Source organism: Musca vetustissima, unplaced genomic scaffold, assembly GCF_032173495.1.
Source record: "Musca vetustissima isolate MV318-11 ecotype Yass unplaced genomic scaffold, APGP_CSIRO_Mvet_v1 utg14449, whole genome shotgun sequence".
Lineage (NCBI taxonomy): Eukaryota > Metazoa > Arthropoda > Insecta > Diptera > Muscidae > Musca > Musca vetustissima.
Window position 1 is genome coordinate 225,291 of NW_026883145.1, and position 72,089 is coordinate 297,379.

Sequence of the window (72,089 nt, forward strand, 5' to 3'; positions counted from 1 at the left end):
TCTGCCCTCTAGTGGGGTAATAGTAATACTAAACAATATCATAGCACATACATAATTGGTATCAATTTAAAGGACAAAAACTCCTCTTCTCGGGTCTATGTCCTTCAGGAGAAAATAAAATTTTTGTAATTTTGCACACAAAATTCTGGGTCCATTTGACCTGCTAAATATTGACCGATCTTCATCAAAACAGTCATACTTATTCAATGGCTAAGTGTCTGCCCTCTGTGTAAAATTGTGGCATCTAGAGCTTCGAGGCAAAAATTAAGTTTTTGGTCCATTTCATCAACTAAATTTTTTCAGATCATTACAAAAAACAATAAGGGTCTTCTTTGGCCAGAACTATGGCCTGCATCGGGTTACAAATTATAATGGACAGACGGACGGACACGCATGTCTAGATCGAGATATTCAACCATAGACAAATTGGTTGAAAAACTCTCCCAAATTTCCGAAAATTCGTTTGGATTTGTGGACCAATACTGAAATCGTTGGTGGGAGATTTGCTATCCAAATAGGATCCGAAATAGTTGAATAATGTTACCAAATTTCCCCAAATACCTTTAGATGAGTGAACCAATATTGATCATTTTTGATAGGACCACATGCTATTCTCAATATGCCGAATATTGGGGTGATCAATTTCAATACAAGAAATCATATGAGTAGAATCAAGGTATGTGCAAAATGTCAAAGCTATATCTTAAATATTGCGAGTTTCAACGTGTTTTCAATAGAGAAACTGGCTTAGACATAGCATTTTAGATCGTCTATGAACATACTTTGACAATCTCAAGGCATCCTTTGTCATTTCTTCCACCAGCATATATATTCGTTATTGCATAAACACCTGCTGATATCTCATAATTTGCAACCTCCCAAAATAGGCTCGATTACTGAAAAGAGTCTTCGAAGACGAGGCAAATTTTATGTGGAAGAAACAATTCAAAACAACAACTGATCAGATTGAAAAACGTTGGAGGTCAATTTTGAGTGCTGCATAATATTTGTTTCTCTGAGATCTTTGATCGGCTCCAACCAGTGATATGGTATTGTCTCTCACACATCATACTTGATCGTTCTTCAGATTGACATCGAGATACTTGTATGTCTTTGTATCATTAAGCCCTGGATCCACTCTAAGGTAAATTTGTAAATTGTAATGCTTGACCAAGTTTAATGACAAAGGATAAAATGAAATTACGAATGAAATTATAGCAAGCAATTATTTTGAAATGGAATTACATCCAATTACAGTAGAAATAAAATGAATTTGTCCTTTTCAGCCAGCCATAAACAAAACAGCAGAATGGTAGTGAAATGTTTCTTCTTTGGGTGGGTAGTTGGTGGTAATTTGGATCCGAGTTTTTTAATTAAACGTAGTTTCGTTTTATACAGGACATTTACGAATGAGGAAAAACAATGACAAATTGTTAATATGTTTACATATACGAGTAGGTACTTAGGTATTTGTATATGTTTCATGGAAACTCTTTGTATATACATAGTATTTCCATGATATTGAAACACTGTTTCCTTTAGGGGGTTTTTTTTTCAATATATTCAAAGTAATTAATACCAAAAAAAAATTATTTTTATATATATTTAATAAATGTAAGAGTTACGTATTAATTAATTAATTTCTGAGATCTAATAGCATTCATTTTATATTTTTCTCTTCACAAAAATATGAACAAATTTTACATCGCCGTTATTTAATGATTGTTAAATGTATAAATTATATTAATAATTTAATAATAGGTTCATAATCGTAAAAAAAATAAATAGAAATCTATAAAACACCCTTATCCTAAAGATATCTTATCATGTCATATTATTATTCCTAAAGTGTATTCTATTGTCAATTTAAACATACTTCAAATCCAAAACACGTAAGAAAATATCCATCACCAAACAAATCGAATTAATGTCCATGAAACATTATTAGCACGAGGACAAATTATCCAGGTGATGACTGTGATATTACAGGCCATTTAATGACAATGCCCGACCATCTGCCCTGCTAGGTGAGCCCATAAAAAAATAATTGGAAACTGTGTTGGCTGCGTTGGAAAATTTTATAATCCAAAAAGTTGGCCATTGAAACAAAATGGAAACAATTCTTCAGCATGGAAATGACCGTACCGTCGTCGTACCATTCGGCATAAAACCAATTAGGAATTGTTGTTAAAATTACAACAATTCAGACGTTTAGTCCCCCAACCTCAAAGCAGAACATTTCGTTTACGTGCGGCAGTGTGGCAATGACAGTTTATCCAAATCAAATTTATTACGTACTCACTCCACCAGGGCATACATACATTCATACTACAGCAGACGTGTCGCTGCCAACCTTACCAGCTTGCCACACCCGAAACAGTTTTTCTATGTAATTTCTATTCCAAACATAAACCTATGTGGGGCATAAGAATACCGGCCAGCTAAATGAAAAATAATAAAAAAATGAATGCCGTAACAGCAACATAAGCAGCGACGAGAAGATGCACTGCCATTGGTTTGTTTTCCACCAGAGGAGTAAAAGAAACAGATGTATAAACAAGTGAGCGAGAGAGCACTAGAGGTTTGGTCACCATTTTTGTGTGTACAATTGTTGTTGGTATTGTTTGTGGCGGTCGATAAAACTGTTCCCATCAAACCTTCACACACACAATAATGTTGATTCAAACATGTTTGATGTGCGCACTGCCATGTCGGTAAGGAAGTTCGAAATGCAAAAGCAAATAACACCAGCATACAATTAAAGGAGGATATTTAGGAATTTATATCTCAAAATTGGCCGAAGAATTTGAATATACTGAAAATAACATGACATGGACTGTAATATAGTCATTGGTAGGCAATGTTGCGGAAAGGTAAATTGCAGCCATTTCTCAATGCAATTTTATTGCAAAGAGTGACAATCATCCTAGCATCCTTGCTGTATTTGAGAAAAATAAACTATGTCGCAGCTTCTTCATTTATTTGATTGAATGGGACTGTTTTATGGAATTTTTCCATGACGGGAATCAATACACACCTACATCTTATTATATGGGGGGCTACACTTACATCTAGTTCAATATTAATACTTTTTAGTATAAAGATGTATTATAAAATGAGAAACCAATATATAAAATTACAGCCAATCCGGTTGAAACACGTGTCGAAAATCGCCTAAATACCGATAATTGGGGAGTACCTTTATATGGTAGAGATATGTGCTATACAATGAGAACCCAAAATACAAAGATTTTTTTCGATCGAAAATATAGATTTTTAGATATATATTTATATATATATATTTAGATATATATAGATATAAAATTAATCAAAACTATATAATATTCGAAGGTGGCGGTTATTGTTTCGTTCCTTTTGGTATCTTCCCCACAAAAAGTCAATATATTGAAATTTGTGAATAATTTATAATGCGAACGAAGAATCCGTAGTTTCCAATTCGTTAGATCATATCCGAAGATAAAAGCTTTGGCTCTTACTATGGCACTATCTAAAGGAGGATTATCTTGGTCTTTATCGTCTTCTGCTCACAAAATCTCATCTGTACATTATTCTCGCGTTCATAATATTTTATGCACCTCGTATTCGTTATACCGAGCGTCGACTATATTTTTATATTGCGATTTTTAATTATGGATTCAAAGTGTTATCAACAAGCTGGACAGACAGACGGCTATTGTTTTTTTCGATTTTTTCCAAATTCAATTCCAATACTGAGAATTATTTCTATAAATTTGGAATTGCAAATGCATTTTATTACTTGCTCATCCCTCACTCACATTATTATTTTAAACAATTTAGGATTTGTTTTTTTCATTTTCCCAACATATACACCTCAATAAAGTTACAATTTAAAATAAATAAATATTAAATATATCCTAGCTCTAAATTCGAGTACAATAAATTAATTCTAAATACAATGATCAATTGCAGGTGAATTACTATTGCCATTATAAACACCTTAAACGGAAGTCATAAAGTCAAAATCATTCTCATGAAGAAAAACCCACACTAATTGCTATTTTCAATTATCCACCACAATACACTGCCCTTAGACAGCACTTTGCCCTTAGACAGGGTTTAATTATTTTCACCCACATCGATTAAAGTTGCATAAATGTCTGCTGGCGCTGCCGGAACAACTTTAATGTTGTAATTATTATTATTGCCAATGATTTGGTACTCCCACCCTACCCCATCATTGATTCCTAGGGGATCAATTAATTTCGTAACACTGGGCCTTTCACATCCTAACACCAACACGAGTGCAAATAAACGAGAGACTAGCTCAACTATTGAAAGCATCGAGAAAACAAATTACAGGCAATCATTATCACTTTAACTAAAACTCTCATTACTCATCTGTCAGCCTTTTTCTTTCTAATAGACACGACACTTGGTCGACAACGGCAGACAACGGGCAAACATTGCGTTAAATCCCCTTAAAAAGCCTGACCTCCTTCCCAACAAAAACAACGACGACGGAGGCGACGCAGCTATTCACACAGAGTGTAACTAATATTCTTAGTATTGACTTTTGCAAAAGCACACAATTGGGGTTGTATCTACTACCGAGTATGAGTTGTGAGGGTATTGTACACATCACATCCAGTAAATATTTGCTCCATGCCCCGCCACCTCCACCGCTGACTGTGGCTATGTTTGTTGTGATTGTCGACGCAGCCGAGAAGTCTCCTGTTGTAGTGATTTATTGCAGAGAGACACAAATAAATTTTCGCACTCCAGGTGATAACACGAATAAATCAATCCATTAGCCTTATAACTGTACGTGTCAGTTATGGTAGTGTTAGAGAGAGACTTTATCTATGTACTACTTTTATTGTGATGAAGGTGATTGTATGCGGGTTGTTGTCGTCGTTCCACTTTTTCATTTTTCTATACGAGATGAATTCTTTGGGACAGTTTGAATGAATGACTTTGTATTAAAGAAGCCATGGGTATTTGTTGTGTTGTTTGTGTGGATATTTGCAATAGATACAGAGTAGTACGTGTGCGAATATATCTGTATGTATGTTTGAGGGTTACATTTTGTTGTCCCTTTGGATTTATTATGGGGATTTGATAAACTTTCACTCAACTTGCTTTTGTTGTGGTCGATTGGCTAAGGATTTGACTTAGTGCTGTTGTTGCTGTTTGTTTTTGTAATTGTAGTATTTGACTAGGGAGATAATTTGTACACGTTTCCCATATATACAATTCTTTGCATTCTGTATTCAATGACAATAAATTATTACTTTTTGTTCGATTCAATGTAAAACTTTGATTTGTAAGTAGACAACCGTTCGAAATTTATACAAATTGAGGAGTATATTAAGCGTATAATTTCCATGTTAAATGTACACGAGGAGCATGGCTTTGGCAATACTTAGTTAAAATGCGACTAATTAGTATTTTCATTTATTACCATCAATAATAATTACACACACACAATTGTAACAACATATTAAAATCAGAAGCCAGCAATGTACACCTGTGTGTCTAGAATATGAAGAATGAACATTAAAAGCTGACGCCGATTTGTATTTAATATTGCAAATCATGTTTGATATTCGTACATCTTCTACTGAAATGGAATTTTAAAGAAAAATAATTATTTGTAGGATTCCGATAAAGTCTTTGATACTTTATTTGATTTTTATGTAATTGGTAAGGTGAAACTTTAAGACTGAGTAGAATATTCTGTTCGAATGAACCCCTCTATCACTATTTTTCCATACGCAAATAAGGATCGAAAATAGAGATTTTTAGACCATTACTTCTGGTACATCCCCCACTAATGGTCAACATTTTAAAAATAATATTTTATGCACCTCATGATTTTATGTGTCTGATTCACGTATCCAAAGTATCTCGAGTCCTTCATCTTATTTTTCGTTCTTATTTCATTGAAACGTGATCTAAGTACCACAAGACGAGATGTCATGACAGCCAAATATGTTACAAAAATGTCGCTCATAAGATTTTAGATAGAGTCCCCAAAGACAAAAAATCGATATTCGTATGTTTTCATCGTTCTTTTACTCTTTTCCTCTTTTATCCAATCCTTGTTCATAGACATACGATTTTCTGAGCAAGGATAGGGTAAAAATGGCAAAGGACAACGAAAGAATGCGAATATAAATTTATTGTCTTTGGGGACTCTATCTGAAATCTTATGAAGATTTGGCGGTCAAGAAAATGTCCTCTTGTGGTCTTTGGAATACCGTTAAAGAATAGAATACGTGCAAAGAAAGTTATAAAATTTTTTTTTCGTTGACATTACAATTACCAAAAAAATCATCAGGATATAACTCAAAAAATTGTCCTATGGATAATTTGTCCTTCTGCGTTCTTAACATAGTTGCCCTGTGATTTGATACCCATAAACCTCGATTTTGTGTCACAGTGATATTTGTTACTGTCCCCATCAGATTCCAATGATTGTTTGGCTATATGTTATCGGTTCTTATTCTTTTCAGATATATGAGACCCGACACTGCACATAATTGCTGCTATCGACTTGGTAGTAACCAAAAAACAGTGATATCTTATTTTATAGTGTTGTGTCAACATGCACATTTATGAAGAAATTATTACGTAAAATATTTTTCAATAATTACAAAAAATAAATAGCTGATCTTAAAGATATAACACATTATTTTCAGTAGAAAACAAAAATTAATACATAAATAATATTCACATGTTATCTTGATGAAATTTAACCTTTTTTCATCGAGGAGTCATTAGATAAGAATTTCAGTACTCAAATAACATGGACTCGCACGCACACACACACATCACTGGGAATCATCGATGTGAGGAAAATGGGTGGCATAGAATTTCCTTAGATTTTAAAATGTGTGTGTGCGTGCGCGTGAAATGATGGCACATTAGAAACGCATCAACAAATAAACGGTCTTCCCCCTGCATTGGCAAACCTATCTACGGGTTCATCTTCCACATTGGATATTCATTAGGCAGTAATGCTCATCGATAATTTCATAATTTCCATGTTCTTGAATTTCTTCTACTCGGTTACTAGAGAGAGAAAAAATTCCCACCATTGCTTGGGCATTGATGTGTGTTATCAAAACCGTTTACAGAGATACACTACGGCAATCTGTTTTTAACATTATTATAAATCTTCAGAAATGCCAAATCACACAGGCGATAAAGATAGGCAAAGAACATCCTTCGAATTAAGCTAATTGAGCCACGGTTTATTTCATTAACATTATCGCATACAAAAGGGACAAAAAACGAATACACCAAATGATTCCTAAGCCAAAGGAATTTTTTAAGAGTTCCCAAGGAATAGCATTTGAAAAAATACCAAACACTAAATCCTAAATACAGGCACCTGTAAAGGCGGTCAACATCAAATAGCCAAAACGTGGATAGCATCTCGTTTACAATTCACTACGCTTCTCAGGGATTTTGAGGCTTAACAATAAATTCCTATTTCATAGGATAATGATGATGCTGATGATCAGTTGAACTGAAGGCCGTTTTACGCACCGATAGACACACACAGTATTTAAACGATCGATAAAGATTCGTTCGATCCGTTTTTCTCTGCCTAAGGTGTGAATGATTGACCAAAATTTTAAAAGGTTACTTTGCCACTTTCATTTGCTCTCTCTGTGCTCTCTGTATAGAGAGGTTGGTCACATCATTTATGCTCTATGACTCTCTGTAGCTCAGTGTGTAAGTGTTGCTGCTCACTAGGAGTAGCAGCAAGAACTTAACAGTTTATAAATGCTCGAAAACACCCTTAACACCTTCCTTCATCTTTTAAGTCGTACTTTTAAAGGACACAAGCAGTGGAACAACAGCAAGCCTTGCGATTTGTTTAAAACAACAGGTATTTGATGGAAAGGGTGTGCAAATGCAAATTTTATATAGTTTGTTTTTGGCAATGGTCCTATATTGGTGTGATAGAAATTAAAATAGCAATAGAATTTCGATTGGAGCTTATGTCAAAACTCCCTAACAACTCAAAATCCAAATTGCAGACAAATTGGAAGGGAAAATAAAATACCAAAACTGAGGGATATTTTTATGAGCGCTTATTGAAAACTTGGCCAGAGATTAAAATTTTTTGCGAAGAAGTTTTGTGCCTTCTATAAACCAGGAACATCAAATTACAATTACATCTGTTCAAAATGCTTCTAGGACAATGAAAATGGATGAGACCTTTATATGGGGGGTTTGTCAAAACATGGACCAATGTTGAACAATTTCCACGATTTAGTGATAGACCTACGAACCCTCCAAAATCTTTGAATGAAAAATTGCTTTCATTTTGGTATAAAAATGCACATAAAACCATGAAAATATGAACAAGTAAAAACGTCGTTAAGTTTGACCGGGCCGAATTTTTTATTCCCCCACCAAGAGGTAACGGATAATGGGCTCTATCTGTATATATGCTATATGCCAATGATAAATCAAAATTAGCAAATTGCGAGCCCCATCGAGATTTTAAACTGACGGACATGGCTAAATCGAAAAATCGAATTTTACTCTGATCAAGAATATAATTTGTGAGGTCTCAGGTGAATATTTCAAGGTACATGGTAGTAAATTAAACGAGAAATACATATGGAGCCATGTCAAAACATTACAGTTTTCATTTTTAACCCACCAGAATCTCGGAATGTCAAATTACATTGGTGGATATACCAAAACGTGGGCCGATATATCACATTTTTAATACCTGATATTCTGTATTAAAAATTACAACACTTACCGAGATCTCAACAGACACACAGATAGACGAACAAGTTTATTTTTTATCAAGAATATTTTCAATTTTTACGCCGAATATTTCCATCATAATGAATATTTTTATTTTAAAGGGTATAACAATTTGTATTATTTTAATAGAATATACTACATATATTTTTTTTTATTTTCATCATGCCAAATTTTTAAACCTTCAGTCATTGCACAAAAAAATCTTCAACTGACCTTCAATTGATCTTAACTATGTGTGGCGAATTTGTGAAAGGATCTATGAAGCCAAACAGTGTAAATTATCACACCATGGAAGACATTACCTGGCTGGCTACAGCCACCTAACAAAGAAAGAAAACGCAAGGCAACAGAGGAGAACAAAAACTACGTTGCAAACGCATAATTGTTCTACATTATCCTCGGACCATTGTCATGTCGTGTGTGTTAGTGAGTGTATGCTTCTATGTCCCTCCAGGCTAAGAAAGTGTGATTTTTCTAACCATTAAAGTGGACGATTTCGAGAACAAAAGGCTTCTTCAACCTGTGCCAATTTCCAACTTCTTTGTGTTCGGCCATTGTTTTGGCTTAATTGTTTTGTAAATTGTTGCTGGTTGCTGGCATTGTATGAATTGTTCTTAACCTAATTGGTTTTCATCCTTCTCTCCCTCACTCTCTGCCGCTGTAGATCGTCGTCGTTGTTGTTGTTGTTGGCGCAACAACTTTTGATCTCTTTCGAAAACAAAACGCACCAGACTAATTGTCTCCCAGGTCATTTTTCTTGTTCTTGGCATTCTTCCTTTTTTGTTCACTATTCTTCTACACATTCACATTTTGTCCATTGTAAATGAATTAAATCTAAATTAAATTAAAAAGTAATTTTTTATTTCGTTGCAAGATTAATGTTTTGTGGTATTTTTGTAGTATTGTGTTGTTTCAGTGATCTAATTTCTTTTATTTGTTAAATTCATGTTGTTGTATTTTCTGGTTATTTTGTGGGTCTTTGGGTTCTTTGATTCAAGAACAAAAACGTCGTTGGTGTTCCGGTAAAGAAAATATCATTGAATGGCATTTTGTTTTCGGTTGTAGAATCAATCATCACCAGTACAGCTAAGATGTGTTCATTAAAAAAGTTTCTATTGGCCAGATTTATTTGGTTTTGTTGTCGGCTCTTTTGTGTGGTTAAAAGTGTTGATGTGTTCACTGTCTTAATCGTGGCATAAGATCAATAATACGAAATATATCAATTTGTCTTGTAGTGGTAGACTCTATTCATAATTACTTTAATTTTACATTGTATCTTTTAAGGGGAGCTCCCCCATTCTCAATTCTAAATTTTCAAGATTTTCATTGAGCTGGTAAATGAAAAAAAAAATGTTTGGAAATTCGCACATATCGTCTTGTTTCCTTTTTTGTGCACTGGAAACAGCAACACTAAAATTTAAAATTAAATATTTCTAACGAAATTCATGCTGCTTTACAAAATTGCATGCTTTGTGTGGCAAAGCTGCCGCCAAGTTCCCATCGAAAAACATACGATCTTATTATAATTTGTCAACGGGGCGTTAAATGAAATCATGTGTCAGTCGCTATAGATGATCCGATCGGAACTTAATAATTTTCCAACAACTTTGCATATCATTTTCGGCTACTTTTGGCTAAACCACCCAGCGCAAAGTGTCATAAATTGCGTGTTTTTTTGATACTACAGTTTGCTAATGATGTTTCACGTACGTATGTATATGACAAATAAGCAATGTCAGTTGGAAAAAAACGGAACAAACAGCGGCTCAAAGACAGCATTAACGATGACATTAATTTGACATATTTTTGCATGTCATTTAGTCATTTTTATGACATCGAGACAATACTTTGTGTGGGGATGAAACGGTTGGATGGCTGAATTTGGCTGTTTCGAGTTGTAGGGGACGTTGGATTGGCATTGAATGGGGTATTTGTTTTGTCATTTTGTTTGTAGCTTTCATGTGATTAACATTGTCATTAAAATGCCTTAAAAATGAAATGAAACGCGGCATGTGAAGCTAAGGCGGCAGTATTAAACGCCACTCATTTGACACTTCCGTTGGCGCTCGTTCGGATGTTTGCACAAAAAAAGGAATCCGAGTCCCCAGTATTTTAGAAAATAATTTGTTTTTTTCCTCATCTTCCTCTTTATATTAACGGCGAAATGTGAATTTAACATGGGAACTGATTTTTGCATCGCAATATCCGTTTTGGAATACAAACACACGCACACACATACACATGTTCAAGGATAAATGCCGACATAACTCCTATAACAAAAATTCAAATCAACGATCGTTGATGATGCTCTTTTCACGTTCGATTTATTTGTTTGTTTGTACAGAGAATGCTTTCTCATTATGTTTTAGTACTTAATGCGGTAGTAGATGCTATGTTGTTGTTGCTGCGGCTGTTGTCGTTAAGTATAATTTCCATATTTTGCCATCATCAGATTTACCCCCTCTCCCCAGCCAATGCTGATCATATGCTGTGAATTGTATTTTAGTTTTTGTTTGTTTTCTTACCATGTTATCGTGGTACTTTGCTCTTCTATTTTATTCGTTTGTTTTTGTTTTCATTTTTCTGCAGTTACTGTTGATTCTTCTTAGCGTTTTTTTTTTGGCGACCTACCTCGTCGTTGCAGACAATGACTTGGATTCTTTTTACTGTAAGTTATGCCGTTTGATCTTTGCCGACCATTAATGGCTTAACGTTACACAGTGTGACGAAATCGATACCAAATGACCGCGATATACAATTTGTTAGGGCATTTAATTATCGACAAATTTCCTATGATCATCAACATTACTGCCACTAATAGTAAAGATCGTTAAGAAACATTAGAAATAGCGTCGGTCAGTATTTAAAATTACAAAAATGATGAGTTCTGCTAGGTCGACCTGACAAAAAGAATTATTGATACCATGCATTTGATGACAATGGAAGGTCGACGGATCCAATTTCTAACCCAAAACTTGGACAGTATAAAATGGATATTTTCCTCACATAAGTCTGGACTCCCCTATTAAGACTTTTATTTTGGAAAAAAAACACAATGTTTGGTTTCAATTCATTTATTCCCTTACATATTTAATGCAATGACCTTACTTACTTAGTTGGCTTGAGACAGAACATTTGTTACATAAGCCAAGCTTAAAAATGATTTCCAGGCGCGTCGGTCTTGTGCGCATCTCTTCCAATCTAAAACACCATGTTTCGAAATATTGTTTTCCACTTAATCTTTCCATCAAATTCGTTGCCTTCCTCTTCTGCGTGAACCATCAGTTGGCTCGCTTTTATATGCATTTGGAGCTGGGGCATCCTCATCCATTCTCGCAGCTTGACCTAGCCACCGTAGTTGCTGCAGCTCGATACTTTTGACTATGTAGAGGTCCTAGAATAGATGGTTCATTCGACTCTAAGAGCGTCCTCATTTGCTCGCGCAAGTATCCTTGCTTCAGATCCATACAACAGCACGGGTAGTATCAGCGTCTTGTAGAATGTGGATTTGGTCAGGCGAGAAGTGACCTTGTTTTTGAATTGCGTACTGAGACCATAGAGCTGAGATTTCAAAGCTTTTGTTATTAGTTTTGTTTATGGTGGTACTGAGGTATATAAAATCGTTCACTATCATGAAGTAGTAACTTTAAAGTTCTAAAGCTGGCCCGAGCCTACAGGACGTCGCTGATACTATCAGCTTGGTCTTTTCGCCATTTACATCCAGTCCCACTTTGGCAGACTCCTTCTCAATTCCGTTCGCAATGTTCGACTCATTATGTCGATGTCGTCGTCGTTGCAGAGTAAAATATCCTGTTTGGTGTACAGAGTACCATTTCTCTTCACATTTGCATCTCGTATGACTGTCAAACTGTCACCTTGTTTGAATCCTCGTTCAGTTTTGAAGGGCTCAGAGAGGTTCTTTCAGACTTTAACTGCTGTCCTTGTGCCTAGTTATTGTGTTATAGTTATCCTGCATAGCCGTATTCATTTTGCAGTAATGCCGAACGCAGACATGGCTTTAAACACAGCATTCATGTAGGTGTTACCTCAAAACAGAATAGCTCAAAAATTTCATCGCAAAAGTTTCATGGTCGCAGAAACTTAGGTTGCAAAATGCGGCTAAATCCGTAAAAACTTTCGAACCGGGCGGAAAATATGGACCTATATTGATAATTTTCTGCAATAATATATTTTTCATACAACAAGAGCTTTTATATGGGGGATATACCAGAATAAGGACCTATATATTTGTTTGGTATAGCAAACATCCTAGGGGTAGTATCAACGTATGTTTCAATATTAAGTTTTTAGTACACATGTCTGGTCTGATATATTTCGAGATGTTTGTTATTTCTCGCAAAAAGGCATTAAAAAACTGAATGATGTTTCTGACGATCAGTTGAGTTACACTGTGCAACATCTGCCGACTGCAAAATTAAAAAAAGAAAACCTGGACTCAAACATTACTAAAATCACATATATTTATGTATGCGGCTGCTATCTACTCTCCGTACATCATTTGGCCAATGGCTGAAGTGATGTGTGATGTGATTAAGCTCTTTTTTTCTACAGCATCTGTGGCAGCATCAGCAATTTAAAAATAAAAAACAATACCTGCAACCGTCTTTCTTTGCAGCAAAATACTCACACACACACACACACACTGAGAGAACAAACGACCACCACAATAACCACACTTGGTCATTCCATGGCTCATGACTGGAGTTGGATGCAACCATACCAACGACGTTTTTACCCTGTACGGTGTTGTTAACTTTAACGCTTTTGTATTTAACTTAATTTCTCGACCACACATACACAACGATTGTGGCAAGACCAGCCCAGCTATCATCCCCATATCTGAGTATGAGTGGAATATCCACTTTTTTCACGTACGCACACACACGAGTGATTTATAAAAAAAATCGGTTGAAGTTTGTGGCCGCGACTCTGGAATTCTTTGGTGTCTGCGTGTGGCTAGTAGTATTCTCATCTCATTAGGCTTTGATCTTTAGCGCAGTTGCGTGATTGGTTAAAGCGCATCTAAAGTACTTAACTCGGTTCCACTAACCATTTCTTTGGGGGCTGTGGAAACGACGCCAAGCAAAAATAAGTTGTGGCAATAACATCCATGTAGAGAGTATTCGTCAATGCTGTTTGTTGCAAGTGCCTTACCAGTTTCTGATATTCTGGTTTAGTTATGTTGCCACCTTTGTATATTAATTATAATTAGCTTGTCATGCATTTACTTTATTTTAGAAAAGCTATGCTGGTTGGACATATTTGAGTTAATTAGTTTCAAGCAATTACAACAATACGAGTACATACTTTGAATGCTAATATTATAAAATGGGCAAGCAACTTTAACAATTTTTTTTAATAATATGGAGGATATGTACTATCAGGAGGTGGAGTACCAATAGAAAGATATACAGAAGCTAGTACAGAAGCTATTCGCGTTTCAAATTGAAAATCTATGAGACCACGTTTTTCTCTACATTTGCCGTTATAAAACTAATTTTCGAAGTGACCCAGAAAACGCAAAGGTATTTTCGTGTTCCAGGGACTCCAACAAAACATTGGTACATTAGAACCCCTAAATAATTTTTTTGTTGTTTTGTAGCACAGTATAATGATTTGAGAGAAGGAATTTTCTAATGGCAAGTATTTTTTAATGGTATTTTTAAGATCTTCAGAACACTTCAATCTATAACACTTTAGATTAAAAGTTTCCCTTTCATACGAAAATGTAGAAATTAGAATAAAAATATAGAAATATAAATAATTCGGTTAAAACATAGACACATCTTCAAAAGTATATGGGGATATAAAACTGGTTCATTACAGCGAATCGTATCTTCTTATCCACCTAGTATATAAATATAAAATATAAATTCACTTCGGTTAGGATATCTGGTTAAAAAAAATAGCAAGTGAAGATAGCGTTAAGTTCCGCCGGGACGAACACTTCACCATAGGTATACTGATAGTTACTTTAAATTTAAATTCCAACCCCACGTGGAATTATACTATGTATAATAAATGACCTTGGGAAGCGATTTATATTAAGTTGGGATATTTATATTAGGGGTTATTACAAATATGTGAACCTGCGCAAAAAAATATTTTTCAATGATATATTAGTTCCATCCAGAACCTGAAAGATTCTACTAATTTTACAAGTTTTGCAACTTTTTGCACGAAAGCCATTTCTGAATCCGCAAAACTAGTAAAATTTTCAACCAAAGTTAAGAGAACACACAACTAAATGGCGTTCCCTTTGTAAAGTTTGTACTCTAGAAATTTTGCCGAGTAAAAATGTTAAACAGGAATGCCTACTTCTGATTGACTGTTATGTAGATTTTAAAGTAATGTCATCTAATTTTGGAATATTTACTAGATTTCCGTTAATGAACTTTTCTAATTATTTTTTACTCTTAAAAAAGAACTGGAACAGACCAATTGTAAACTACTAATGACCAGAAACATTAAATTACTGTCAAAATATTAATATTAAATTCCTAATACCGAAAATTTGGGTACCGTTATAATTAACAATTTTAAGTGAAGAAATTCGGTTCCAAATAACAACCCAACGAACCAAATTACAGGCTATCGGAAAAAATGGACCGATATTAATAATTTTTAGTGGAGAGATGTGGTTCTCAGTTAGAACCTAATATGCGAAATTTCAGATATTTCAGTGAAAAACGCGTAAAAAATCGCAGAATAACGAAAATTGGTGGTACCGTTATATGGCGGCTATGCCTAAACGTGGGCCGATAAAAAATAAAAAACAAGTCTATGCTAAATTGTGGTGATCTATCTAAATTCGTTTATAGGCTAATGTGATTACAAGAGACGGACAGACTGGCGGATATAAATTTTAAAAATTTCGAAAATAGGAGAGGACCCATACGTGAGGTCTTTGTCATAAATTAGAACTATATGAAACTTGTAAGGTGGAAAAATATTGAACCTTTCTAATTAGAGTCCTTTCTGTTGGAAATGCGTCGAAAGCCTTTATTCAATCTTTCAAGAACCCGATATGCAATTTAGCACAACCTCTCCGATAGACATTTTTTCGTAAAAGGGCAATCTGTCACGATATATTCTCCCTAACTGTCGATACACCCACAATCTCGTAAAAGTAAGGTCCAATAATTTCGACGGAGGACATATATGAAATATTTCGGTTTTTCGAGCCCATTTAGGTTGTTGACGCATGTACCGAGTTGGAAATTATCTTCATCGATCAATATGATTTTTTTATGGAATTCCGGATCATTGTATGCAGTTACAGACCCAATCACCGGGTGGCTACTGGTTACTGAAAAATATACGTCTTAAGACCAAACTCCTTATTCAAAAACCATGTAATGACGATGAGTGGATTTTCAATCCTTCGGGCTACAGCTCGACATTTCCATCGTTTTCGGTATTGACAAACTACAAAGTTATTTATGACGACGCAAAAAGTTTTGAATCGCGTATTGTTCAATTTTTAGTAAAGCTTGATACGTGACAGCTACCGAAAGAAGGGGTCATTTGTTTGTGAGGAAATTACTTACACACCAATAACCCAATATCCAGCAAATGCGACAATTATAAAATCAGTAGGGAAATGTCTGTGTACTGAATATTAACCCCCACATTCAGTGTACAGAGTTTTCCCTACCGATTTTCAAACCGATATAGATAATATGTATAAACCGATTTCTTGTGCATCATGGGGTGATCAATAAAAAGCAATATTTCGAACTATGTGAACTATGTTCACAATTTTGACAGCTTCCATTTTCCCCGAGCTTAATAGCTCGTGTATATAATAAGTTATGGAAATATAAAATAGAAATAATTTTCAAGTAATAAAAGTCCGGAAGACTATTTTTTCTCCCCTTATTTCCCTCTCTAATATGAAATAGACAAAATTCTTAAGAATTCCCATAACTTTTTTTTTGTTTATTTATTTACATATAAAGATGTGAAACGTATTTTATGACCATAAATACACCGCAACACTCTTCTGATTCTAACAAAAGAATTAACCCTTTGTGTGGAACAGAGAGGTGGCGGAGTGTATCGCCCGTTTAAGGTTGCCAAGGAGTAGCACATTGTTGATTAAAGAATTTTTTGGGAAGAACAAAAATAATGCCGCTCATATTCCAATGAATTTGATGTTTGTTAATGAAAAACATTAATGCCACATAAAAGTAACCGCATTAGAAACAACAACAACAATATGTTTGTTCAATAAAACTTCTCAACTAACCGATCAATTCCCCGATCGATTGATCGGTTAGTTATATTTCTGCTACTGTTTCAAGATTTTTATTTCATTTTATTGCACTGACAACATCAAATCCAAACAAAAGCGAGAACAATAGAACCCAAATGATGTCCAAAATATCATTCCGCTTAGAGGTAGAGGATTTTATGACTCCACACACACACACGGCAATGTGTGAGTGAGTATCGCTTGTTGTTGCATGTTTCAATTACGCCCTCAAAGCCAAAGGCCATGTTAACAGTTTTCAAGGAGTTGAAACCTGGCCTCAGGTCGTGTGAAAATTGATGTTCCTTTGTCTGCGCTGTGTTATTTGCGTACAACATTCACACGTTTTTGACAAGTGTTCTGACTGTTATTTGAGATGTCAGAAGTTTCGGAGTTCTAAAAGGCAACAAAACAAAAACTCGGGTTAGAAAATTCACATTGCTCTTGAGATGAGTTTTATGAGTTTCACGTTCGTCATTCTAGAAGTGTTTTTTGTTTCAAAAATGTTGACGTTAATAAATGTCAGAATTTATTTCTTTGTCCAGCGATTTGTTCTTGATTTTTTGATGGGAAACTTTGAGAAATGGTTGTTCTACTCATCATTAACAAAAACGTTTGTTATTGCTTGTTCGATCGGCCGCTTGCTCGCTCACTCACTCCCTCGTTCGTTTGTTTTCTTGTGAGTGATTTGATGATGGACAAGGGCTTCTTTCTTCCCGTACACCATTACATTGCCTTGAGTGGGAGCAGTGTTGCTCTTCAAGCCTGTGTATATGTGTGTGTCTTCGTATCCTTTGGCTGTTGATTTCTTTATTTGTTATTTTAAGCTGATATATGAGCTGCTTGAAAACTGGTAGATCATTTCGATGTGTTGATTTACACTTTGTACTCGAAGGGTCCCATGGAACCTTTGGACAAGTGCCATTCAATTTTAATTGCCATAGATTGTGTATAATTACCTTGGAGGCGTTGCACTGTCTCTAATATTAGATACATCGACCGACAACATCTTTGGTGGCATCAAAGATCGAAAAAAATATGGGAAAATTCTGTGACGTGAGATTCATTGCAACGGTAAGGAAACGACCAGATGTACTGTTGAAATTAATTTCCGTTCTCCTATCAAAGTATTTTCTGATGAAATTACATGGAAATAATTAAAATAGGAAGAAATTGTTGTAGCTATATCTAATATGTTCATTTGTTATACCATCAGTCTTATGGCTAATGAGGGTATATGCACTTTGCTTGGACAAAAATGTGCCTAATCGAAATATTGGTTAGAGACCCCATGTTTCTTTGGACCAAATATGTTTCAGACAATTCGGAGTCGATATACAAATGTTCGTTCGTCCATCTGTTTGGCCGGCTGGTGTGCACAGAACCTGACACTCTCGAAGGGAGTAACCGATTTCATTCAAACTTGACGCATCATAATATGTATTTTTAGGTTTTTATCTAAACTTCCACAGCCGAATGGGAGTCATCGGCCCAATCCTTCAAGAACCTCCCAAACAATGTAAAAATCCACACTTTATTGATATTGATTCCAGATATTAAAATAAAATTGTGCCACAAAAGAGGTACAATTTATTAATGTCCGCTGAAAACTCATTAACAAAGAAGAAAAAAAAGAAAATAACCGTTTGATTTGTCTCTACATCGTTACGCGTACCGAAGTTATGACGAATTCCAGAAAACTGTAATTTCCTGTTAACATGGCAACTCTGTCAAACAATATTTTACGATAGTGTATGTTCTAAACTATTAATATCCATTAGTAAGTAATATTTGTGTTATAAGAATATTTTAATGGTCATAGTAAATAAGATTATTTACACTTTCATATGACACTGTTTTATTGAAATGCGACTATCTTTCCAAAAGTTCCACGCTTGAAGGTTGGACTTACTTCCCATAAATAGATGGCGCTGACGACGGTTTATTAAAAACATGCATAAATGATTAGTAACAATGTAGATATGGGTAAAATTTCCAAGATCTATATAAAATATTGCAATTTTTATATTAACCCTTTGTGGCCCAATGTTGCCCACAGGCAACAACATGTTTTAGAGCTTATATTTAATATGCAGCTAGCAGATATATATCCTTTGGATTTCATACGTCAAGACCTGATTATGGACAACACATATCTAAAGAAAAATCTCAAAAATTCAAATTTTTGGTAAAGCCATTAGCTTTTCAATATAGAGAAGAGGGAAAAAATGTGTACAGTACTAATTTGTATATACAGTCCAAATTATTTAAATCGCTTCGTATTCAAAATGTACGAATTCTGCCATCAGAATTATTTTTGATTCTTGCAAAACAGAATATAGAGAATAATTTAAAATGGTTTTGTCGTCGATTTTTCATTTGGATTTCTTGATATTGGGCTTTTATTTTTCAGAAAGAATGTACTGTATCTCCCGAATGTAAAGATGTAGCGATGTCAAATTTTGTCCATATCCTATCTAGGATATTTGCATTAAATCTGTGAACAGAAAATTGTTCTATGATTACGGAAAAAAATTCGGGGCTCAAAGGGTTAATTTCAACAGAGGGACTACATATTACAAGTGGAACGTTTATAACCATCAAATTATGAACCCCATTTAAATGTATTGACCTAATTTAAAATATTCTAGAATTTCCGTATATGTTCACTTCTGATATTGTCTTATTAAATTGTATTCAAATTCCCTTCAAACTAACCACAAAATTTTTTTATTAATTGAGTCAATTTTAGGCAACATGTTGAACACTTTGTATAACATCACATTGCAATTAATCTTTAGCCGCCATGTGATATCTTTGTTAGAGGTAGATTGTCTCTTTTGCTTTGTTTGTATGTATGTGTAACCACAAAAAGATCATTTGGCCTTACCGAAAAGTTTTAATTATTCATGAAATTCATTATTAATTACATGATTACATTTTAGTATAGATAAAATACGAATGATGTCTTATTTCACAAATAAATAAAACGCTCAAGACAAAATAGTTCGGTGGGAAATATCATCGGTCGTTATTAATCAAGCTAATTCTATGATGTGACTCCATATGTCTGAGATCGTAATGCTTTTAGTATTTTGCCTAAAATAATAATCAATTACATTCGTCAGATCTCTTTCGCATCGAATGACGCCATGTGAGGTCGCCTCACGCAACCCCATTTAGTAAATAATTAAAGCGAATAGCCATCACGGTGGTATTTTATGCTTTGCTTTCGCGTATAAATTTATATTTTGAAATATTGTCTCAATTTTAATTAAATTTAAATTCATTGCTCTGTAATTTTTCAAATGTGTCCAATTTTAGTATAGCTGGAAGGGGATACACACATACATATATTCAAATGAGCAACAGTCGATGGTATGGATATCATCAATAAACGAAACTGTTAATAAACAGTGTTGCCATTATTCGCCATCAACGTAATAAACTCTATTGAAGGTTTATTGGTAATTCGACTTAAACTCCATTTTAATCGGTTATTTTTTTAAATGCCTCATAAATTCATACTAAATGTTTGGAAAAAATTTCGTATTTCCATCTATTACAGCACCTGCTTTAGGATTCAAAATAAGTTTTATGAAAATTGGTCTTGACACTTCTCGACTCGAAATATAAATAGCAATTCTCGCATATTATTTTTACTACATTCATCCAAGCTTATGGCATGTTGCAGACATAAAATATAGCCACCTAAAACCATCTGCTCTAACTAAGAATCCCATTACCGAACACTTATAAAATGATATACATTTGCAAACAAAAACACATTTGACATCCCCATTATTGAATGTAATAAAACGGTATTAGCAAAGGTGGTAACTCCAACATCACTGCCTATGGTGATTAAATGCAAAATTATGTAAATTCCAACAAACCTCCAGCACGGTTAAACATATCTATCTATATGATTCTACATACCAATATCATGGCTCTGTTCAATGAATCAAGCCAGTGATTTACAGTTCGAAATAAATTTCAACGTTAATTAAGACATTTTTATTGGGGCTTTCTAATTAATTATAATTAAGTCATTTAAGGTAAACAGCAGCAGCATCAACAACAACAATAACCAGACACATACGGCGGCTAACGAAAAACTAGAAAGAAAAAGAGGAAGAAATACATTGCTACTGTATTTAAATGAGCAGCTACCGATCATCGACCACCGCTGATGAAACCACTACAGAGATTCATTTCGAAATAATTAATTTTAATGGCTTTTCTAAATCGTTTTGTTAATGGAAATATCCAAAAGTAATCCAATTCCCTTTGATGGCTTTAGTTAATGGCCTGTTCAAACTAACCATCCATTAAAACAGAACAACTGTTGTATGAAAGAAAAACTTTTTTCGATTTTTGTAAATAAATTTCAATTACATGGTTGCGTAATATATAAAATAAAACAAAATGTTTATAGATCTGTATATAAGAATTGCGGTATAGATTCTGAATCAATTCTTCTGGGGAGAATATCCCAACAAAAAACTAAGGGAACTGGTGAGGATCAGTGGCGAGATACGAAACTATAGTCTCCCTGCCTTACCCCTCGGCGGACAATGCCATACATTCCCCACTAATAAATAGTTGTTTTTTATAAAAACAACAAACTGGGATTAAGCCTGACTATTTTGCAAGTTTGGTTTATTGCTTTAACTAGCAATACCAACAACAACGTTATGTGCATTCGTCACAAAGTGACGACACATAGCAGTGGGAAATGTATTGTAGTTGTCTGTAAATGCCTTGTTGACCACGAAGTCAGGCGCCAACGAAACGAACTTCTCATTGGGGTCGTATCGCTGGTAACGTAAGAACTTCGAATTGTCACAAGAGACATTTGGGTTCGAAAGGTTTTTTGTAAAGAAGCTATTAATAGCTTCTGGGGAGAATATGCCAACAAAAAACTAAGGGAACTGATGAGGATCAGTGGCGAGATACGAAACTATAGTCTTCCCTGCCTTACCCCTCGGCGGACAATGCCATACATTCCCCACTAATAAATAGTTGTTTTTTATAAAAACAACAAACTGGGATTAAGCCTGACTATTTTGCAAAAACAGAACACAAATGGTATCCCAAATAACCCGCCAACACTACTGATACTGAATCAATATTTGGAGGGTAAAGGCAGATTTTAAGTATTTTTAAACCCAACCTCTCGATGAAGGTTACAAAAGTTCGACCTAAAGGCTTAGTACTAATATTTATACCCTACACAGTTAGACATATGTGTCCGTCCATCCGTCTGTCCATTTTAGTTTGTAAAAAAAACACAGTTATGAACAAATCTCACGAAATTTTGTAGGACGTTTTTTTGGCCAAATTGGCCCTATTGGTTTTGGTAATGTAGGACCATCTTTTGTCATATCCAGCATATAAAGAAGGATACTATTATTTTCAGTACTCTAAACAGAAATGTATGTAAATTGACTTTCCGGATTCTGGTGAATAAAAAACATGTTCCAAATAGTTGGCAGTATAGGATCAAGACTTTTACGTCGCTCCCATACAAACGCCCAGCATAATTTCGATACGTCCATGTTCCTAACCTAGTTTTTAAACCTGAGCGCCTGTAATTTGGTTATTCAAATTCCGAAATAATCAACCTACTAATAGACGATTTACTGTAGAGATGATGATAGTGGCGGTGAAGCAGATACCCCAGAACCAATAAGAGATGACGGTGTAAAGTGTATACCACCTAGCCAAGATGAGGTTAGAATAGCAGCTGAAGATTAATAAAGCAGAAGATGCCGATGGGTTGCCAGCCAAACTATTCAAAACTGGTGATCGAATGCTGGTCAGTAGCATGAACCAGTTGATTAGTACAATTTGGCTAGAGAAATGCATGTCCAATTATTGGAACCTCATAATCCTGTGTCCCGTGCACAAAAAAAGAGACAAGGCGATATGTGCCACCTATAGAATAATTATTCTCCTTCCTATCGCATATTATGTTCTATCCAACGTGCTGTGTGAACGACTGATGCCAATGGTCAATGACATTATTGGACCATACCAATGCGGTTTCAGACCTGGTAAACTCATCATACACCAGATTTTCACTCTGCGCCAAGTCCTGGAAAGCACTCCCGAAAAACACATCGACACATTCACATATGTTTAAAGGCATGTCTGCGTTCGGCAAAATGGTATTTTCAATAATATATAATATTTTAACATATATCTGACTATTCCTTACTTGCAGTTAAAGTCGCAAAGAACCTCTCGAGGCCCTTCAGACAAAGTGACAGTTTGTCGTGCAACCTGTTTAACATCCTGCTGGAAAAGCTCATACCATATGCAAATGTGAACAGAAATGACATTCTGTACAACAAACTCCACATGTTAGTCGCCTACGCCGACGACATCAACATAGTGGGTAACAGCAACCTTCGAACGAATAAATGGCAAGAAGACCAAGCTGATGGTATCAACGTGCAAGACGTCCAGTAGACTCGGACCAACTATGGAACTTGAAAACTACAGCTTCGAGGAAGTGAACGATATAAGCTTTGAAAAGAGACGAGAAGAAAAGTGTTGGCCAACAGATGCTACTGTGGTCTAAGTAAGCAATTCAAAAAAAAGGCCAACTCTCGCCAGACCCAACTCACACTCTACATAGACGCTGATACTACACGTACTGGTGTATGGATCTGAAGCATGGGTACTTGCGAAAGCAGATGAGGCTGCTCTTGGAGTGTTTGAGAGAAAAATTCTCAGACTTTAGCGACTACGGTGGATAGGCCATTTTGTTCGAATAAAATAGGATGTCCCTGTTTAAAAGGCATATAAAAACGAGCCTACTGATGGCTCACGCAGAAGGGGTCACGAATAGAGAGATGACATATCAAGGTATGGTCTTTCAAAAATGAGAAACTGCGCACAAGATCGACGGAAAACGTTTTTAACAAATATTCTGTCTCGAGCCAGCAAAATATGTAGGTATTCCCCTATAAAATTCCCGATCTTTTTAAAAAATTTCGGTTTATAAAATTTACCGTGCAATAAGTCCCAGTAATTTTAAAGTCAATGGTGTACTTTTTTTAAACTCTCCGCAAATTTGGGTTAATATGCAATGATACGTATTATTTTGCAGTACATGATGAACTAGATGTAATATGAAACAACATTTTTTGAAATGAAATCAATTAGACAATATTTGAATTTTCCTTATTTTCACTTTTCACAACAAATCAAGAGTTCACATTAGAAATAACTTTCAGCGTAAGGTATCCGCCTTTATTCGATTGGGGTGCAAAAACAGCATGTGATAAACTTCATTAAATGGTTACGGTTCGTAATATTGCCCATAATGACGGTCTGGTTTTACGCATTTTTTTTCTTCTTCTATTCTTCATTCATGTAATATGATTAGATTCTGTTTGAATAGCACGTCATTGGCATATCACATGTAGCTTCATTTGTATATATAATATTATTAAGGCGTAATTAATACGCGTTGAAGAAATTCGCATCAGCCATTCTCACATGTTTTAACGATACACTCGTACACATGTGATTTTGTTTTAATAACCCTGCCAAATATTATATCTTTAATTTATTAATTCCTTTTTTATTTTTTGTTAATAATTGGATGTTGTTTTATATTTCACATTGATTTGGCAAATGTTTTATTTTAAACCAGATTTAAATTACATAAATCATATATTGAATTTTCATTGGTTGTGAAAATCTGTTAAGATGACGTAATTGATAACAAAGGTGGGGATGAAAATAGACGACACGTGTATTGGCATTTGAAAAAAAAGTTGGTTACACATGAATTTGGGTTATATGAAGTTTAATTTACTGATAACATTAAGAGAAACCTGCTTGAATATTATTAAGCAAAGAAATGCAGAACTTTTTGTGTTCACCAACATGGGGTGGGATTGCAAAATAACACAAGTCGGTCGTTATCGTTACCCTTATCAATAAAAATTTCTCAATAACCAAATGGTTTGAATATCTCCACCATCGTTGTGATTATTCTTGCTGGATTTGAAAACACATATTAAGTTTTCAGATATTTACATACGTTGTTATTACAACTTCTGGAGGATGTCAACTGTTGATACTAATCGCTGATACAATTCAATCGAAACAATCTATCATTGTTTAATGTAAATTTATCAAATTTTAAATACTATACAATTCAACATTTTAGTTATGCTTTCAAACACAGTTCATGCTACGAACAACATTATTAATATCAAGATATCAGTTTCCAAATTTGTTTGCTTTTGAAAACGAAATAACAAGTGCAATGCGGCAAATAGATTACAGTAATTTTTATGTTTTTGTTTTTTTTACTATAATTGTTTATCTTTGGCAAGTGGCACACTATTACCTCCGCCCAAACTCCAAACATCCGACATCGTCCGCAACTGACAGAGAACTTCGGCGGTATACATCATCAGAGAGCATACAAAATATAATTGCAGCTTATTTCGAAGGCAGCATGAATTTTTGCGGAAAATTTAACGTGACGTTGCATTGGCAATCATAGCGTGGCATACCACACCGCCACTGTGTGTGAGTGCTTTTCGCATAACAGTCGTCGTAGTTGTCGAATCATAGCATTGACTCACTGCCCACACACATGCAACAGTCGTCTGAGTCGTCAGCACCCCTCTGCCCTGTTGTCATTAGCAAATTTGTGGCAAATAAAACGACGATTATCGGCGCAAATGAAAATATCTATTAAAACTTAGCACCAACAACAACAACTAATCATCAAATAAAGTTTTTTTCTGTTTGTTTGTTTTGGCCAACTACCAGTGTACAATGTTATAGCCACGAGGCAGACACTGACGAATCGATGCCTTGTCACTGCATTGATTGTCGTCGCTTTGCTTTGCTGAACTGTTTTTGTTTATTTCTGTTTCGCATTTTTCACAGGCATTTTTATGCTGTTTGCATTTATTAATTAGCTGACAGAGTCATTAATTTAAATCAATGATTAAACTTTGGCAGACTAAAGAAAAACTGCAATCGCCCACCGAATTGCGGGTCCACGCAAAAGTGTTGGGAGGACTATTTAGGCGGTAATTAACATGTTCACTATTCATTGCTGGCAATTTGTGTTTCCCAATTATTTTGTGTAATATGTAGCATGAGCAATGGACATACATATATATATATATACAAATGTAAATTTGTAGAGCAGTATCATTAATATATACTCAGGAAAAAATAATAATAGAATAGTGTTCAAAATGTTTCTTGTTGGAGAGAGAGAGAGAGTGAACAACTAACTAAGGAGTTTGTTTGGTTTTCGTGGTGGTGGTGGTCGGTTTTCCAAATAATAATTTGGAAACTACATATGCGAATTTTTTTACATAATGCAGAGGTCAGTAACAGTGTCTATAATAAACAATGGAATGCAAACCAAACCACACAATCGAGTGAGTGAAGACTCGGTTGCAAAACGAAAAACCACCAAGGTTTTTTCCAAAAGAGATAGATAGGACAATATTGGTAAAGTAGATCAAATAGGGAAACAATTTTAATTTTAATAAAAAGTTTAAATTTTTTTGGAAAAAATATATAATATATAATTTTTAATACATATGCATTAAGTTGTATACATTATATCATTATATTATATGCGAATAAAAAATAAGGTAGAGTACCTACCTATACAATTATACAATCCATCCAGGGGAAAGAGGGCATTAAAAATACCATAACTCCTTTATGGAGGCTATATTGAAACATGGACCTCCATTTTAAATTGTATGTCAATATGCTTGGGTGTAAAAATAAATAAAAGTCAGCTAGGACCATCCGAAAGTGGGACAACAGCCTTATATTTTCACTAAAAGATTAGACTATATTGAAAATAGTCCTTCAAGAAACATATTATCCTCACGTGTTGGACATTCCAAATACTAAAAAACGGTAGTGATCCTTATTAATGGCTATCTCAATTAAGGACCTGTTTTATTAATAACCTGCCTCAATGTTATATATATATTCAGTTATATTTACAAGTAAAAATATGTCAGTCGGTATTGCCGACAGATATATATGTACCCTCAGTCTATGGTTTGTTGAGGTGTACGGTCGTTCGCGAACTATAATTTTCAGCAACATTTTAATTATTTTGTGTTGATGGTACCAGACGGAGTGAACCCAGAGTGATATTCCCCATCTTCGAGCTTGATTAATGTTTGGAAGTAATATTGGATGGACAAAGTTTGTATGAAATCGGCTACTCCCTTCGAGAGTTATCGTACGTTATCGTTAATCGACTCCAAATTGTCTAAAAAGGATACTGTCCAATGAAAAGTGGGGTATAAACGTTTAATCTTTATAAACCTAATATTGAAACTCCAATTTCAAATTAATATTCAACCATTCATATAAAACTACTTTCATTTCAATACGAATAATCTATAGCAAAAAGAAGTGAGGTATGTATTTGTATAATCCTGTCGTCAGCGCCATCTATATCAAATCATGCAAATCCGTTTTTTTAAATCCAACGGATTTGCATGATTTGAACAGATAATCGCATTTCAACAAAAATGATGTCATGTAAAAGAATAAATTGTCTTCTTTACTATTATCGCGAACTATTTTAACGCAAATATTACCGAGGGCAATTATAGAAAAAAATGTCATGTTCAAAAATGAAAATTATTGTTATTTTACAAGAAAGTATGAAATTGTACTTCAAATTGATTTTAATATCTAAAAAAGTTATAGGAAAAAACAAATGATGTTTAAATTTTGCATAATCGATTTTTGAATCTACACATTCGATAGATGGCGCTGAAATCATCGGTATTTTAGATACTTAATAACTTTTGAATATGTAATGGCACTGAAATAATTCAATGGATATTCATTGGTGAGCACATACACTCCCCGACAGTAATGAAAATTGTTTGTTTGCTGTTGCCACGTTAACAGAAAATTGCCGGTTTCTTATATTATTTATAACTTTTGAATGCGTGAAAATGCAGAAATAATTCAAATGAATATTAATAGCTTAGAACATCCCCTATCTTGAATAATGCAGTATTTTGAAACGAATTGTCAGAGTTTGCGGAAAATCTTTGTTATCTGGTGACATTCTACATCGCTAAGAATATATAACAATCTTCAAAAATTTTATTTTTAGGGGAGGAAATTTGGAATCCTAATTCCTAAACCCAAATTTTATTTTTATATTGAACTAATTTCGAGATTTTTTATTTACAAGAAGGTATATGATTGTTCCTTTTTTTATGACAAAAATTTTATTTTAATATTTGCAATACGAAAAATGTTATGGCAAACAAAAATGAGGTGTATAATTTGTATAAACCCGTCGTCAGCGCCATCTATTGGTGAATATGATTCAAATCAGGTACATCAGATTTCGAGTCCAACTTTCGAAACGCATAAATTTTGAATATATTATAACATTTTAACGAATCTGGTGTCTTATAAAGGCGTAGACATTACTATGACCAGTAAAATAAGTTTCAAAGCATACATATTACATAGATTAGTTGTAGTACTGAAATGTCATATTCAACTAATAATTCCTGCCTTCATATTCTTCGTTTTCCCAACGTTAAAAAGCGGCAAAACAAACTTTTCATTAAAGTATAATTGTCAGACAACAACAACAAAGCAACAATAATTACCATAACACACAACAATTTCTTGCAGATGCTCAAATGAAATAGAACTTCACCGATTTCTTTAAGTTTTTCTTTTTTCATTCAAAAAGACAATTACCGTAGTGGGGCTCCTTAAGATGTTTATTTCCCTTTTTATTGTTCGGTTGGTACTCCGGCCTGTTACTGTCCTGGTGATTGTGGTTGTAGCTTTTTTTGTTGTAGCCCTTACTTTGGTTGCTGCTGATACTGCCGCCGATCTTGCAGTTAGTTTGGAGCCTGAGCGCCATCTCGTTTAATGCCTTTAAGGCGTGACGATGGTATTTTATAATGTGATTTGATCAAAGGATACCGCCACATTTTATCTTGGCCGCCACCGATGAGTCAAACGCTTTTTTAGTTGTTCTTTGGTACACCCAAGACGCCCTGTTCTTTTATTTTTTTGGCGAAATACCTACCATTCGAAGTAAATTGAAAGGAACTACTTTTTCGTCGTTGCTGCATTTCATTTTGTGTGCTTAACATTCTATAACTTTAGAATTGGTTATGGTGCACTCAACGGCAAAAATCGCAGAGAGAATAACTGCGAATACAAGTCAACTAGCAATTATTTGCTGTGTAATGACGTACGAATAAGTGTTAATAAATTTAAGGGTCATATATTTAATAGTATTGTATTAATAATGGAATTCCAAAGGTACGCAAGCCGACAACAATGTAATCAATGGTATGTCCCTTAGATATAAATGTGCACAGTCAATACACAAGTCAATACAAAAGGGAAGGCGATAAGGGAAAAACTTCGAGGAAGTATATGTCTGTGCTTCAGATACATAGAACCAAATGGTGGAGGATGTATCCTAACCTATGAACCCCATGATTGCGATGTGTGAATATTGAATATAATCGTTCAGACATTTATAAATTTTATCAAAATCACTTGGGTCCCAACCCGTTATTTCGATGGGCATATATATTTGATAGTACCAAATACTTGATGAAGAAAAAATGAGTTCATATGAATAACAAAATAATTCGAATTTTGATATATGTATGTTATGGCTTATCATGCATCGGAGCTCATCATAAGTCATTCCATATAGGGGTTTCTTAGTTTCTCTCCGACGACTGGATTTTTGAGCACCCTTAAGTATGATACACAATTTTAAAAATAAATTCATTAAATTGAGTTGCACAAAATTTCAAAAATATCAATCGTCACCATTTTTATCCTTCTCACAAAGGCAAATAAAATAATTATTACTTCATTACAGTCAATAATGAAGAGCCATCTAATATCAGAAATTCTTCCAAGGTCCAGGAGATAATGAATGCAATAAATTCATCATTTTTAGCATAATAAAATTCAAATTTGTCACGCCTTTTGTCAAAGGTACAAAACTCTAAATCACGACCATTGTCTGCTGCCACAGCACCAACCACTAAAGAACACTTCAGCTGTTTGTGCAACAAAGGCATAGAACATGCCACAAACATTTAACCACCATCTTCACAGCCGAAGAGGGCCAAATACAAAAACAAATTAATTTTTGTGATTTCACTCCCTCCCCTTCACACTCGGTCAAACATTGTTTCGACTGTTCCATCTAATGGAAATAGTTGTCAGCAAAAGGCCATCATCACAACATCCACATCAACATCACACCAGACACTAAAAACTGTAATTTTTCATTGTCACCCGGAAAGAAACAATGAAATCTCGACAATAAAAATCTCAACCCTCGGGAAGGTACTATTATCCAAAAACAGCAGCAACAACAAGGCGAGCAGAATATACAGACAAATATCACCGACAGAAACAGGAATACATGTCAGGCTATATGTTTTGGTTGTCAAAGTAATAAACTCATAATCATTTCACACTTTTGTTGACTTTATGAAGTGGTGATGAAGACCGTCTTCCCCTCGAGTGATAAATGTGCATTGTTTTCAGAGAGCCAAGGCAGAATTTAATGATTGAGAGAGCATCTGCTCTCAAACAATCTAATTTTCATTATTAGCATTTGTTAATGAAAGTCAGTTAGGAATCTACCTTTTGCAAATTCATGCCATTCATTTGTAATTAGAAGAGCTTAGAAGTAAATTATAAGAGATTTGTTCTGGTCCTTCAGTCAACAATTTCCGATTCTTTTTGTAGGGTTGAGGGTTGAATGTAACGTATGTAAGCCTCATTGGAAAAAATGTGTCTCATCCATAATAATGGTTTTATACGAAATTATTTCAAAATCAGTAAGGAAAGTCGGACGGTGCAGACTTTATGATACCCTTATCCACTTTGGATACATATAATGTACAATATCCTTTAGATAGAAGATAAATAGATATTTGAACTAAGTTAAAACAACCCATACACATACCAATCTGATATTTATGAAAAATTGAATGTCAATCGTCGAGCAAAATATGTATAAGATGTATATATAAATGGACAAACCTTAGTTATTTGGTACATCATTTTGATTTAATCGGAGGAAAATGTATATGAAAGCTATATATAAACCTGAAACTATTCAATCCAATACGCTATGCAATATTTCATTTAAAGCGAACAGACATAAGCTCCTCCATTTGCATAAAATCGGGAAAAAATATATGAGGGAACTATATCTACATCTGAAACTATTTCAACAACAAAATATCGTGCAAATAGAACAGGATCTATGGCGCACTATAATTAAATCTGAATCGATTTCAAACTTAACCAAAGCATTCTAGACTAAATTCCATAGTCGCTGCTAAATTTCGTAAATATAGAACAAACATAGACTCCTCGGTGCGCCATTTACATAAAATCGGATGAAAATATATATTGGAGTTTTATCTAAATCGGAACCTATTTCAGCAAAACTTCACGGATATCAACCTGGAGTAACTTCAATGCGGTAAGCAGAATTTTGTCTTAATTGGAAAACATTGGAAAACATAAAATCGGACGAAATTATATAGGAGCTACATCAAAATCTGAACTGATTTCGACAAAACTTGCCACATATCAAACTAGACCAAATTCACTACTCTGTGCAAAATTTTGTTTCAATCGGACCAATATTGGGAGTTTGGTGCACCATTTACATAAAATCGTACGAAACTCTATATGAGAGCTACATCTAAATCTGGACCGATTTTCTCCAATTTCAATAGGGTTCGTCCTCGGGCCAAGTAAGTGACGTGTGCCACATTTCATCCAAATCCGTCCATAAATGCGACCTGCACTTTGTTCACAAAAATACATGGACGGACGGACATGCATAAATCGACGCAGAAAGTGATTATATGCATATTCTCAAAATGAACCACGGGTCTATCTCGATTCCTTTTGGCTGTTACAAACATATGCACAAAGACGTAATACCCTGTGCCACAGTGTGGTGAAGAATATAACAATTCGATAGACCAAATCTGACCAAAATATTGCAAGAGCACCTCTTACATATATCCCATATTAATTTAGGGCTTATAAGAGGATATAGGATTTAGTGTCCATTGTTCGGTATATATTTCTTTGGCGCATAGCATAAAAATTATTCACCGATTTTTGACCTCCTCATTGCGAAGGTTCGACTCGGCCTGAAATCAACGAATTTTTCGCTTATTTATTTTATAGGTATTCATTACATCCCAAAGACAAAATTAATGTTTGTACCCATTAGCTTTAAAACACAACCAAATTGAAAAACTTACATTATTTTTACCCCATATAAAATTACTCTCTCACTCTCTATAAAATTTCATGGTATTGTAAGCGTTAATCGACGGATAATATTATTTGTTTCGGACACTTGTAATTGTTTTTTTTAACTGCCACCCAAATAAAACTGAAAGGATGCTCTCCTGTTTTAATAAACAAGGGTTGTTTTAAAGGACTTCCTAATGGATTTAACTTTTGGAAAGTTAATATATGGTTATGACCCCCTTCAAAGGATGAAAGGACACATTTTTTGGTGTTTGTAAAAGTTATGGGGTAGACAGCTTAAAGCACCTGCTATGGCATAACGAATAATGGGCGTGTTTATGGAAACAATTGAAACTCGTGAAGCGAATTGCATGAAGTTTAGAATCATTAAAAATTGTGAATTGTTCTGAAGCGTTTATATACTCATAAACATTTAAAAACAACAAACGAGCTTCGTTAATATAATATAATTTAAGAAATGCGATACATGTTTTGAGCCAGCAAAACATACAGACTACTTCAAAACGTTTAAAAAATATATTCTAAAATAAAAATTGTGAAGCTTTAGTATATCAATTCTGTTTTTTATACCCTTCACCACACTGTGGTACAGGGTATTATGTCTTTGTGCATATGTTTGTAACAGGCAAAAATAATCGAGATAGACCCATGGTTCCTTTTGAGAATATGCATAGAATCACTTTCTGAGTCGATTTACGCATGTCCGTCTGTCCGTCCGTCCGTCCGTCCGTCCGTCCGTCTGTCCATGTTAAATTGTAAACAAAGTACAGGTCGCATTTATGATCCGAATTGGATGAAATTTGGCATAGGTCACTTATTTGGCCCAAGGACGAACCCTATTGAAATTGGGAAAAATCGGTTCAGATTTAGATATAGCTCCCATATATATATTTAACCGATTTAATGTAAACAGTCCCTATATAACTTTCGATTTGCACGAAATTTAGTACAGCCTAATCATTTAGGTCTAGAATGATGTCTGCCAAGTTTCGTGAAAATCGGTCCAGATTTAGATATAGCTCCCATATATAGTTTCGTCCGATTTCATGTAAATGGTGCCCCAAAGTCCCTATATATCTTTTGATTTGCACGAAATTTGGCATAACGTACTGAATTAAGCCTAGAGTGATGTCTGCCAAGTTTCGTGAAAATCGGTCCAGATTTAGATATAGCTCCCATATATAGTTTCGTCCGATTTCATGTAAATGGTGCCCCAAAGTCTCTATATATGTTTCGATTTGCACGAAATTTGGCATAACGTACTGAATTGAGTCTAGAATGGTGTCTGCCCAGTTTCAAGAAAATCGGTCCAGATTTAGATATAGCTCCCATATATAGTTTCGTCCGATTTCATGTAAATGGTGCCCCAAAGTCCCTATATATCCTTCGATTTGCACGAAATTTGGCATAACGTACTTAATTGGGCCTAGAATGATGTCTGCCAAGTTTCATGAAAATCGGTCCCGATTTAGATATAGCTCACATATATAGTTTCGTCCGATTTAATGTAAATGGGGCCCCAAAGTCCCTATATATCTTTCGATTAGCACGAAATTTGGTACAGCCTAATCATTTAGGTCTAGAATGATGTCTGCCAAGCTCCGTGAAAATCGGTCAAGATTTAGATATAGCTACCATATATAGTTTCGTCCGATTTCATGTAAATTGTGACCAAAATCCATATATATCTTTCGATTTGCACGAAATTTGGCATAACGTACTGAATTGAGCCTAGAGTTATGTCTGCCAAGTTTCGTGAAAATCAGTCCAGATTTAGATATAGCTCCCATATATAGTTTCGTCCGATTTCATGTAAATTGTGCACCAACATCCATATATATCTTTCGATTTGCCCGAAATTTTGCACAACGTACTGAATTGAGCCTAGAGTGATGTCTGCCAAGTTTCGATAAAATCGGTCCATATTTCTATATAGCTCCCACATATAGTTTCGTCCGATTTCATGTAAATGGTTCACCAAAGTCGCTATATATCTTTCGATTTGCACGAAATTTGGCATAACGTACTGAATTGAGCCTAGAGTGATGTCTGCCTTGTTTCGTGAAAATCGGTCCAGATTTAGATATAGCTCCATTTTATTATAGATTGATTTTATGTAATTGACGCACCAAGGAACCAATAGGAACAAAACGTTCTAAAGTTAGTATAACCTAACCTGTAACAAGTTTGTTTGAAATCGCTTAATATGTGGATATAGCTTACATATATTTTTTCGCCCGATATCAAGCAAATTGGGCATCATACTCCTCATGTTAGTCAGATTGACATCAAATTTTGCACAACGTACAAAATTGAGCATAGAATTACGTAGTTGCGTTTTCTAGAAGTACAGACATAGTCAACCGGATGACCTATTTATATTTGTTTGAAGTCGATTTACACACTTTATGGACAAATCTAGGTAGATTCACATTTAGATAAATATCACATATTTTATTTCATCCAATTTCATGTTAATAGTCCTGTTTAATGTACCCATAGTGGTGAAGGGTATCCTAGAGTCGGCCCCGTCCGACTTTACTACTTTCCTTACTGGTTTTTTTTAATTTACCTTCCGCTAATGATTCGTCGTTTACCAGGTATTTCCAAACCAATCTAGTTTCCTTAATTCCATCGGCAATTAACATCTGACGGTGGAAGTTTTCACAACATTAAAACTTTTGTTTCTTTTGATATGTTCGAGTATCGAATAAACAGCGAGTAATTATCAATAAAATAACATCAGACATTCGACAGAGGGATTTCACAACGTCCACAAAAACAAAAAAACATTAAAGCCAATGAATATACAAAACTTTATGTGTCTGTCTGTCAGTCTGTCCATGTTCAGGTCAACATACAAAGATGAAGAAAAACAGAAACAATTTAACAATAAATACCACAACAATAAAAACAAAACACAAATTCGAATTTCAGGTCCATATATTGACAACTGACTGACAGCTGACCGCACTACCGATTCATTGAGAAAGGAAAGTTGGACATTAGTATATAATGGGGAAATGGGCTATTAACAAAGCGAGAAAAGCTCAATCGTGATAAGAAAAAAAACTTCAGATGATAATTATTTTTTTTATTTGTAATATTAACAATAAGCTGCGGTTTGTGGTCAACCATAATTTATCAATAACCAAGTTAGAGAACAGTAGGCAAATATATACTTACAAAAAGACAACATTAACCCATTCAATTTTTAGTGTTGGTATTTCAGTCAAATTTACTTTGCTAATTACCCCCGTATTGTTGTACAAAAAAAAAACAATTACATTGTTGTAATTATTATTATCGACATCAAAGAAACAACAATTGACCGAATTTGTCCGCACCGAACTGTAGTCGAGCTGCCGTGGCACCAAAAATATAACCAAATTTATAACATTTAATTACTTTTTGGCAGTAATTTATAAGAACAAACATTTGAATAATTAATTTAGGTGTGGCTGGCTGTTGTGTCCACATCCACACACACACTCGGCCGCCTTTTGTCTATTGTATATTATCCGCTAATAAAGTCATGTCGGCGTACATACATACATACATACATATGTAGTAGATATGTTCTATGTATATAACTTTGTCGTGCACAGCAATTTATCTCCGTCATCACTACCGCTGGACATATCTCTAATGAGCTTTGACGGAGCACAAAATGTATGTAGTATGTTATGTTTTACATTCATGTACATAATTAGATTTTGTAGTTGGAAGGTATGGCGGATTTTGCTTTCAAAATGTGAATTTGTTCATTATTATTTGTGTTGAATTATAATAGAGTAATGGAATTTTGTTTATCACCCTGTGCGGCACTAAAATCGTAACGTAATAAACAGTACGTTTTTTTGGAAAACCCACCCCAAGTCTAAAAATTTAAAACCTGGTTTAAACAAAAACCTTAGCTTGGGGATTTGTGCCCATTTACATAAAGTCAGATGAACATACATATATGTTAGAGCTACATCTGAATCTGAACCGATTTTAACGAAACATCGTAAAGATCATTCTAGACTCAATTTGTGATGTGCACAATTTCTTGTAAATCGAAAGAAATACAGGGGCATTGGTGTTCATTCCCTTTAAGTCGGACGAAAATATATATGGGAGCTATATCTAAATTTGTATCGATTTCAACGAAATTTACGCACATCATTATAGACTTAATACGTGTGTAGTATTCCAAATTTCGTCTTCATCGGACAAACATTGCCCGAATCCTGGGCAATATTTCGTGATATTTGCACCCACTTGCCGGATAAGAGGTGAACAACATCTCTTCCATACACTGACACACTGAATATTAGTAATATTCAGCACAGCCCTTCTAATTACTTGACCAAATTCCCTTCACCGCGGGTTGTGTTGTGATGTTCGACTTATAATTGTGGCCTATAGATAAGTTTTCGGCCCACTTCTTCCCAATATTATAATCTGATCATCGTCGAAAATTGTAGGTGTTGTTCTTGATCATAACTGGGACCTCACGAAAAATTTCAAAGCTATATATTACCGTCCTCTACTGTAGTAATGCGTTAATAAAATAATATCTGATTTTGTAATTTTTCACACAAAAGTCAGGGTTCATTTGAGCCGCTAAATATTGACCGATCATCGTCAAAACAAGCATGCTTACCCTTTGGCCCAATCCCCTTCTTCATGTTACTGTAGCAACCAGAAAATCCGACAAAAATTAAGTATTTGGTCCATTTCAATCCCCTAAATATTAACCCATCTTTACCAAAAACATTAGAGGTCTTCATTGGCAAGAATACATCCTACATGCAAAATTTTGTCCACAACTATGGCCTGCATCTTGTTTAAAAATTATAATGGACAGACAGATGGACGGACGCACATATCTAGATCGACTCAGCTATTCGACATATGACTTAAAGGTGGGTATATGTCCAATATTTCGAGGCGTTACAATCTCTTGGGGCTGCACAAATCTATAATACCCTGACAGCATAGTTGTGTAGGGTATAAATATGGAATTTTGGGTGGTGTCATTAAATGGTCGATCAAACAGCATTGGAATTGTAGTATACATACAATTTTAACATCAATAATTCGAGCTCTATCGTGATTCAGTATTTCAAAGTGTTTCAAACGGAAGGTTAGTTTTAATATACACTCCTCCCTATGGACATTTATTATAATATTCAGAATTATCTCATATGATACTTTTATTTAATACATTTTTTGTTTGAGTTGTCAAAACTGACTAATACAAAAAAATATTGACTAATAATAAACACCAACCCGTTTAAAAAATAACAAATACATTTTGTCATGTTTACAATTATAATTAAAGCGTCGCCGCCACCGTCACCGTCGTTTACCTTGCAAATATACAAAATATAATCAGCTTTAAATGTGACATTGTTTATTTTAGATAATTCGCTCATTCGGCATCTTTCAAAAAGTAGCATTTGACCACTGCTAATGAACACAACAAACATTGCGGTATTTTTCTAACAGAAACCCGGTGTTTAGTCTTTCAACTCTTTTTTAGAAATCAACCGCTGCGTAACAATGTTAACAATTAATAAACCAAAGAATAGTGTGGCAACTCTTTGCTTGCCTTCCCTGTCAAATAGAGATCTCCAAATGTACAAATTATGATGGACCGATGAAAGGCGAATAAAGACAAACACTAATAAATATTTGTAAGAAGCAATCAATCGATAAAGTATCCAAATATAAACATCAATTCATCCATGTGCAACAATAGACAACGCGTTGGTTAGACGTGCATGCAAGGGGATACAATAGGGTGTTTCCATAAAAAATACACATTCTAAGTATTCTGAATATGTCGGTGGAATGTTTACGGTGTGGAAACTAAAATTGTCGGGGACACCCCAATAAAGCTCCATCCTACCCACATGCCATTGTTGAATGGATAGATCTATGCATAAATATAAAATATCATAATACTAGACAGTCACATATGTGGATATGTGTGTGTGTAGTACATGTGCTACTGAATAAATACTAATATTTATTTTACAATAGAATATTGAGGTTTTTGATGGCTGGCTGCTGCTACTTTGGTGGTGATTTTGACCTGGCCTATGGGTATTTAAATATCGCTTGTGATCAAACGAGCGGCACGTTTGATCATCTTTTATCGTACGGCGGAAAGTGTTATAATCAACTCTTTTTTCTTCTCCTTCTTCTTTGTTGAGGAGGTGATTGTGTGTGTGTGTGGTTTAGGTGTCGTCCATCGGTTGGTGGCCGGTGGCGGTGTTGATGTGGTTGGTGGTGGTATTTGAAGTCTCAAACAAATTAAAAAAGATTTAAACATTTCAATTTTCTCAAAAGAAATCTTAAATAAATGTTACTTTAATTAGCAGTTTGGAGTATCGAATGCTGCAGTGCTATGTGTGGGCTGGATTAATGAACAGCAAATGGTGTATGGACTTGGTGGATGAATGGATTGATAGATGGATGCTTAGATAGATAGATGGACTGAAAGATCGAATGAGGTTTAGTTTATTTGGAGTTTCATTATGTGTATTAATACATTAAGCCATTAACTAAGACTGCCTAGAGGCAGATGGACATAGTTATATGGCAACGACTTAATAATTCTAATGATGATGATAAGACAGACAGTCATTAAAACTAGAAATGTTAGTTCTATCTAAAGAAATCTTTTTAAATCGTGCCGAACTGTATTGAAGCGTGAAGGAATATTTATTCCAATCTTTTTTTTATAAAGGTTACATAGATCCAGAGATTCCATTTTTTGGACATAATTAGATCAGAGGGTTTATGAAATAAACAAATATCACATATAAACAAGTAAAAATTAAAAATTTAATAGGGTGAATTGAAAATGGTGTTCAATTTTATTTTCAAAAAAAAAAAAAAAAAAAAGAATAATAATATTGAATTAATTAAAATGTTTTGTGAACACGTTTTGTAGAACTGTGGTCACTGATTACAAATGTCAAATCAGATTTTGAAAATTAAATGAAATGAAACGAAAATTGAAAATGAAAAAAATTGATAATTGTTGGTCAGAGTATGTCCTGCATTATCCTTTAGAGAACCCACACATCCTAACAATGTTATTTACTTTATGCGGTCCAAAATATTTATTTATAAAATAAAGAAATATTTTGTTGATATAAAAATATTTCAAAATGGCATAAAATTTTCAACGTTATTGGGAAAAATTGGCATTGGCCCTATTTATGGCTCATTTAAGGATTCATTTTCCAGTCAAAGAGAGTGTAATTTGTTATTTCCGTTTCTTAGATTATAAAATCATCACAGAAAATATACATTACACATCCAAAGATCTTCCAAATATGGAATTAGCTCCAATGAAAATTGATATTTAATTTTTATTTATTTGGCTTTATAACGTTTTTACTGTTGATTTCATATCTAAGCATGATTTTCAATCAATACATCGAAGATCAATAACAAAATAATGGGCAAAAATGTATTTCATTCATAATATTTTTTTCGCAATCAACAGCACAGCATGACTTTCATAATATGGGTGGTCCAAAATTCCGTAAGAAGATTACTCTGGTGGAGACCGTAAATATTGGCAAATATTTCACATAAAACAATTTAACAGTTATAAAGTGTTTCTATTGTTTATTAAACAAACAAATATATCGAAAGAAAACAATAGTATTTGAAATGTGTGCGAATATCAAAAGAGTAACACCAAAAAAATAAATATCATTTAATCGTATTTGAAAATGTATTGGGATCCAAAAACAGAAAAAAAATAAATTATTGTTTTCATGTTCATGCCTTTGTCAGTATTTAAAAGACAAATGATTTCTACATAAACAAAATTCCATAAACATATTGATTTTTATATAGACCGGGAACAATTTTGTGTGATCCAAATGAAGCGTTTGAAAGGTCAAAAAATCTCATACACTTATTGGATCATTTCACTATAATTCTGTACCGGCGCCCGAATGTCTCTAAACATTTCTTCAGATTTTTGTAAACAAATTTCGAGTAATGTAGAGCAAAACAAACAAACATACACACATTTCAAGTGGCTGTGGCTTCAAACATTTCTCCAGCACATTTCGTTAACCAAGTCAAAAGAGTTTAGAACAAACATTTGAAGTATCTACGGTAAGAAAGTAAATGTTTGAACAAAGGTCAACGGTAGAATTTCCCAGTGCGTTTCGGGCAGCACCGCTCAGCGTTGCTTATCATCAGAGTGCATTATGGGTCATTCGGAGTTGTTGTTGTCGCTGTAGGTTTTTAATTGAAGAAACATAAAATTAACAGCCTTGGTTGCTACTGCTGTGTAACATCGATTGGTTTGGTGGTGGTTGTTGGTTTTGTTGCCGCCGTTATTGGTAGCAGTGGCATTAACAAAGTTCCGATTTTACGACGTTCTTTCTATTGTTAGGCCGCACAATACTGATAAGGGCTAATCACACAAATATTTGTGAACATCTTTCGAACTGACCGCGAAACAAACGCATTGATGATGCAACATCAAAGTCCCGTTTGCCGCCAATAAACAATTTGGATTTGTCGTTAGCGCTTCTGTTTTCGATATTGATCGATGATGCACAGTGGGTTAAACTGAATAAAATATGTGTATCTTCACCATGAAGTGGAGTGAATATTGACTATGTCGTTTGAACACTTTTAAATGTTATTCGGAGACCCCATAAAGTATATACATATCGCTCATTTACTGCAAGATAGGCATATGAGCGATATATTCATGATCATAATAAAGGCATATATCGATTTAGCCATAAACGCCTGTCTTTGATATCCATAGAGATCGTAATGTTTCAAAAAACGTTTGAAATTTCAAACATTTGTGCATGTTAGCAATTCAAAGACGGATATATCGGTCCAAGTATGGGCTAAAGTCCAATGTAACGGTAGTCGCATTGTGTGCCGGGTCTGGAAAGTAGCTTTCCGAGTTATTGCCAGTAAAAGCATTTTCCAACGGAAGAAGCGGCAATATACCTTTTCGGTTATTATTGGGTAAAAACTTCTTCGCCTACGACTTCTGTCATAGCCTTCATATAAAGTACCATCCCAATATTCAGTAAGTTGAAATTGCTATAAGTAGGTTTCAGATAATAAAATGCCATTTTGCATAACATTTTCAATATTGATCAACGTTTTGCATATCACCCCTTTTTGGTATGTTAAAGGTCGGAGACGAATTTATTTTCTTAGAGGTTAAAGACTCTTCGAACAAAATTAGATATTTTCTAAATTTTTCGAACTTCAGTACTCACTCGATAATTCCGCATGAAAATAATTTATTTATTTGTAAGCCCACTGTGCACACCTATATTGCCTATCAAAACCAATATACATTTTTTACGGATGTGTTAGACAAAAAGGTTTTCATGTTCTTAATTTTCTCTAAAGATATTCGGCCGCTGCCTAGTCTGTCGGAATTGCGTGGGAAACTCTTCTAGGAATTTGTCTTTCTTTGGGGGAAAAGTGTTAATTATCAAATGCACACAAAATGTTGTTGATGTTGTAAGGATTTTATCCTGTTGTCGAAGTTTGATTTGTATTCGACTATTTTCCCGCGGCTTCCCCTCTGACTGCGTAGCCAAACACACTTTACACCTGTGCCATGGTTTAAAATGGAAATTTATTGGGTGATGTCAGTGGGCACAGTCAGTGTCGGCATTCCCAACTGATGTTGGCGTTGATAGCTGCCGTTGCCGTTTCACTTTTAATAGATATAAATGATGATTGGATTGTGCGTGCGTGAGTGTGTGTGATTGTGAGTAGAGAGCGACCGAGCTAGTGAAACGGTGGAGGAGACCCAACCAAACCCATTTACATCCTTTTGATTGCTCCCCTATAACGCATGTTCCGTTGCGGCTTCATCGTGTGTGGTTCGCTTCTCATGCTGATAAATTTGAATTTAAATTAGATTTTGATTAATCCAACAACTAGGGCGGCAGCAGCAGCGGCATCATCATCAACAACAGTGGAAAGGTGAAAGAAAACCCACACAAAGTGCCTTCAATTTTCTCCACAGCTTTTGTTATTTACGGCGCTCGGATAGAGTTAAATGTCGATGCAGCAACGGTAGTTATTAAAAAGCCGACAACATAGAAATCGATAAAGTGTTAGACTAAATGAATACCTTTCAAAGAATAAATTTATGTATGTATTTCGTGTGGTACAGGTGGATCACACAAAATAATTTGAGTAAAGGTGTTGATCCAAGATTAAAGGGAGTGAAAAGGAAAAGGGTTATTACTGCTGAAAGAATTTCAAGAAATGTTTGGCAAGTCAGTCAGCTGTATAATTAACAATAGGTTAAACTCTTTTATATATTTAAATATTAATATTGAGATTATTGTGGTGCACATGCCTAATGGTTATGTATAGATTATGCAGGTGAACCGGATAACCAAGACCGGTGAATAGGATGTGTCACTACCCTCCAAATGTTTTTGTTAAATTATTTAATTAAATAACTTCCATTGATAATAAAAATTCTGTTAATATATTTGATATACTACCGAGAAGTTTGAATATTAAAAGCTGAAAGATTCTGAAGAATTTGTTAATAAGTGTAGTACGATATTTTATAAACGATATCTTATATATACCACAATTTATATAATTGTGTGGGCAAACATGCGTGGTATAATTATTTTGTAGTAATTATAAAAAAAAATCTCATGATATTACAAAACTGAATAATTAAAAAATCGAGAAGAATCGGCCGAATTTGTTAAAAAAAAATAAGGTAGAATTTTATTCCTGCAACACTCTAAATTATTTTTTACAAATTCCTATTAAAATCACTGTGATTTTTTGTTAATATTTTTGAAGGTGCGTAATATCGAATAAAATATTGTATAAATGCTTCATTTGTATATATGCTTAATAATGTGTACAAATGCTTAATTTAAGCAGAAATAATACCAAAATAATACTAAATTTGGAAATTTTGTATATTTTAAAATACTAAAGAGGAAAAAAACGAATGTTAGTAATGTTTGTGAAAAGATGATTGAAAATAGTTATGTATATAATTTGTAAAAAAAATGCATCAATCAGAACCAAATGCGGCAAAGAAATTGATGTCCTAACAAAACAGATGATACATACATCAATGATGCCGAACATATCCCTACCGCTAAGGACATTTAGAGAACTGGTATTTTACAAGGACTGTCTATTTGACCATTTCTAAAAAACGTGGATTTGAATACACAAATATTTAAGGAAAATTTTTAAGCATCCAGAAACAAATTTAATACAAATTTTTACATGGGGAAAAATCAAGGTGCCAACACAATCTACACTGTTATAATAATAATTTAAGGTACTACTCTTATCTGATCACCCATTTAATTGATATACTAAAGATCAGGATTTTTTTCTAGTTTGGAAAAGCAGTAGAGGATACAAAACGTCGCTTCTTGGGATTCCATTAGATGATGAAGGACAATGCATTTCATATCTACCCAACAGCAAAAAGGAAAATTGGAATAAAAAGGGTAAATATAGCTGTTAAGTTTATTATTCTTAATTTAAATGAAATATGTTTTTTTGTATTTAATAAAATATTTTTTCATTATATCAATAAAGAATTTCATTTAAAACAACTACAAATTACACATTAATGTGCTTACTTTTGTTGAATGTTGTTGAAAATCGCAGCGAAAAATTTGTAAAATTGTATACACTTTCTGCCCAAAATCTTACAACAAAGCTGCTGAAAATTACTACTTTTTTGTGCGGCCAATCATTGATATTGTCAACAAAAATAATTTAGAGTGAAGATATAAACGTTTTTTCTCGAATGTTTTATGATATTTCAGCTATGTATAAACTTTTGTATGAATTAGGAAAAATAAATAAAAAGATAATTTATATATTTTTTAATTTTATTTCTGACTTTATATATACGATTACAAAATAGTTTTAAGAATGCGCCATTGCTTTATAACATAGCAAACATTGACTTATTCTTATTCCGTTAGGATATTTGTTTTCAAATGATCCATTATAAGGAGAACATAGGGCCACCGAAAAATCACAAAGAAAGAAAGTATATATTAGAAGTGATATCTACTCTACTGAAGAATAACTCTTATATTTGATATTTTTATACAATGAGAGAATATTAATTGTCCATTAAATTGTACAAATACTTTGCTTGCAGTAATTTGATATTTTGAGTTCTCATTAGGTAGTAAATCAAACAATAAACCAATAATTATGAATATTGGTACAATTCTTTAATTATTCCCTCATATCGTTATATTTCGGTATTTCAGGGGATTTTATTAAAGGGTTTTCAACCAGAATGGTTGTAATGTTATATTTTGAAGTCATTGGGTACAAAATTCTTTACCAAAAAGTATATAATATATATATAATATATTGCTACCCCAATTATTCGGTATTTTGGTAAGGTTTTTAAACCGAGTCAATATCAATATCTTTGATATAGCCCCATTATAATGATTACCCTCATTTTTTGTATTTTGAGGATTTTTATATGTACAATGTCCTAACACAATTTTCAACCTGAGAGTCTGTAAAATGTACTCTTGACAGCAACATACCATTGCGTGACAATCATATAAAAGTATATATAAAAGTATATATGTTATTGCATTATATTAAAAAAATCAAAACTGCGAATAAAAATAACTTGGCGGGTAATGTGGACCAGTATGTGTGGGTAATGTGGACCAGTAAGTTAAAATTTAGATTGTGGATTGGTTGTGATAAATTTATATTTATTTCAATCTTGGGTAACAATGTTTCATGTTTAGGAATAGCTCCCTTTTAAGGAGACCGCTCCATTTGCGGTATTTTAAACGTGTCAGCTTAATTTCCAACCGAAGCAGCTGTAATTTCGCTTAAAGAAAACCGAAACCCCTTTAAGCGAGGTAGAATGTAGAATACCTTCTTGTAGAAATGTTTTTAATATTTGCCCATGTTACGAACTATTCCCCATAAGAAAGTCCCGTTTTTAATAGTGGTCCACATTACCCGACTTTGAATTACTTTATTTGAAAATTATTTTCGCCTTAAATAATAAATATAAATTAAAACTCATTGATTGTAAATACAGCTAATCGTACATTTTTGTTGTGGAAAATATAGAACCAGATAACTTCTTTATATTTGAGAAAAACTAATTGTTTGACTCTTCTGCTAAAAAAAATGTTAAAATTACATATTTCAATAAAAGCTTATCTAAATTTTCAACATTGTAATTATGTATCCAAAATCATGTTAGATGTTTGTTATCTCTTATTAGGAAAACATATATCAAGGCAGCATTGACATATTTCAAGCATTTTCTAAGTCCACATTACCCGAAGTTACTCTAAATAGTGCACTTAACACCAAAAGTTAGGCCGATTGGCACAAAACTTTTGCACAACGTACTGAAAATAGAGTAGCCAAAGGTGTGTCAAGTTTTATTGAAATCGGTTCACATTTAGATATAGATCCAATGTATATTTTCGTCAAATTTGTAGCAAATAGTGCACCAAAGAGTCAAAATTAGGCCGATTGGCACAACATTTTGCAAAACATACTGAAGTTACTATAACATAACGCGTGTCAAGTTTTGTTGAATTAGGTTCAGATTTAGATACAACTCCCATGTATATTTTCGTCCGATTTTATGTAAATAGTGTCCCAAAGCGCCTATATTTCTTTCGATTTGAACGAAATTTAGCATAGCATACTTAATTAAGTCTAGAATGATGTGTGTATAGTTTCGAGAAAATTAGTTCAGATTTTGGTATAGCTTCCATAGCTCCCATGTGCACCAAACTTCTAATGTTTGTCCGATTGGCACGAAATTTTGCATAACGTATCAAATTGAGGCTAGAATGACTTTATTGCATTTTGTTGAAATTGGTGCAGATGCAGACATTGCTTCCATATACAATATTTCGAACGAGTGTCTGATTGAGATTACATTTTGAACAGGGCTTTAAATCGATTTACTTAAATTTGTTCCATTGTATTCAAACTACTCTTAATCTGCCCGAATGAAATTAAATTTAACATAGGTTGCAGAAAGCCCTGTGTAAGAATTGAGGTTATTCGCTTTACTCATATATGACAATCACATATGGGCACTTCCGCAAAATGGTAAACCAAAGTCGAAGAATTTGTTTCTTTAATTGTGCTTAAATACGTAAAGTAAAGGCAAAAAATATAAAGAAATACCACATTTGTCATTTTTTCTACTTGTTCTTAGCATAAATACTAATTTAATGACTAAAAATGCAGACACTTCAGAAATAAAAACTGCAAAATCAACAATGTCGCGTGAGTTACGTCGCGTGAGTGACCGAGAAAAATCCTTCGCAAATAAAGGATATGCCATATTTTGAATTTTTGAAAGTGCAATAATAATGATCGATATCTCATATTCATGTAAAGAATATTAAAATTTTAATATATTCACACAATTCGCAGAGTTTTCCCATTATTTGTAGTGATGTCTAAAGTCGTGTATATTTGAAGTCGCGTGAGTGACCACTCTTTTGTGGCTTTTATCTCAAAAGTTGAAAACTAGAGGCTCTCATTTTTTTACCACTGGTAGTACTCCTAAAGTTCTACAAAAAAGTATTAAGAGAGAATTGTAAAAAATGTAATTGTTTTCGATTTATTTAAGATTTAAATTTTGATTTTGCCTCTGAAAGTCGTGTAAGTGACTGCGGAAGTGCCCATATTTAAGTTCGTACAACTTCATGTCAGTGTTCCTTCGAAAAGGCGACGTCTGTTAGGATACATATGTAAAATATTCCCATAGTATATACATGAATCTAGGAGAATGGATACTCCTAGAAGATACAACAATAAAATGACATATTTTAAAGAAATTCACAGAAATAACGGCTGTTTTAGCACAGAATTTTTTGGTGTTCTTTTAACAGGACGGCCCGGAAAAATTGCCAGTGTATGAGAGATGTGTTTAGTCTTTAACAATTCTATTTATGTACAAGAGTGGATATTGCAAGAAATACTAAAAAAACAGTGAGGTAATATGTATTCGAATACAGTTTAATATCGTAATCAACACATAAGGCAAAGTAAATATTGCGAAATGTTGGCACTTTCGGGATTTAGTTTCATGTTCTATGTTTGAATTTTCATAAAAAAAATATAAACGGTTAAAAATTGGAATTTTAAAACTAATTATATTATTTGCCAAATATATTTTACGTTTCTGACCATTGTATAGATTTAGTGTATGTTTTTTTTAATTGGAAATGGGCATACAATTTCCAAAAGAACAATATCTCTGTTTTAATGTCTTTTTTTTAATTTTCTTAAAAATTATGCGAAGTAACAAAGGATAGATTTCATTGCTCTTGGTCGTCGTTAAATATGATTTATTTAGTGTTATTTAATTTCCAAATATTTTTTAAAGGAAAAAGTTGAAGAAATCACTGTCATATATATAATAAAATTTTTTTAAAAAATGCAAAAAATAAAATACAAAATTAAATAACAAAGTTTCTGCAAACACCATCCAACAAAGGCGACGGTTAAAACACACAATCAAATGAATTAATTGCCCTTGACAATTTGATGAATAGCTTTAACAATTTGGTTATTTGTGCACACACAAATTGTATTTTTTTTTTCAATAGATAAAACATGAAAATTGAAGAGACAATTTATGTGTGTTAAGTACAAAACAACTGATAATTTTGAAATTGACGAATGACTGGAGCTAACAAAAGATTACAATTTGCCTAAATACAAACTTGTTACTAAAAATTGAACTATATGAACTTCAATACAAGCGAACGAATTTTTTTCGACAGCAAAAATAGAAGGGCTACATGGAAAAAATAATTATTTGCTTCTCATTCGTGCTTATTTGTTGTTAAGCAGGAGGCAACAGCAACAAAAAAACAAATCAAGCAACAACAACAGAAACAATTATTAAATGAATGTGATAACGCTTAAATTTGTTTGCCACAGCTACGGTGATGAACGCCATAATTACCGTTACATGAACCACCATTGTTTTGAACACGCACGCACACACATACCTTGCTACATTGTGATTGGCCAATTGGACTAACGCCTCTGAAACGAGATGGCACTATGGAATATATTTTTGTTTACTGAATAACATAAGGGCGTGAGAGAGAGAGAGCGCGAAGTTATTTTTCAAATTATTTCCATTCACTCTCTCAAAAATCACAACTGTTTGTTGTGTGTATTCTCCCTGCTCATTCCTTTTGTTAATCACACTGGCTTGCTGATTGTTGTATTTGTTTTGGGTGGGCACGTTTTTTGTTTGTTAGTATATCTCATTTGTCTGATGCTGCTTTGGTTCGCTCTCCCCGCTGCTGGTTATGATTTGCTTGAGCAGCAGTATCATTAAACAACGTTAACCACCAACAAACAAGGCACACACGAACCTTTTAACAACCTCAAACTCCCAAATGAGAGCTGCTCTGCAACATCAACTCTAAACAACAACCACCGCCACTAACAACACAAGCAGCAACGACAACAACAACAACTCGAACGTAATCAGCTTCTGAGGCACCCATTTGAACCCAATCAACCAACCAACCATCGAACCATATGTCTTTTAGTCAGCCAGCCAGAAACACACACACACCCTAACACAGAGATACACATTTACCCTGGGTAGGTTAGAAGGCACTCTCTGGCACACACACATACTGTCAGCGACAGCGAAGCAAAAAACAAGAAAATCAACTTGTCTAGTTAGCAATCTTTCAATCTAGTTTCGAACAGTTGACTGTGAAGCGTCGAATGGAAAGGTCTTACAACTCAGTCGTTGGATTTTTTGTTGAGTGTGTCTGATTTTCGAACGTCTGTCGTTTATCATCATTGTTAAGAAAATAACAGAGGCGACGACGACGGCAAATAGCGTGTTTTTTCTGTTTCGTACATACATATTAAAAGAGAAATATACATAGGTTCTCTCTCACAAAGTGTTAACAAGAAAATCAAAATAACAAACACATATGTGTACAACAAAAACAACAGCAAGAAGAAACTGTTACAATTTAGTGAGCACCCAATAAGCAGAGGTGAAAGAGAAGAAGTGACTTGAACCAAATTGAGCAATGATTGTGCTTTGATTGATTTCAGTATGTGGTGAACATTAAACGAGATCGGTTGTTAAATGCGCGCGTTTGCTAAACATATCATACAAAAAACAACAACAATTATTGAAGTGAAACATTCATATTAAAAATTCCCAATAAATATAAATGGAAATATAAAACAGAATAAAATATTTAAGAATAATAGTGAAAAGAAATAAAATATTGTGAAAAAATATTTGAAAAACAAAATATAGTGTTGGTGCTTTGCAAAATAATATGCTTTGTCCGCCCACCATGCGTCCCGCCAGTCCTGCTGAATCGGAAATATCGGTTGGTGGTGCCCCCAGCCCTTTGCCTGCGGCCCACAACCGCTCAGCCATGGATATCATTCAGCAACAACACCAACAATTGATCATGCATCAACATGCAGTGGCGGCGGCTGCTGCCGGTCTAACACGGGCAGCCGTCGGTGCAATGCCTGAGGAATACTTTCAGCCCCTGAAACGTTTAAGAATGTCAGCCGAGGACAGTGATGCCAAAGAAAGATCTCCCAGTCCTGTACAACAACAACAGCAATCAAACCAATCCTCTTCGGCGACCAGTACCAAATCACATTTGGAAGGTGTTAAAAGTTTCTCGATTGCTGATATTTTGGGCCATGAGAAACAACGTGACTCCTCGGTCTCGCCACCACCGCCGCCATCATCTGCACCCGCCACAAATAAACATTTACACAGCAGCACCTCTTCGAGTGGTCTTCTGCAGCCCCGCACAGAACCTTTGGATTTAGTACCACATCCTGCAGCCGCCATGTTACTGCCAGGTTCTGCCCATGTTGTACGACCCTGGGATCATCTATTGGGTCCCATGCCCGGTGTACGCCCCTTTATTCCATCCGCCCTGTTGCATTATGAACAGCGTTTGGCCCTGGATTACCACCGTCAATTACAGGAACATTTCAATGCCCAGGCCCAGCTGCTGAGACATATGAATGGCATGGATATCATACCCTCAGAAAGTGGCAGTGACCGGTCCAGTTCAGCGGCCAGTGATTGTTGTTCACCCGAAATTGCAAATCGTTCATCAACAGAGGCTCATCATCCACGCCATTCACCACAAGGTAGCTTGGAAAGATCTCAACAGGCGAGGACCAGTGGTGGCAGCAGTAGTGGTAATGCGGGTGGGTCTGGTTCGGCTAATAATGGCGGCAGTAGTGGCAGTAGTTCGGCAAATAGCAACAGCAGCAGTAATAAAGTGAAAAATGATACCCCCTTGGATGCTTTGTTTCAAATGACAACCAAAGATTTTGATGAATCAGATGGTAAGTTGAAAAGATATTAAGAAATAAAAGTAATATTATAAATTAGAAATAAAATTGATCATAAAATCTTAGAGGAATTACCGTCGGCAGTTTTCAGAAAATACAAAAGAGTGGGAAATGTTGATTTTGTTAAAAATTTAATTTCGGAGTAAAAAATCTGATTCCCGAAAAATTGCAATCAAAGTAATTCGACTTGATTGATTTTCAAAAGATATGAATTAAGATACGATGCAACTTTCTCAAAAATTTGCGTTTACAAATTTTCGTTAATTTTGAAAATGACATGCCATTGTTCTCTCTTCACAATGGCGTTGAGTTGAATTTCATTTTAATTGCATTTATTTGCTGAAAAATTAATTAATTCCCATTAAAATGGTCTAAATACAACAGACATGAAGCAAAAAAAAACATTTGTTGCCATTTTTCACATTGTACGAATTGTCAAAAAAGAAAAACAAAATGGCAGAAGAAAAAAAAACTGAACAAGATCTATAAAAATTAATGAGGAATGTCAACTGCACAAAAGCAATGCCATTTACCTCTGGCATGTTCTTCATGATGGTGACAAAATATTTTGAAAGGAAAAATTATCTTAGCATCGAATAAATTTAATTGTTAAATAAATATATATTTAAATAAAAAAATATATATTTGTCTGCCAAAAAATGTTTGATTATAAATAAACAATTTACAGTGTTTATCAAGTGATGATAAATAAGGCACATATAATGTTTTTTGTGATTCGGATATGAGATTAAAATTAAAAAACTCTTTTAGCCAATTATTTTTTATGTTGTATTCCCTTTTAAAAATGGGGTTTGATAAATTGCAGGGATTGATAAATTGCAATGAAATTACAAAATTTAGTAAAAAAAACTCCCATAAATTATCTTATTTTACAAAGAAAAAGTGTCGAGTAATCTTAAAACTAACATTAGATTAGCTCTTCGGATAATGAGTTTTGAAAGCAATAAATATTGGGCAGCTAACAGCAATTAGCATCAATCTAATAACAAACATCTTGAAAAAAAAAAGTTTTCCAAAATTTCCCCTTTGGGTATTTAGAAAATGAAATTTATCACAAAACTAGAAACCGAAAAAAACAATAAAATAATTTCCATAAGATAAGGCGTTTTTTTTAATTTGAAAACAAAAATATCATAATAATATGTATTACAAAAAAACCAACTCAAAATATTGAACTTGCCAGACATTTGGTCACCAAAAACCCATAAATTTCATTGGCTGCAGAGAAAAGAAAATTGAAACTTAGCCCGAGTCCAAATGACAGCTACACTACACTTAAAACAAATGTTCACAAGTGTTTAAATTACTAAGAAAATATTTTTTTTTTCGTTGTTGTTTTTGTTCATGTAGAATGACCCTTGGTATGTAGGACTCGTTTTCAATTATCAGCCAGCCAGCCAGCCAGCTATTGAGTATGCAGAGTGAGAGCAAGGCAGTTCTCAAATTTCCCAATTATTCGATTTTCAATGACAACTGACAATACAAACCAAAACAAAACTCCTTCTTCTACTTTCACTTGAAACGAGTCAGGTCTGGGCACTTGACATAAATTAGTTAATGTCAATGTTGATTAAATATTTTAGTTAAGCGTTCCAACCCAAGAAAAAAAGTGGGCAATTCAGTATGAAGTGGTGTATCTGGAGGAGATTATGGTTACACAAAACAAATGTTTTATTTCATTTTCTTGCTGCTTGGTGGTGATTCTAGATAAGAACAAGGGGTTTAAAAGTAATTAGAAAGAATATTTAGATGGAATACTGTGTGTTTTATGGTTTTTCAATTTCAATTTTCAAAACACTTTTTCCCTTGTTTATGGATTTTCTGTGTTTTTCTTAGCTAATTAAAATATCTGTTTAAAAAATTAAAACAAAAAGCGTGTTGAGCCATCGAAAGAAAAACATGGTAACATAAACAACAACAAACATGGAAGTAAAAACACAATAAAAAGCTAGTCCAGAAACGGGTAACATCAAAAGCCACAAACAGTAGCTATCGAAAAATATTCAGTTTGTTTTCACCATTGATGCTCTATGTGATCTAAGCCGCCACAATCGATGTTAAGCGTTAAAACCAAAACACTTTAAGGCCATAAAAATACCAGCCAGCCAACAGCAACGGCAGCGTTAATAACTGGATGAGCAAAGCTCACAACAAACGCTTATGTTAATTGTCTTAATAAAGAAAACAAAAACAACAACGTGCAATGGCCCAACACATTCTTTCAAATGGGCTAACTGTTTCAAAACTGGCAATCAGAAAACCCCAAGCCAAGGGGGCCTAACAAAAACAACTCAAAAATTAATCATATATGAAAAAATATAATGAAGTTCGAATGATAAATACCCTTCAAAAATTCGAAGTAAAATTTAAATTACCAGCCAATACAATGCCTGGGTAACGTACTACTGTACAATATTTATTGACATTAAATCAAGCTTAAATTAATTACCAAGTACAGCAGCGGGTTGCTAAGCGCCCAGCACAGCATAATTAATCATTTGTCAATTGATTAAGCAAAACACATGCCACAAAACAGCGGCAAATGTCTAAGACAATGTGTAAAAAATAATAACCAAAAAAGCAACAACAAGTGTAAATTCATTAAAGCCACCACCAAGACTTTTGCTGTAATAAGATTGTAATTAAAAATATAAAAAAAGCAAAGCACATATATAAATTAAATATGTTAACAATCAACATCCCACAGCTTCCTTCAGCGTGACAGCTAGCCAGCCAGCCATCTAGCAGCTTGGCATTGTTAGCATACATTAGCAGTTAGCGTATTCCATGAAAGTCATTTCATGAACAGCGACAAGTTTCTACAATTGCAAACAAGCACGGTTAACGCCTTATTCGTATAACTGCAATTAATTGCATATATGTGAAGTAGTTGTTGTTGTTGTTGCTGTTTTTTCTCTCTTAAATATTTATAAAACAAATTATTTTTCTTATAAACGCTATAATTAACTACAACCATTAATGGCCAGAAGGTATTTAGAAAAATGTTAACACTTGCCAAATGCTTAGCACCCAAGCAGCAACACAACTAATCAAGTAAATGTTTCATTAAATGATTCAACAAATACAGGGTGTAATAATTTATAATAATAATTCAAATTAATAAATTAAAATAAAATTACTAATCAAATTATTTCTCTCTCTTCTTTTCCTTTACAGAAAAATCCCACATTGATCTCTTCTCGAATCGTCCGCAACCCAAAAAGAAACGCAAGTCCCGCACAGCCTTCACCAATCATCAAATCTTTGAATTGGAGAAACGTTTCCTCTATCAAAAATATCTCTCACCAGCTGATCGTGATGAAATTGCCTCCTCTCTGGGTCTCTCGAATGCCCAAGTGATTACCTGGTTCCAAAATCGTCGTGCCAAGCAAAAGCGTGACATTGAGGAGCTCAAGAAAGACTTTGAAACTGTCAAGGTGTTTTCGGGTCAAAAATCATTCCTGGAAAATGTCAATGATCTCAGCATTTTGAAAAAGAAACCTCTACATCCTGATGCCGTGGTTATGGAGGGATTGGCGGCAGCTGCTGCCGCTGGCATGATGCCCGGTTTGTCGGCACATGCATCGCATGCCCAATCTGCCATGCAAGCCTTGAGTCCCCAGAAATGAGTGCGGATCATACGTAAATATTTCATTAAAAACAACATATATCTGGGAAATTCCTCGGATATTCCAATCAATTGAAAGCTTTAAAGGATGCTACTTAAAACTGAAAAGAAAACCCCAAGGAATTGCAAATGTCTGAAAAGTTGCTGGAATTAATGCAACCTTGCAATGACTTTTGACACTCAATGGATTACCAAAAAAGGTGCACAGAAACACATCCCCACTATACACACACACTCACTGGAAGGGGATTCTAAAATCAATTCCCAATTTCACATAAAACTTTTTGGCAAAAAGACTTAAACACTGCTGGTCCGCGTTTTGTACTAAGCCCACTTTGGAGGAATTCCCGTTTTAAATTCGGCTTATTTTGTTAATATTTATATTCTCTTTCATGTACAATTTCTTTATTTTGTGTATATCCCAAAAATATAATAATTATCTTATTATTATTATTGTAAATATTGTAATTTATAAATCGTAATTTATTTTTGTTTCATAGTAGCTGTAACACAATATTTGTATTATATTTAAAATAATAAACTTTTTAAAAAATCATTAGTTTAATTATCTTATAATATCATCATGGCAAGTAGTTTGTAATTATTAAAATTTAAAAAATTAAAACAAAAAACAATCTGTGTATTATTAATTGTAACGTAGCCTATAAGTAAAGCTAATTGTATTTGTAAATAAGTTTGGAAAAAATCAATTGAAGATAAAAATTAAAACAAAACAACAAAAAATCATAAAAACAAATGATAAAAATTTAATTCGTTGTGTATTTATTTAGATGGGGATATCATTTAGGGAAATACGAAAACTAAAAAAACTGGCAATCAGAAACCCCAAAGCAAAAATGTGACCATAAACGTCGTCTAATGTAATGTATGTATAAGAATGTACGGATCGGAATACATATCCTAGCCAAGATGAGCTCAATATATCAACCAATCGGCTGAATAATAATAATGCAGCAGGTGCCGATGGTCTACCAGGCGAACTATTCAAGACTGGTGGTCAGATGCTAGTCAGGAGCATGAACCAGCTGATTAGTAGAATTTGGCTAGAGGAATGCATGCACAATGATTGGAACCTCAGCATCATGTGTCCCGTGCACAACAAAGGAGACATGACGATATGTACCAACTATAGAGGAATAAGTCTCCTAAGATAGGAACATCGCATATAAAGTGCTATGTCTATGAAATTATTGAACCATACCAATGCAGCTTCACACCTGGAAATCCTTCATTGACCAGATTTTCCCTCTGCACCAAATCCAGTAAAAGACCCACGAAACGACAGCCCTATTCGTTCAGAGGTGTTTAATGCAATGTATGCCTTTGCCATACCTGCAAAATTGGGTCGGCTGTGAAGGAAGGAAATTCGGAGAAGCATAGTGGAATTAAGCAGTTTAGAAACAAGCTCTCGTCCCGCCCGACTAAACTCACATTTTACAAGACGTTTATACTACCCGCGCTGTTGTATGGATCTCTTGGGGTGTTTGAGAGAAAAATTCTCCGAAGAACCTATGGGCCGATCTGCGTTAACGGTGAATATAGCCGTCGAAGGAACCATGAATTGTGCCAGCTATTCTCGGACATCGACATTGTTAGACGTATCGCGCTGCAGCAACTACGTCCCAGATGTCCCAGCTTAAAAGGCATATAAAAGCCAAACAGATTACAAAATACAAAATAACAGCAATACAAAATACCAATTTATTGCCAATTCGGTTGGAAAACGTGTCCAAAATCTCCAAACTATCGAATATTGGGAAGTACCGTTATATGAGGGGCTACCCCGAAACTGGGGTAAATATTAATAATTTGTAATGCGGATATGTGTTATTCAATGAGAGCTCAAAATACGAAATTACAACTAATTCGGTTGGAAAACATGACCAAAATCAGAAAAATACAGAATATTGGGGGTACCTCCAAAACGTGGACTGGTATTCCATTTGTAATACCAAACATCCTAGGAGTACTAGCAATGTCTATCCAAAATTTTAGAGCCCTATCTGAAATATTGGTCTATATAGTGATTTTAACAGACAGAGGGACATCCGTAAATCGGCATAGAATTTTATTCCGGTCGAAAATATATATACTTTGTGGGGTTTCCGGTGAATATTTTGAGGTGTTTCAAACGGAATGACAAATTTAATATCCACTCCAACGTATGTGAAATGGTATACAAATTGTAGGTGCGTATTTCCGAAACCACTTCCTTACCTTAGCGATCCCTATACCAGTTCCAAAATTATATATTTATTCGTTCACTCAATATATTGTTCTAAATTTAGTACCATTGACCCAGCAGAATTTCATTTCGGGGGTGACCGATAGTACAAAATGAAAAATTCGCCTGTAACGATCCTCTAAACGTCCTTGAAGCATTGCGGTTTTTAAATACTCGAATTTCGCACTTGGACAAGTGTTTAATTTAGATTTTTTGTCAGAGATTCAGGATTTTCGGATGGAATGGTTTAAAGCAGAAATAGTGATTACACAACACTAACATCAGGACGAGAACTACAATAACCTATAACTAAATGCAACGATGATCTTGATATACTGATCTGATTATAATAATTTTAAGTGTACACATATTCGGAAACTAAATTTAGGATTTGTGAAATTTCTCAATGTAGAGAAACGGGCAAATTTTCAAATCAAACTTCAGAAAACCTCGAAAAATATTAGCCAGTAGTAGAGCAGTATTTTTGATACCTTTCTCTTTTACCTTCATATTAATAATGTAATATTTATGTACCATTTTCTTTTTGATTGCTCCACTTTTGATATCGATACCAAATTATTTTAATCATTATATGTTTTTGATCAGAAAATGTCAATGGTGGGCGGCCACAAACTGAGAGCCCTACAGCTAAACTGAGATTGAACACAGAAGACTAATTTCCATTCAACAGTTGACCGATAATAAAAAAAATGTCACATTCGTTTAAAAGAATACCACAAAAAAAGACGATGTTTCATTTTTACCACAATCTCAAATTGTTTAATTTGAAATTATAATGATGCGGAGAACCCAGCAAACATTTTGGTGAACAACATGCCAATAAAATTTTAGTTGGATATTTTGAGATATTTTTAAGTAAGCACTATATGCATTCAGTTTTATTAGTTTAATTTTATTTTTATTTATCCTCTCACTAATTTCAAATATCTAATTTCATCAACGGTAGAATTTTCTATCTTGTGTGCACAATCGTTTATATTCCGTTGATTTTCTTCATCACCCAATCTCCCCGTGTAATTCTTCATTGGGTTATTACATTTGTCGTTTGTTATTTGGAAAACGAAAAGAAGTCGAACCAAAACTAAATATTAGCCAGAGGCATAACTTTGTGTGGTAAAGTGTTTGGTGATGGTCTGATTGTATTATTTTGAATTAAATAGAAGCTTGACTGCATCGTTTTTGTGGTTTATTCAGAAGTCAGAAAAGAGAATGCGTTTTTTGGAGAGTAATTTGTATATCTTGTAGATAAATCAAAATATTATCAATAATCAAATCGGTAGCTGTTCGTTTTAAAGCCGTTAGCTATAATTTGAGGTTATCGTTATTCCACACAAAACTCCGGCCAGACAAACAGTTGTATCCACAAACTTGTGGTATCCACATTCATATACGACACTCTGTCTACGTGTGTTTTTTTCTCTGTTCTCTTTTCCATTTCGATTTGAAAATTTGTCTGTGTCTTTTCGGCAGCATAATTAATCCCGTATGTAAATTACGATTATTTTGGTTCAGATTGAACTCCCAGAGGCTATAAATTTTCGGTAGTAGAATTCGGCAGACACTTTGTCACATAGCCGATAACTGTTACGACGACGATGATGATGGGGACGATGGTGTTGGCAAGTCTCCGACCAACATAGCAAGTCCAATTTGATAGCATGTTTTCGATGTGACCACAAAAAAGCGGATTGAATGGGAAAACAACATTTATTTTGTGACAATATCTGTCTTTGTGGCATTTCGTTTCTTTAATCTTTTACTGTTAGCGACATGAAACAGTTTCGTTCCGAACCAATGTAAACATAATTGAAATTAAGTAGCCCTGCATCTACAAGGAATGAGAGAAGTTTTTTGAACATTATGTTTTTTAACGATGCACTTGTAATATACACTTCAGGGTTACAGAGAATAAAAAGCCCCCAAGCGGAAAATTGTCAATATAGGTGCATGTTTTGCCATCTATATATAAACAGCTGACGACTAGGCCTAGAATGAGGTTAGAATCATTATATTTTAGAAAATGTGGAACAAATTTACTAAGATGAAATTTACTTTGTCGGGGCAGCTGCTTCTGCCTTGGTGCAATGAATGGGGGTCTCCGATTATGGTATTCACACGATATTGCTCAACTGAGCGAAATCGTCTGTGTGAATGCCATTATGTTATTGCTTATATTATGTTATCGCTTATATTTCTGAACATATCTCTCTCTAGATCATGAAGAACTCTTCTGACGTGTCTGGGCGAGGGAGTTCTGACCATTAGGCTATGACAGGGCTGTTCCCGACGATAACTCCCAAGCAAGTACTGCATTGACAATATAGAGTTGTGACGATGGACGGACAAGATCTTCGTTTCCTCATGATGATGGCCCATTTGAGTGAGAATACACCCTTTTGCAGTTCTCAGGGCTGAATTTTGGCTGGTCTGAATATTCTTCCACTGCGTATCACTTACATTTGCAAACCACACTGGCGCTTTATAAAAGGTCAACAAGGTTTCTTTGTCAGCGCCCAAGTGGTGGTTTGCGACTTGATGACCTTGTTCCTACTTATCAGCTTATCGCAGCAAAGTATCTATGTTTAGTTTGTGGTCGAAATCAGTTGTCCATCGATAATTATATTCAGCTGGGCGGCTGAAAGTCCATGTGGTGAACAATTGATTTTATGACGGATATTTTGAAGAAAGGTAGAGGTTAAACAATTCCGGAGATATGACACCTCCGTGGGGAACTCCCTGTTTTACTCTATGGGGTTTGGACTTCCTGTTTCTGAATTCCACATACGACTGGCGTCCACACATATAGTTGATCCATCCAACGTTTCAAACACGGTCGTAGATTTGTGTTTTCTATGTCCTCGAACAGCTTGGAATAGTGTGACAGTATCGAAGGCGTTCGATAAGTCAAGTGCCACCATAACTGTTCGATTGTACAGCTTGTTCTGGTTAAGTCCTCTGCTAATATATGTGAAAGTGGCGTGTATTGTTGTTGTTGTACTTTGCATCTTACGGAATCCATGCTGATGTTGGGCAACTGGAAAAATAAGACGTACACCTATTCGGATCTGTCACAGTTACATCGTTAAAAGTGGCAGTCGTTCTGTCATCCTTTCTTCATAAATTTAAGAGTGAATTAACCATTGCCCGCAATTTACTTGTTCTGGTGACAATGTTGCATTGCTTCAGGAGGTCTAGCCACTTTATCATTTTGTGCTCGCATACTAGCCTGTTGACTTCAGGGGTAAGTTCTCGCACCATTGAGTCTTCGCGGGACGTACGACGGATTAGCTAGTACCGTTGCCTCTACTGAGAACTTTGGTCGTACTTCGGGTATTCGACCAGCAGGTATAAAGCGAGTGGTAGCAGTAGTGATGATTTTACGGAAATTTCTCTCAGCTACCCGATGATCTCAGGGAATGGGCTGTTCTGGCTCTGAAGCGGTAATTGGTAAATTCCCTGAAATCCGGTTTATTTCAGAGCAACCTCGAAAATACGCCCACATTTATGAATCAAACGTTTATATTTTGGCGTAATCGTCAGTTTTCTGTTTCCCCTAGGAAAGCTATTTTTTCCCACCAAATATATTTAAGATTGATATTTTTTGTTCAGATGTTGAAAAGCATCCAATATCTATTTTTTCCGTAATTTCTTTGTTTCTTTTAATTTTGATTGGGTTGGAGTTTTTTTTGCATCCATTTAGGTGGTCCAACACCTCTGGCTGCAATTCATCGCCCATAGACAAGAGATTATGAAAAGGAACAACTAAATTACAATTAAAATTAGAGGTAATCATGGAACATAGGTTCGGTAAATAAAAAAATTCTTAATGAGCCGACAAATTCATTCATTCTCAATCTGTATTTGAATAGCCGACTCTTATGTGTATTATCTTGGGCTTTATGAGTGCGAACGGGTGAGCAAACGTTCGAGTGAGTGATTAGACATTACCATTTATTTATGGAAATTACCAGTATTTGTATTCGGCTGCAAGAAGACTGTATGTACTACCACTTCTCTCCGGGGGGAAACAAATATCTGTATAATGGATGGTTTAATAAAGCCGGGGGTAAAAACTATAAATGAAACCGGCAAATAAAACAGGAATTCCTGCAAGACAAATAAATCTCATTAAAGATGTGGAAGTGATTGTGCAATATTTTCATTTCTGGTCGTTCTTTCCATGTTGCCACAAATGATGATTCTTTGCCAATAATCACCGTAAATATACAGAAAATAATGAAAAAAGGCGAATGATTAACCCAAAAGAAAAACAACATCAGAGGAAAGTGCCGACAGACCTGTAAAACGATAGATGTGTTCAAATGAATGAATGAATTCTTGAATGAAAACCTTTTTTTCGATGAATCATGGCAATCGACATTGGTTGGACTGAGAGTTGGAGTTCATTGGAGTTGGAAGTTGGGAATAAAAAATATCTACAGTGGTTAGTTGGGGTTTAAGGGACCCCCCCCCCATTCTCGATTTTCATTTTTCAAGATTTTCAAAGGGCTGGTAAATGAATACAAATGCTTGTTAAGGTTTGTAACTTTGCTGGTAAATGAATACAAATGCTTGTTAAGGTTTGTAACTTTGCACATATATAATTGAAGATTTAAAAGAGAAAAAAATAATTTACAAAAAATTTTTGTTATTGTTTTGTTGTTGTTTTTTGTTATTAAAGAAAAGTCCTTATTTTTGATGGCGCGCATGATAACTCCTCACTGGAACATCGGAATCCGAAAATTCCAACGGTGTTAGAAAGAGTACATGTCTGGCTCTCGTATGAACTAGGATTATTGACTTCGCTCTAAAATTAACAAAATGGTGGACCTTTGAAAAAATATTTTTGGAAAATCGCCGATTTTTTACAAAAACCAAGATAAAAAATAAGGAAGATCTTCACCGATTGGCTAGTTCATACGAGAGCTATACACTCCCAGAGAAACGTTGCAAAATTTGGAACCGATTGGATTATTAGTTTTTGAGTTAACGTGCCCGCCATTCGCAAAAAAAATTTTAGAGAAAAACGCGTTTAAAGTTTAAGAAGCCCTTCAGCCGTCACTTGATGCTGACACAATAAATCGGCTATATCTTCAAGAGTTCGTGAGATTTTCACTTGAAATTTTGTAGAGACATTCTTTAATCAGTGTAGATTAAAATTATATCAACAAAAATTTTGACCCCGAGAATGGGGGGTCCCCTTAAATTGAAATTTAATTTGTTTGTTACAAAGAGAAAATTAATTATTGGATTGGTTCTTAAATCTGCAAACACAATTTTAAAGTGTTTGAAGATTCTCCGTTTGTAAACTAACTATTAAATGCCCTAATGTATGTACAATTCAATATATTTTAATTCCCATGTCAAATTTCATTTACCATGTAGTACTTTTGGAACTACTAATATTCGGAGTCGGATTTTCCGACAGATATAGCCTTTGGTTTGCGGATGTTTATGGAATTGCACATAGGCTTTATTATTCGTTTTATATAAGGTATATGTTCTTACAAAAAGCTGATAATCTGTGGAAGAAGTTGCCCTATAGACTTCACCTTCGGGAAAATGCTATTATTACGTGCAAACAATGTATCAAATCGATTATTTAATTCGCTTCAAATTAAATGTACACTCCAAAAGGAGTGGACCAATGGATCTCATCTTCGTGCTAGATCGGTTCAGATATAAATATGGTTTCCTTATATCTTTTTTATGGATTTCATATATCAAAATATATATATTGCCCTTTGTGCTAGGTCATCTTCAACCATTCTCACATCATGACCTAGCCACCGTAGTCGCTGCAGCCGATATAAACGGTCGACGCAGATCGGCCCATAGTTCTTTTGGAGAAATTTTCTCTCAAACACTCCAAGAGCTTCCTCATCTGTTTGCGCAAGTACCCTTGCTTCAGATCCATATAACAGCACGAATAGTATCAGTGTCTTGTAGAGTGTGAGTTTGGTCTGGCGGGAGGTGACCTTGTTTCTAAACTGTTAACATGCTGGCATCTGTTGGTCAACAATTCTCCGAATTTCAAAACTGATGTCATTAGTTTTATTTGCGGCGGTACCAAGGTATATACAATATTTAACTACTACTACTACCAGTTGCTGTTCTCGTCATTTGCTGCCAGACCAACATTGTTCAAAGGTGGTTGTTACAGCTCACAATGTTCGACCCATTTTATAGTTGTCATGGGCGTAGTCGAGTAACATGTGTTTTTGTACAGAGTGCCATTTCTGTTCACCTTTGGATCTCGTATGACCTTTTCCAGCAGGATGTTTAAAAGATCACACTAGAAGCTGTCACCTTGTCTGAACTCTCGTTCGGTATTGAAAGGATCCGAGAGGTCCTTTCCGACTTTAACTGCTGACCGGGTGCCAGTTAAAGATATCCTGCTTAGCCGTATTAAATTTGCAGGAATGCCGAACCCAGACATGGCTTTAAACACCTCAGAACGAATAGGGCCGTCGAATGCGGCTTTATTGTCGATGAATAGGTGGAATATGTCAATGTAAGGATTTGCCGCAGTGTGCAAACCTGTTCAATGGTGGATTTGCCAGGGCTGAAGCCGCATTGGTAGGATCCAATAATCCCATTCACCATTGGCTTCAGTCGTTCACACAGTACGCTGGATAGCACTTTATGTGCGACGGGAAGCAGACTAATTCCTCTAAAGTTGGCACACATCGTATTGTCTCCTTTTTTGTGCACGGGACACAGGATGCTGAGACCCCAAACATTGGGCATGTATTCCTCTAGTCATATTGTACTAATCAGTTGGTGCATGGACTTCATTCTGAATCCTGTACATATCCTTTACTGATTTATAAAAAAAATATATTATTTTTCACGTATACCACTGTTCGGATATAAATTGAAAATAAACCCCTACTGAGGTTGTTAATTTGTCGAATTAAGACCATACTTCGTCTATAATCAATACATATGTATCTATTAGTACGGACTTTCAATTTTTTGTACATTTGGTACCATCCTGAATTAATATTGTGTAATAGTACAGAACTTTCCTTTTTGTCCAATCTTTCAAAAATTTTTACTACAACTATTTAAATATTTAAGAACACCTTCATCTCACTCTTTTTTAAAATATAAATCATCGAACATTTTCTTACTGAGTTCCAGTTTTTTTCTTCATCATAATTCACACCTAATACGAAACTAATTATAAAAAAAAGAAAAGATTCTAAAAGAAAAACATTATCAAAAAAATAAAGAAAAGAAAAACAGTATCAAAATGTCGGCAACGATCAAAGAGAAATGATGCAGTTCCCACGAATAAATACCACATAGAATCGACAACAACAACAAAATACGAATCAACCAAACTAACCGAATTGATTAATACCAATTTTACACACAACGAACCCCAAAAAAGGCCGACAACTCTGGCCAACCAAACAACAACAACTACAATGTGGACTACTACCAATGCCGCTAATAAAAATACAACATTAACAACGATAACAATAATAACAACACCCCTAGAATCGTAAGAGAAAAGCCTATAATTATAACAAGTTCGGGAAAAACAAGATCGACTTTGGGCGAATTGAAAACTCAAATCGAATTTTGAAGTTTCGTCGACGTCGCGGTGTTAATCTTCCTTCCACTTGGTCGAAAATAATAAGAAATTATTTTTAAGACGCTTTTAATTGTCTATAAAAACAAAACAGAAACAAAGCTCAGCCAGCATAAACATCGGCGAGGTGATTGTCGGAGCAGCGCAAACCAATAAATCTCTAATGAAACGAAACTACTATCATTGACCCCAAATGGGCAGCAAAACAAATGAACGAACCGACAGACATACAAACAATCAAACATCGAACAAACGAATAGATCGGCTACAATCACACATTTGACTGGTGCTGCTACTGGGGGCAAGATGAAACCGAACCACATATCGATAGATGATGGTGATACCTGAATGAAAGGCTCTTTGTGGTGTGTGATTTGTTTTTATTGTTATTAATTGATAGAAATTAACTCGAAATATGGTATTTTGGGCGATTGTGTATATGTGTGTGTGATATTGTTGTGCGTGTGCTCAAACCTTCTCGGGTTTCAGAAGCAAGATGTCATCTAAAGAAAGAAAAAAGTTTTTTTTATCAATTTGTGACAAGTCATTAGATTACAATCAACCTATAAATGGTCAACATTATCGACAAAATAAAGAAAAAACAACAACATCTGAAATCATCAAGTATCCCAACAACAACTACGTAAATGTCAATAATTGGGAATGTCTCGATTGTTGAAAAAAATAAATTGAATAAAAATCAAACAGACTGATTTTTTTCAGGCTAGTTTAAACCTTTGAAATATTTTAGATTTTCCTCATAGTAATTTGAATTGCGAATACACTACATACCAAAAGAAATGTTAATGGTGGTGAGATCAATTACAAACGTCCCCATGCCCAATTTCAGGATTTTAGCTCTTTTCGTTTCCAACATACGAATGGTTGCTCCCGTGACCCTAATTTCCAATGGCAGTTCTCTAGGTGAATAGGCCTCATAGTTAGTGCTTTTCATAAAAAAATTCTAAAAAAATAGCCGCGTTGGCCCACAAATCACCATATCCTAGAAGTAGTAGTCATATATGTGCAAAATTACAAATCTCTATCCTGAACCTGCTCTGCAAATTGTATTCCTCTTACATAAAGTTAGTCAAGTTTTTAACTTACAAAGAAATTGAAATGTCAAATAACTTAAAATTAGTCGTGACCTCTATTTGGAAGCCATCGTTACACAGAAAAAAAATGTATTGAATATTTTTATAATATCATTCAATGTTAATTTTTTCCATATTCTACATATACTTTGTTTTTGCAAACTTTTTTTACTACTGTTTATTTAGCATCATAAACAGTAGTAAAAAAAGTTTGCAAAAACCACCACCACCGACATTTGACTCACTCGATTGTGACTAGTTTTGCATTCCATTGTTTCTTTATTTCAGACACTCTTACCGACCTCTGCATTGGTGTTACAAAATTCGCATATGTATTTTTCAAATTATTTCGATATAAATGATAAATACCGTATATAAAACAAGTGTTGGTACTAACAACAAGTCCACCCAAATGTTTTACATTGTCTATTATTGTTAGTTGTGTTTTTTCACTCTAACATGAAACCAGTATTTAGAGTTTTATGAATTGTGTTCTTAAAATTCAAAAATGCCGACATTGGCAACACTTTCTGAAGACTATTCATATAATATACGAATTCGTTTTCTGTGTACGATTTTTATTCTTCTTACTACCGTTAGTCAAGTTGGAAAGTTCGGTAAGAAGCTTCAACATATGGTAAATATTTTGTGACATCCATATGGGCAGATGTCATAAAAATTGATGGTTTACACGAAGTCTGCAATAAATCTGAAGGCATCTAAGCAAAAATTAAACAAAAACAAATTGTTTAACACTAAATTCAATTGTATGTGGAATTATTTGATGTCGACAGAACAGAAGACAGAAGTATATCTGCACCGATTATCACTTTAACAATGTTCGACCATGGATAAAAATAGGTAACTTTTACGATTTACACTCGAAAATTTGATGCATAAAACCGTTATTTCGGCGAGACACATTTTTGATTACATCGAGGCAAGTAACCTTATGATAGAAAATAAAATACTAGATTTTCATCACAAAAATGAGTTTTCTTATCAGATAGATTATTGATAAACACCTTAATTACCATATTTAAACAGTCTTTATAACTGCAGCAACGATTTCTATTAAAGATTTGTATTTAATCACTATAAATTTTTTTATATGATTCCAATTAAATTCCCCATTTTTATAAGTTTTTAATTCCATTCCATTTAGATGACATTTAGCATTTCATTTAATTGTTCTGAACTATATTGCTTCCAAATTTGAGATATTATCAAAATGTCCAGAATTAGAATCATTAAAATTAGAAACCCAATCTAAATACATTAAAATGTGTTTGAGCAGATCAACGGATAAATGATAAATCGATCAAAGTATCTATCGGCCAATCTGCTCATTTACCTTCCAGTGTCTATAAATACTTGAATATTGCGGTTATGTAGCGGTCTCTGTCTATCTATCGCTCATCATTTGTAAGTTTTTTTTTTTTTTTTTTTTGTAACACGATTGAAGATATTTTTTTAAACTCTGAAAGTATCGCTTAGATTGAGTTAATGCCAATGTCTTTTTCGAGTTTATCCCTTGATTTCTTATAAATCGATCACGAGATCGAGTTAAGTGATGAGTGCGTGTGTTAATAACGTAACAATACGTAAAACGTAATAATCAACATAGCAGCGACAGAGCTGATAACCGCAGCAACAGCAGCAGCGCGTATCGTCATCAATAGTTAGCCCAGCAGAAGCCAACACTCAATCTATGGCAAACGACCTGCGGCGAGTATTTTACGGGACGGGTCGGCATTATCGTCAATATCTTTGATGTTAAACCGCCAGCAGCCAGTTACGTTTACGGTAGCTGATGATGCTCACCTTTAACAGTAGTAGACATTGGATAGTTTAGATGGATGATTGCGGTGATGTTTAGAGACAGACCAACGAAAAGAAGAAGAAAAGATAGATGATCGGTTGGAGTGATGGGCAAATGGTTGGTCGGTCGGTCGGTCGTTTGGATAGATAGACAAATGTGTTACTTGACCCATCAGAAGTCTAATTTCTTCACCTCGAGGTCTCTCAAGTTGTGATGATGAAATATAAATTTATCTGAGCTTCACTTGTTGTGTCGTTGAATCACAGTGGGATGAAGTCTCTATTGTAAAGTATAACAACATTTAATGAAACAAAAATAAATCATATTCAATATTTTTCATAAAACCTATGTAAACCCTGTCGGACCTATTAGTTACGCCCAATGGTGTCAAGAATTTGTGATAACCTTTTTTTGGAAACAGTGGAAAATACCCCAACATATTATTTTTACAGAAAATATGAACAGAAAAGCGTGGAAAAAATATTCGGTGGTGGGCCAAATATATTACTTCACATTCCTATTTTTTTGGCATTATTAGTATTCTTTTTCGAAAATAGTCGGATATCACACCAGGAAAGGCAAAAATATGATATTTTTGGAAAATATAATTTTACACCCTCCACCATAAGTATACTGGGGAAAAAATTATTCGAATATTATATGAATGGTGTTCAGAGAGTGTTGCCAATGTCGGCATTTCTGCGTGTTTCTATGGCTCAGAATCTCTTGGTCGTTTTAATATTTTATGTTTTGTTATGTTTGTTTTGATTATGTTCTGTGTCATTAGAACAATCACTGTTGTTCGTATCAATACTTGTTTTATATATTGTAATTAGGATTTATATCGAAATAATTTGGAAAATACATATGCGAATTTTGTAACAACAATGCAGGGGTCGGTAATAGTGTCTGAAATAAATAAACAATGGAATGCGGGCACAATCGAGTGAGTCGAGTGAGGTTGTTAGCAACAGAAACAGTAGTCAAATAGACGGATGCAGAAAAAAAACAATATTGAAAATGGCCCTTCGTTCCTATACATAAATCAAATTGACAATATGACTTTAAACCATATTTTAGCCCCTAGTGACCACTGTCCACCATACATGTCGCTTAATGGATATAATCACACACCATATATGTATATATTTATTTAACGTCTAACGCTTTATTTATTAACAAGGTTTATTTATATTTTTTGTATTCGAATCTAAATCAAATATTAAAAAAATATTCATAATCGAATTCATGTTTTTTTTTCGGTTTCGGTTTGCGATATCTTAGCGAAGCAAAGAAATAACGCCGAATGAATATCATTATGGCCATCATTAGCAATAGCGGCAACTTTAACATATTTTAATCAACAACAAATCACAAATTTGTTTTCCAATTTTCGTTTGAATTTTAATGGATTTCACTTTTAGCGGTTTATAATTTTTTATAATATAAATTGTTTTTTTTTTTAGCTTTGCTCACTTAAAAAATTCGGCGCTTTTGTTGTTGTCCCCTACTTTTGATGCAAATTAAATGTTGGTAATCACCATAAAATATTTTGATAGCTCATGGTGTTTTTTTATATACATTTGATGATTTCGTATAAAAGAATCAGCGACAAATTGAAACAAAAATAATAATAATAGCATAGGTCATTTGGAAGCGTTTCTAATGGAAATTGCATTAAGTATTGTCATCATTAAAATGAAATACAACTTAGTTAAATAGAGTTCAAAAACTGATATTATTAATTTGCTATAAAGGAATGGTAAATGAGGCGTAGCTTCAAGGTTAAATCACAGGGAATACAATTCAAACTATAAACATTCGGAAAATTTCCGTTCATTATAAATATTATAATGAATGTAGGTTTAAGACGTCCTAGAAATAATAACTCTTGGCAGGATATGAACACATAACCCTCGGTGAACAAAGCCGGGACAACAGAAGCTCGAACTTCAAAAAATAATACAATGCCACTATAATCGCATTAATTACTTTCGGTACCTTGATATGGAACTAATCTAACCATCTCACGATTTTTCTGTGATAGTAAAAGTTTGGAATAAATGTGTAGATTATAGGCTTCACAACTTATATTGGGAGAAAAAAACTATTCAACAGATATAGAGGTCGACTTACACTTTCGTATAAAAAAGTTTATATCTAAAATATTGAATTGGTATGGTATTTAAGTTTAAAAGAATTTAAAATAAAATACTGTATTATATGAATATTGTTCAGAAAGTGGTCCCAATGTCCGGATTTCTGCATTTTATGAACGTAATTCATAAAACATTTTATACTGATTTCTTAGCAGAGAGAGTGAAAACACAATGGGGTGTTTTATATTTTCTTATTCATTAATTCTCGTCTCATTTTTGTTAATTTACCTTAAATAATCTTGTTTTGCATCATTGAATGATCATATACAATGTTAAACATTCGGTTGGGTTTGTTGCTCATATCTTACACACGTTTCATATATTTTGTATTTGTCATTTATATCGAAATAATTTGGAAACTACATATGTGAATTTTATGAAACAACGCAGAGGTACATAACAGGGTCCAAAATAAAGAAGCAGTGCAACGTTCATAAAGTGTGGTGAGAGGCGGAGGACTATAGCAGAACACTGCCAAACAATGAGTAGTGGTGGTGTTTTTTCTCTTGGAATTCTTTGGAGAAAGAGAAAAAGGAAAATTTGAAAAAGGATTTATCATGATGATAATTTTTATACTTTCATTCTAAGCAAGGTACCTCAAAAAATAGGGAACAAATAAACTATAACTGAAATTATGAAGCATTCAATTAAAATTTGTTTCTATATGTGGGGGATATACCTAATCGTCGTCCTTTATGGACAAATATCTGCAGATATGTTTGAATTGAAACAACTTCGGTGGCAGAATGCAGCTTAAATCTTCAAACTACCGGAAATATGTCGGGACCTTTATATGGTCCTTTGTCGAACTTTTTCTGCTAAGATGTCATTCAATCTTCAATATCCCGAAATGTCAATTTACTACCCTTTCATCTCTTCAAAATACCAAACATGGGTCTGGGTCTTCATATAGGAGGACTATGCCAAAACAAGGAAACTATGGGTATATGTTTGGTAATTTATACTATACTCGAATATCACACATACTCTTAGAGTGTGATATTCGAGATCGTGTAAACGGAATAACAAATTTAGTAATTCTTTAAATTTTTTCCTGATTCTTATTTTTACAACAGTAAAACCCTCAAATCACTCTAAAGGCCACATAGCGTAACAACCTTAATTAAAATTTGCCTTAACCAAATCATCAGTCGTTTCAAATGTTAATATCATTCTCTAAAAATTTCAATCAATCTCGAATCAATGATGATCGCAAAAAATGATAATTTGTTTTTGTGGCTTTTTCCCCAAATTTAAAAGTAATTAATTAATTTAAAATTTATGTTTTAACAGTTATAAATAATCATTAATAAAATTGAAATTTATATTAATTTGTGTTAACGAATGCCACCACTCTCTGGCTGCCCCCACCATCCAAATTTCAATTCACCGAATTCACAAAATACCAGAAACCGAAACCATAAAAAGCCAGAGCGAACACGCGGATCGATTGTCATCGCGTTTATTGGGAGAAATTTATTAAATTCGTTGTGATTTGGCGACGTTAATCTAAACATGTTTCAATTTATTATGTAGCTTGTTTGTGAATTTTGGTTTGTTGGAAGCCAACAAACAAAAAACCCGTCAAAAGCCATTGAAATAAAACTTATGAATATTGAATACGCTGTTACCGTTTCATTGTATTTTTTTGGTCAACGAATAATAAACATTTTAATAGAAGCAAATCGTTAAGACCTCCACACCGAAAAAATACCAAGTAGCTATCAATTTGAATATTTATGAAATTTAATATAGTTTGGATGGATGGCTAATAGAAATATTTGTCTATTTTTAGACTAGCATATTTGTTGTTGGAGGGTTTCATTTAATTTTTTGGTGTGGTTTATAACAGACAAACAAATTAGTTTAAATCGATTTTGAAGTTTACACTAGGCGACAAAATTATTAAATGTACATCACTCACAATGTATTTCTTAAGAATTTATTTAAGCTCTAAATATTAGTAATGAAAATAATATTTCCCTAAGTTTTGAGTACCACATAAAAGGGTTACATTTGACAAAATATAATTTTACATCATTTTACTCGAACTCTGAATCATTATCGTCACATGACATTCCCATAGGTCCCCCACACTCTGCTATGAAGATGTCATAGCAACAACAAATTTATCTAAATTACCGGGTACGTTAAAAAAATTAATTGCATAATTACTGTGTTTATGAGACATTTATTGTTGCGCACCCATCAAAAGCCGCCGTTGATATTATTAATTGGACAGGAAACTAAAATCACATGGGAAGCAATATTAACAGCTTCCCGGCTTCAAATTACTTTAGTCTTGAGAAAAACAAAAAGGTAGAAGGCAACGGCAATTGTTGTGGCTAAAATTTACAATAAAAAAGAAGACAGAAAATGATTTTCACATATCTGTGCGGTCGAGGAGGGGAATCTAGGGAAGGAGGAGATGTATTTACTATAGCCAAATGCCCACAAATAGTGGGAACTATAATAATTCGTGCTAAAACTCAACTCCACACAGTTGTAATTCGCTGCATGTGTAATTAATGAAACGAGTGGCAAGTGCGTTGGAATATGCGTGAACCGCTGCTGCTGCTGCTGAGCACAATATGAACAATTTCAAAATACGCTTGCGAATGTTGGGCTGTTAATATTGGAATGAATGTGAACAGCGCAAGCGT

General features: G+C 34.3%; 1 protein-coding gene across 1 annotated transcript; it reads left to right on the forward strand.

Moving 5' to 3' along the window:
• The first annotated feature begins 49,769 nt into the window (after positions 1-49,769).
• On the forward strand, positions 49,770-54,483 carry LOC133329907 (homeobox protein B-H2). Its single transcript, XM_061538366.1, has 2 exons — positions 49,770-50,827; positions 54,032-54,483. Exons 1-2 carry the CDS (start codon positions 49,783-49,785, stop codon positions 54,481-54,483), a joined length of 1,497 nt encoding a protein of 498 aa, XP_061394350.1. The 5' UTR covers positions 49,770-49,782.
• Positions 54,484-72,089: the final 17,606 nt, after the last annotated feature.

Coding starts and splice junctions, on each gene's coding strand:
- LOC133329907 (XM_061538366.1), top strand. CDS start 49,783: ATGCTTTGTCCGCCCACCATGCGTCCCGCCAGTCCTGCTGAATCGGAA. Junction 50,828..54,031: donor AGATTTTGATGAATCAGATG/GTAAGTTGAAAA, acceptor TTTCCTTTACAG/AAAAATCCCACATTGATCTC.